This window comes from Etheostoma spectabile, unplaced genomic scaffold (genome assembly GCF_008692095.1).
Source record: "Etheostoma spectabile isolate EspeVRDwgs_2016 unplaced genomic scaffold, UIUC_Espe_1.0 scaffold00569432, whole genome shotgun sequence".
In the NCBI taxonomy this organism is placed as follows: Eukaryota; Metazoa; Chordata; class Actinopteri; order Perciformes; family Percidae; genus Etheostoma; species Etheostoma spectabile.
In genome coordinates, this window is record NW_022605126.1 from 730 (window position 1) to 71,645 (window position 70,916).

General features: G+C 40.3%; 2 protein-coding genes, 1 long non-coding RNA gene and 17 other non-coding genes across 20 annotated transcripts; 8 read left to right on the forward strand and 12 right to left on the reverse strand.

Moving 5' to 3' along the window:
* Positions 1-13,684: 13,684 nt before the first annotated feature.
* On the reverse strand, positions 13,685-13,756 carry trnav-aac (transfer RNA valine (anticodon AAC)). The gene has a single exon. It is a non-coding gene; the product is annotated as a tRNA-Val (tRNA).
* A 2,240-nt stretch (positions 13,757-15,996) lies between these two features.
* On the reverse strand, positions 15,997-16,069 carry trnav-aac (transfer RNA valine (anticodon AAC)). Its single transcript has one exon. It is a non-coding gene; the product is annotated as a tRNA-Val (tRNA).
* Positions 16,070-18,310: 2,241 nt separating this feature from the next.
* Positions 18,311-18,383, reverse strand: trnav-aac (transfer RNA valine (anticodon AAC)). Its single transcript has one exon. It is a non-coding gene; the product is annotated as a tRNA-Val (tRNA).
* Positions 18,384-18,623: 240 nt separating this feature from the next.
* trnad-guc (transfer RNA aspartic acid (anticodon GUC)) lies at positions 18,624-18,695 on the forward strand. Its single transcript has one exon. It is a non-coding gene; the product is annotated as a tRNA-Asp (tRNA).
* Positions 18,696-24,916: 6,221 nt separating this feature from the next.
* Positions 24,917-24,990, forward strand: trnan-auu (transfer RNA asparagine (anticodon AUU)). The gene has a single exon. It is a non-coding gene; the product is annotated as a tRNA-Asn (tRNA).
* Positions 24,991-30,695: 5,705 nt separating this feature from the next.
* Positions 30,696-30,767, reverse strand: trnaq-uug (transfer RNA glutamine (anticodon UUG)). The gene has a single exon. It is a non-coding gene; the product is annotated as a tRNA-Gln (tRNA).
* Positions 30,768-32,260: 1,493 nt separating this feature from the next.
* trnaq-cug (transfer RNA glutamine (anticodon CUG)) lies at positions 32,261-32,332 on the reverse strand. The gene has a single exon. It is a non-coding gene; the product is annotated as a tRNA-Gln (tRNA).
* A 364-nt stretch (positions 32,333-32,696) lies between these two features.
* On the forward strand, positions 32,697-32,778 carry trnas-uga (transfer RNA serine (anticodon UGA)). Its single transcript has one exon. It is a non-coding gene; the product is annotated as a tRNA-Ser (tRNA).
* A 666-nt stretch (positions 32,779-33,444) lies between these two features.
* On the forward strand, positions 33,445-33,518 carry trnan-guu (transfer RNA asparagine (anticodon GUU)). The gene has a single exon. It is a non-coding gene; the product is annotated as a tRNA-Asn (tRNA).
* Positions 33,519-35,118: 1,600 nt separating this feature from the next.
* Positions 35,119-36,416, reverse strand: LOC116684978 (uncharacterized). The gene is made up of 3 exons (XR_004330879.1): positions 36,383-36,416; positions 35,775-35,826; positions 35,119-35,221 (listed from the first exon to the last, which is right to left on the reverse strand). It is a non-coding gene; the product is annotated as an uncharacterized LOC116684978 (long non-coding RNA).
* Positions 36,417-37,382: 966 nt separating this feature from the next.
* Positions 37,383-37,456, forward strand: trnan-guu (transfer RNA asparagine (anticodon GUU)). The gene has a single exon. It is a non-coding gene; the product is annotated as a tRNA-Asn (tRNA).
* Positions 37,457-37,859: 403 nt separating this feature from the next.
* trnae-uuc (transfer RNA glutamic acid (anticodon UUC)) lies at positions 37,860-37,931 on the reverse strand. The gene has a single exon. It is a non-coding gene; the product is annotated as a tRNA-Glu (tRNA).
* A 5,054-nt stretch (positions 37,932-42,985) lies between these two features.
* trnag-ucc (transfer RNA glycine (anticodon UCC)) lies at positions 42,986-43,057 on the forward strand. Its single transcript has one exon. It is a non-coding gene; the product is annotated as a tRNA-Gly (tRNA).
* Positions 43,058-43,411: 354 nt separating this feature from the next.
* trnal-aag (transfer RNA leucine (anticodon AAG)) lies at positions 43,412-43,493 on the reverse strand. Its single transcript has one exon. It is a non-coding gene; the product is annotated as a tRNA-Leu (tRNA).
* Positions 43,494-44,794: 1,301 nt separating this feature from the next.
* Positions 44,795-44,867, reverse strand: trnav-aac (transfer RNA valine (anticodon AAC)). Its single transcript has one exon. It is a non-coding gene; the product is annotated as a tRNA-Val (tRNA).
* Positions 44,868-46,518: 1,651 nt separating this feature from the next.
* trnae-cuc (transfer RNA glutamic acid (anticodon CUC)) lies at positions 46,519-46,590 on the reverse strand. The gene has a single exon. It is a non-coding gene; the product is annotated as a tRNA-Glu (tRNA).
* Positions 46,591-53,721: 7,131 nt separating this feature from the next.
* LOC116684976 (uncharacterized) lies at positions 53,722-54,703 on the forward strand. The gene is made up of 3 exons (XM_032510314.1): positions 53,722-54,029; positions 54,215-54,514; positions 54,617-54,703. Exons 1-3 carry the CDS (start codon positions 53,814-53,816, stop codon positions 54,701-54,703), a joined length of 603 nt encoding a protein of 200 aa, XP_032366205.1. The 5' UTR covers positions 53,722-53,813.
* A 6,186-nt stretch (positions 54,704-60,889) lies between these two features.
* Positions 60,890-63,933, reverse strand: LOC116684977 (uncharacterized). The gene is made up of 9 exons (XM_032510315.1): positions 63,846-63,933; positions 63,461-63,610; positions 63,025-63,158; positions 62,766-62,902; positions 62,528-62,621; positions 62,183-62,294; positions 61,417-61,640; positions 61,143-61,314; positions 60,890-61,032 (listed from the first exon to the last, which is right to left on the reverse strand). Exons 1-9 carry the CDS (start codon positions 63,931-63,933, stop codon positions 60,890-60,892), a joined length of 1,254 nt encoding a protein of 417 aa, XP_032366206.1.
* Positions 63,934-68,841: 4,908 nt separating this feature from the next.
* On the reverse strand, positions 68,842-68,914 carry trnaq-uug (transfer RNA glutamine (anticodon UUG)). Its single transcript has one exon. It is a non-coding gene; the product is annotated as a tRNA-Gln (tRNA).
* Positions 68,915-70,736: 1,822 nt separating this feature from the next.
* trnak-uuu (transfer RNA lysine (anticodon UUU)) lies at positions 70,737-70,809 on the forward strand. The gene has a single exon. It is a non-coding gene; the product is annotated as a tRNA-Lys (tRNA).
* The last annotated feature ends 107 nt before the right edge of the window (positions 70,810-70,916 follow it).

Consider the following 70,916-nt stretch of genomic DNA (forward strand, 5'->3'; position numbering starts at 1 on the left):
ATTTAATAAGTGGAAGAAACAATATGATTATTTATTAGAGTCTATTGAAGCTTTTTATATTTTTTCATCTCTCTCACACCACACCACACACACCACACACACACACACACACACTGTACTACCACGTTCTGCATCCATCTCCTCCCAGCCCTTGACATTAGCAGCGATATTTAAAAATGTGATATTGCAATATTGATTATGAATACTGCCATATCTGTATGAATTCTGATATTTTTAAACATATGTAAATTACAAAATAGATTCATAACAAATTAAACACGTTTTCTTACAACAAAAGGGTTATTTCAACTGACAGTCATAATGGAGTGGTCCAACATGAATAAATAACTAAGGACCATGTCTACAGAACAGGACGTCTTCTACTGGTTGGACAGTATAAAATATATAAATAAAGTTATAAAATATATAAATAAAGTTATAAAATATATAAATAAAGTTAACTGAACAGCTCCACAAAATAAACTAAATATTGCTTACTTGTGACTTTCGATGTATTTGACTAAATGACTAGTCACAGCTGTTATTACATAAGTGTTTGAACAGATACACCTCTTTTATGTACTATATTAATAATATATTAATATTTATGAACATTTCTGAATGAATCCAATAGCCTTATGATGATACCTAGGCTACTCTTTGGAGGTGAAGCGGGAAGCTGAAGACGATAACACCGTCTCGGAGTCGGCCAATCTGACCCGTCTGACAGCAAAGCACCGAGGAACATTCCTCCAAGCCACTTACCGCTTCTTCCTGAAACCTTCAAAATGAAACACACATTTGGGAGCGTCTACACAAAAACATTTCAAAAGGCGGTAAAGCTTAATTTCTTCCTTCACATTTTCTTAGAACCTTTCTTCAACAATGAATCGCCGATTATTGTTTCAGATCAAGTTAAAACAAAATGTTACTTTAATGTTAGCGATCACTGTGAGGAGATTAATGCATAACACATCAACTTTCTTTTAGATTAATGCATAAACACATCAACTTTCTTTTAGATTAATGCATATACACATCAACTTTCTTTTAGATTAATGCATATACACATCAACTTTCTTTTATATTAATGCATAAACACATCAACTTTCTTTTAGATTAATGCATATACACATCAACTTTCTTTTAGATTTATGCATATACACATCAACTTTCTTAATGCATATACACATCAACTTTCTTTTAGATTTATGCATGTACACATCAACTTTCTTTTAGATTAATGCATTTACACATCAACTTTCTTAATGCATATACAATCATCCTTCTTTTTGAATAATATAATGTAATATTTATTGATCCCCAGTGGGGAAATTACAAGTTGTACCCTTTGTTAGTAATCCGGAGTCAGACACGCTACCGTTGCGCCTTGAGGTCTACTGATTAATGCATATACATCAACTTTCTTTTAGATTAATGCATATACAGATAAACTTTATGATTAATGCATGTACACATCAACTTTATTTTAATTGATGCATATAAACATCAACTTTCCTTTTATTATTGCATATACACATCAACTTTATTTTGACTGATGCATATACAGTGGCAAAACAAGCTACAATGTGGGTAAAAGGGGAAAATTTGCCACTGATTTGCCACTGACAGGCTCAGATTAATATTCTACGTGTCTGACAACTTAATGGAAAGGATTTTAAGGAGGTTGACCTTTCTGTTTAAGAGTTAGATTCTTTTTTTAAACATAAAAACATCCAAGTAATTGCGATCGCTAAACCCACCAGCTCCATGTAATAACAGTCATTTAGCATCATAAAACACGCACTTCATTCAAAGTTGACAGAAACAAAATAAAACTATGAAAAGCCGTTTTGGGTCGTCTTTTCACTTTTCCAACCATCACAACTCTAGTTTTGGTTGAAATAAACCCATAGTTACCCATTTACATGTGAAAATATGTCTGCTCTATACACATTACATTTATTTACACATGTATAGTGTGATGTGTATTCTCATAATCTTTTACAATATGTTTTGTTTTCAGCCCTCAAAAATAAATAAAATAATGAGATAAGTCTTATAGACTGGAAATGTCTACGGCGTATGACATCACAGCATTCCATAACACATCAAAAGAACTAATGGCCAATCAGCTGTAAGTTCATGATGAGGTCATCAGTGAGGTCACAAAACGTCCACAGAGGACCTTATAAGTACAAGCCGTGTGAGTCTTTAAGTTCAGGGTCCTGCTCCGGTAGCTGGAGGCCAGCGGCTTCGGCAGAGACTAGGCGCTGCAAAAGCAGCTTGTCTTGGAGGCCTCGCTCCCAGAAGACTAGGACCAGATGCTGCGAAAGCAGTTTGTCTTTGGAGGCCTCGCTTCCAGAAGACTAGGACCAGATGCTGCGAAAGCAGTTGGTCTTTGAGGCCTCATCGCCTGAAGCCGCTGTTCTCCAGTCAGCCAGAGCAGAGGGCCCGACTGGCTCCGCCGAGGAACAGAGCTACCAGCTCTGGGGGCAGGGGTCAGGGACCAACCAGGGTAAGTGGTTTAGAAAGGTATTAGGGATCGTAAATGCGCTTCAGCAAAGCTGAAAACAAGTCTGAAAAAAAAGCCCATAGTGTCACACCACCTTGTGTTTGTGTTTGTGTGTGGTGTGTGTGTGTGTGTGTAGTTGTAACTAGATAAAAAATTAAATGCTTTGGACTTTTATTTGGCACTTTAGAGATTTATGGCTTTGACTAATTCTGTTTATCTGTAAAGGTTATATTTAGGTTTGTCTGTGATTGTCCTCAGACCTGCTGTACTTTCCTATGGACTATGGGATCAGGTCAGAGTTGACTGTGGGAACAAGTTTTATCTGGCATTATTCATACAGGGTCGGCAAGATGGCTCTGTGTCGTGCGGCAGCCTGTTGCAGCACCTCCTGATTGTATGCGTGTTTTGTGTGTTTTTAGTCACTTTATTTTTTTTTATTTTTGGCCGGGGGCCAAACCTGAAATCCCAAAGGAACTACGAAGGAGACGCCGGGGTTGCAGAGGAAGAATAAAACGTAAAGAAAAAAGAAGAAAACACAGGCCTGCCGTCCCAGCGATCATTATGGGAATGTACGGTCTCTGGGGAATAAGACGGACAAACTAGCAGCACTCATCAGAATCCAGAGGGAGTTCCGCGAGTGCAGCATGCTGTGTTTTACCGAAACATGGCTGCACTCGCACATCCCGGACTATAGTGAGGCGGTACCCGGCTTTTTGACCGTTCGGGCGGACAGGAACGTTATAGAAAGTGGTAAGAAGAATGGAGGGGGGGTTGCACTGTATGTGAGTGAAAGGTGGTGCAACCCGGGACATGTGAATGCGAAGAAACGTTTCTGTAGCCCCGACATTGAACTGCTGGCTGTGGGGTTCCGTCCGTACTATCTCCCGAGGGAGTTTACGTCCGCCATAATGATCGCTGTCTACATCCCACCGTCTGCTGATGCGGAGGCAGCTGCTGACGTCATTCACACCACGGTCTCGCGACTCCAGACGCAGCAGCCCAACGCCTTCATTGCTATCTCTGGGGATTTTAATCATGCTTCTCTGGATAAATCCCTCCCGGACTTTAAACATATATTTACTGCCCCACTAGAGACAATAAAACTTTGGACCTACTGTATGCAAATGCTAAGGATGCATACAGTGCCACTGCCCTTCCCCCCCTTGGCAAATCAGATCACAATCTTGTCTTGCTGTCTCCTATGTATGTTCCTTGTGTCCTGCGGCAGCCTGTCCACAAAAGGACTGTGAGGAGGTGGACTCAGGAGGCTGAGGAGGCACTGCAGGGCTGCTTGGAGTCTACAGACTGGAGCGTGCTCTGTGAGCCACATGGGGAGGACATCAACAACATGGTTGTCTGTATCACAGAATACATTAAGTTCTGTGAGAACACCACCATGCCCTCCCGGACTGTACGCTGTTTTCCCAACTACAAGCCGTGGATCACCAGTGACCTGAAAGTCCTTCTGAAGGAGAAGAAGACAGCTTTCAAGTCATGGGACAGACAGGAGCTTAGGGAAGTACAGCACCGACTGCGGGATAAACTGAGGGAGTGTGAAAACATCTACAGGAGGAAGCTGGAGGCCAGTCTCCAGCAGAGCAACATGAGGGAGGTGTGGACAGGGATGAAGGAGATCACCGGGTGTGGGGGGAAGAAGAGGACAAACACCAGGCAGCAGGGAGAGAGCAAACGAGATAAACTGCTACTTCAATAGGTTTAGCTCACAGCCATCCCCTGCCTCCTTGTCCCTTCACTTTCCCGGTCCCTAAGAAGTCGACTCCATCTGGCCTTAAGGACTACCGCCCAGTGGCTCTCACATCCCATGTGATGAAGGTGCTGGAGAGGCTGGTCTTGGCCTACCTGAGGCCGCAGGTGAGTTCTTCTCTGGACCCTCTACATTTTGCCTACCAGACTCGTGTGGGAGTGGACAATGCTGTCATCTATCTTCTGCAGCGTGCACATTTGCACCTGGATGGCGGTGGCGGCACTGTGAGAATCATTTTTGTTTGATTTCTCCAGTGAATTCAACACCATCCAGCCACTGCTACTTGGTAAGAAGCTGCAGGTGATGGGTGTCGGTCTGTCCACAGTCCCCTGGATCACTGACTACCTGACAGACAGACCACAGTTTGTCCGCCTGGACCGTGTTCTGTCTGATGTGGTGGTGAGTGGTACGGGGGCCCCACAGGAGATGTGCTGTCTCCTTTTCTGTTCACCTTATACACCACAGACTTCCAGTACAACTCAGAGTCATGTCACCTACAGAAGTTTTCTGATGACTCTGCAGTTGTTGGGTGTATAAGGGATGGACAGGAGGGGGAGTACAGGGCACTAGTGGATGACTTTGTGGAGTGGTCTGGTAAGAATCACCTGCTGCTGAACGTGGATAAGACCAGAGAGATGGTGATCGACTTCAGGAGGAAGGGAACGGCTCCGCAGCCACTTTGCATCCTGGGAGGTGACGTGGACATGGTGGAGGATTACAGATACTTGGGTGTCAACATCAACAGCAGACTGAACTGGTAGGTCAACAGCACTGCTGTTTACAAGAAGGGGATGAGCAGACTCTATTTCCTGAGGAAGCTGAGATCCTTCAACGTGTGCAGCAGGATGTTGGAGATCTTCTACCAGTCTGTTGTGCGCTCTGTTCTCCTCCGCCATCTGCGGGGTCAGCAGCATCGGAGCCAGCGATACAAACAGACTGGAAGGCTGGCTCCGGGATCGGCTGCAAACAGGAAACTTTTGAACCGCTACAGAAAATCCTTCATACCATAAGCAATAACACTTTTTAACATGTCATCACTGGGTGCTAGATAAGACTTTTGGGCACCACACTACTGCCATAATGAAACCTGCACAATTTGGTTTATGTAGCATACATTTTTAACATTTTAACATATTATTTAAGCAGTTGCACATTATTGTTTCCCCATCCTGTACATATTCAAATATTTGTTCTTTTTTTACTTTATTCACATTATTATTTAAAGTATATTGTATGTATGTATATTTTTTCCTAGTATTTCATTTATATTTATATTCTGTGCTTTGTGACTGATTTTGCTGCTGCAACACCGAAATTTCCCATTTTTTTTGGGCTCAATATATAGACATTTAAGTATTATATTTATTGTATATTTAAGAAAACCGAATATGGGAAATAGCCTGGAAGCACACATATTGTTCAATGCGACCTGCAAATTACTAAAATAAAATTGCATATTTTTCCATAATGTTACTGTTTAGAAATCTTTGTGAGCATCGAGGGCTAGCTACAACTAAAGAAGGCTACATGCCAACAGGTTAACGTTACTAAACTCACCTGTACTCAGAGATTGGTGTTCACAGTCTGTGTCATCGCTGGTTTCAAATAAAATACTGCTTTTATCCCTCTCAAAACCATGACACTTCTTGTTTGCTGTCCATTTTAGCAATATTGCTAACGCTCCCTGGCAGTGTTGCCAGATCTCGCGAGACAAATACGCAACCAGGCCTGTGAAAACAAGCCCAAAATAAGCAACTTTTTTACGGCGCCCCCCTAAGATCCTGGAAGAGAAAAATAAATCAAACTGTGTGTACGGTTTTACAATCCATGAGGACAGATTAGTAAACTGTGCACACGGTAGGCTAGAGTTTATTAATGTTCTCCCCCTGAGCTTCAGGACAATGACCACAGGAGGGAGTTAAACCACCTTTTAACATTATTTAACATTAGAAAACTGATGGGATTTGAAATATAGACACTTTTTCACAGTGATTTTGAATTGTTCTTGTTCCCCACGACGGGTTGAATCCATTCTTTTCCTCTTTCTCCTTTTCCCAGTCTTTGTTATACTTCTTCCCGTAGTTCACCCACTTTATCCCGGGCATTTATTCCTCCAAAAACTCTCCTACAGTCCACTCACCATTGGTCGCTACTCGCGCATTTTCCTAACCAGAAACAACAGACTGACCTGCTCTGCCTCTGATTGGCTGGTACTCGTTTCCATCTGGGTCAGAGCCAATTAGAAGCAGGAAGTGGGTGGGAAATAACGCTGCTGTCAATAGTGTTTATGGGGAAAGGGGCGGGATCGAGCGAACCGGCAAGAACAACCTGGGAACAAGCCCAAATAAGCAACTACACTTTAGTGACAAGCCCAAAAAAACGCAACCCGCAACTACCAATATTTGAAAGCGACTTTACAAAAAAATAAGCCCAAAGTTGCTTATAATAAGCGGACTTGTCAACACTGCTCCCTGTTTACGCTCGCCCTACTCTGCCTCTGATTGGCTAGTAGTCATTACCTTCGGTTTGTTAGGTTGGGTGTCTTTCTCTAGCTGACACTCTGGGTTGGGTATTTTCAGAGTCCGATATGCATGAAGAGTGAAATAGTTTGGTACAGTCAGAGCCAATCAGAGGCACAGTAGGGGCGGGTTACAGCCATACCGGTGGCGGGCGGGCTGTGGGCATTTGGGCGCACTTTTGGCTCTAACAGGTCTGGTCTAACTAACTTTTCCGTGTGTAACCCATTTGATGGAAAATGCCTGGTTTAGCAAGTGAACTAAGGGAGTTAATCGAAGGTAGCCGATTGAAAAGAAAACACCATAAGGAACTAAAAAAATGGCTAAAGAAAAGACAACTTCTGAAACAGAAGATGAAATGCAACATTTGCCACCACAAAATGAAGATGAAGCACTGCAGTCGTGGTAGGCCTAACTAATATGGGCATACATGGCCTAAAGGTCTGATATTACTAAAGAATTTTTTTTTGTTACTGTAGCTTAAGGCCTAGTTTTCTTCTTTTTTACTGTATATTTAGCATTTATTTAACAGTATATTTAGTATATGTTTTACTGTTTACTTAGGTAAATTTCTTTTACTGATGCTGCTTTAGAGTGACCGGCCACTTTTCTAAGTGATTTTCCCATTTAATTTACTCCATTAAGGTTTCAGTAAATCCTTAGCCTACATGGTTTTAAGTCTGGAACCAAGTCAACCAACTACAAGATGAATAGTGGCCATAAGACATTTAATTTACCGATAAAATGTTGTAAATGGAAAAATAGCAAAGATAACGTTACAAGACTGTGTAGCTTACATAACTCTGGTAGACTTCAGTTGTAGCATTTAGGTGAGTATAATAATAGGAAAAGCATTCTTCGTTTTACTTGTTACCCCTGAAGTACCCCAAAGGTTCCAGTCCATGCTTTAGGAAGCACCGACAAAAGACTGAACAAAACAATGACAATACAAATGTTTGCCATTTGTTCAATCTCATGTCTCCTACTCAAACATTTTTTGTTCTTAAAAAAATGGTCTTGCATTGAAGCAAAACAATTTAAACAGATATAACAATTATGGTATATCTTTGAATTCCATTGGATCTCAAGTTGTGCCATGTTCCATAGGGTATGTCAACAGAGGGCCAAACATAGAGCCGTTGTCAGAAAATCCATCCGACACCAGTCACTATTTAGGCAATCCAAGATATCCCTTTTCAACTGGATGCGATTTGTGTACAGGTATGGAAATCAAATTTAAGTTCAAGAATAACATGCTATACACCTACATGAATCAAAGTGCCTGTAATTTAGATAATATATTACGCTAAAACCAGTGGTAGGCTACAGGATACAGAAAGTAATATACATAATTTTATTGCTGCAATATTCTAAAGGCAAGTGACATCTCTTTGAAAATCACAGTGAATTGCTGCATCCAAAGAGATACTTGCACTTTTTATATGCATTGGATAAATTGAACACACCTTCTGGGTTCCATTAATGTAAGCTACTTTATAGTGCATATGTAATAGCTTTTCACAATAGCTTGCACAAGTGCAAGTTAGTGGCAAATGGCGAAGCACATGTTAATTGTTGTTAGGCAGTGGATGGACACTACGTCTAATTTTCATTAGTATTACTCCCATTTTACATATCTTGAATCACTCTCATGCCCATAAGAATGCTGTGCCAGGTGTAATTACTGAAGTATTGTTTGCATAAGGCCACAACATTTTCACCATTAATTTTGTGTATTTCCAGGTTTGCACAAGGCCACAACATTTTCACCATTAATTTTGTGTATTTCTAGGTTTGCACAAGGCCTACGATTAAGACAAATTGACATGATAACTGATGACATTGCTGCAAGCACAACTACACTGTCAAAGATGGCAAAAAAGCTACGAGATGTCTGTGTTGAGGCAATGGAGAGAAGAAAAAGAAGAAAAGGACAGAGGCTGGGAGGGCATAACGAGTTTGGGGTTATCGATGAAAGCCACTTCAGACACAAAAGAAAGGTTAATGTAAACACCATACAGCTAAAAATTCTATGGGAATTCTCACAACAAGCCCAATGCTTTCCAGCCATTCTATTTAAGTGACAGAACTTGCAATTCTTGCCTTTTCAAGGTATGTCAGTGTATTTGTTTTTTTTCTTTTGCTTGACTTGGCTTTGACAGCTATCAGGAGGAGGATTTTTCAGGAGGACTATGTCCTCTTGTATATACTGAATGCTTTGATTACTATAGGCTTTTACCCACAAGGTTATAATAATATATAAAGGAATCAGAATGAATGAAACAGTTGCAAAACATAAACAATTACGTGTTACTTACCTACATGCCAGCTGTAAGGTTATTCAGCATTCAGTCCGGCGTTATAAATGAACAATTATTAGTTTAAAACTTTTTTATTAATCACAAATTGTGTGGCATGGTGTTATAACTTTATAATTACCAAACTTTTGATTTCATAGTAACTGTCATTTAATTACATGTTGTTCTCTGTAACTGTGATGGATTACAGATATACAGTTAAACAACAAAAAACAGAAAATTCAGAATTTCCAGAATAGGTCATAATGACAAGTTATTGTCCATGTATAGATTTATCTTTAGGTTTCATTACTGCATGGCTGTAAGGAGATGCAGTAATTGCTACCACAAATAAAAAGTTATTCCTCCAGGGGTCACAAATGGTCACAGCAAATTATAAAAGACTGTATTGAAATCACCACCGGGAAGCATCTGTGGACGCAGTGGTGGGGGGTGAATCCAAACTTATGGGGATAGAATAATTTTATAACTCAGGAAAGTAAATCAATTGTCAGCATTCTGTGTTTCAATGGTCAAATAATTACAGTAAATATTAGTTATACATCACCATGCAAATAATTGCCATTTCTAATATGTGTCCAATTTAATATTTTGACAGTACGGACGTGGAAGAATGGCTGGTGGGTGGAAAAGGAAGAAGTGGGTGTTTGGGATGCTTGGCGTGAAGCACAGAGGACAGAGGACCATGCCTGTTCTCCGCCTGGTGGCAAGACGGACCAAACGAGAACTGGTCCCATTGATTCTCCACCACGTTCGTACTGGATCCACAATATTAAGTGATGAGTGGCGGGCCTACCGTCAGGCTCTGCCGGCATTTGGATACAAGCATTACACAGTTAACCACAGTGTGGCATATGTCAATGCTGAAACGGGTTGCCACACTCAACACATTGAGAGGGCCTGGAGGAGCTACAAGGAGACAATTGGTAGACTCCGAGGGAATCGCAAGGAGGATCTGCTCAGAGACCCTTTGATTGTGATCGAGTGGAATGAATGGTTGGGTAAAAAACACCATAATGGTCCACTGGGACGCCTGCTCCACGATATTGCTAAGCAATACAAATAGAAATAATTGTGTCAAGTTTCTGGAGCTTGTTAAAATATTATCAGTGCACAAATAATCACTGTTTTATGGACCACTAATAAAAGATTTAAGTGTACCAAATAAAGTAACTTGATGCTTTATACACTTATTTATAATTAACTCACTATTATAGACCACCCACCTGTTGCAACTTTATAATAGGCATTACAATAATTCTTATTGACATTTTACAAAGTATTTTACCAACTATTTAACAAGGTATTATAGTCATCTGTTGCAACTTTATAATAACATCCAGACACTGTTTATAGATTGTTTATAAAGTATTTATTAACTATTTAACAAGGCATTATAGTCATCTGTTGCAACTTTATAATAACCATCCAGACACTGTTTATAGAAGGTTTACAAACCAACTAGTAACCATTAATAAGTATTTTATATTATTATGTTTATTAATGCATATTCACATCAACTTTCTTTTAGATTAATGCATATACACATCAACTTTCTTTTTAACATGTTGGGAGTATAGCTCCCGGCCCCGGGACGTATCCTCGCCGTTTTTCGGAAGTGCTGACTTCCCTCATAAATGCAAGCATTAAACCGTCATAAACACGCTCAAGCCATACACCATTTAAAAGCTTAAAGTCTCATGATTCCATCGAGCCCACACACAAAGCAATAAGGTGACTCACAACGGTTATAATCATGTTCTGAAGTAAAGAAAGACAGAAAGATTCGAGTCTAATCGAGTGTGTTTTCCTACCTGTCTCCTCGTGTCTTTAATCACAGCGGTGAAAGATCGCCAAAAACTTTTTTTTACTACATCGCCAACACTCCAAGGTATTAGAATATCCAAGTCTTGTAATCCATAATTATCTGGTCCCCTCACAATCTTGTAGTTTCAGCCCAAGTTTTGACGTAGAGAAATCTAGATAGATCATCATTTTTTGGGTTTGATTGAACTTTTTTCACCACTAGACTCTCTGGCTTCTGCAGATTCCACTGAACTTTGTTCCCAGCCAATAGCATCAGTCTATCTCAAGATACCCCCAAGCTAAGCCAATGAAATCTCACAGTCCCCATTGGGCCCACGTGGGAATGATTGACAGTATATCCCACCAGTTAGAAAAAGACGTCATAAAACTGGCCTCCCTGTGTAGCCAATAAGGAGACGAGTTGATTGATATCAAACATAACCAGAAAAAACTAACCCTGTGATGGCTCCACCTCTGTCAAAGTAAAAATAAGGCCTTCTTATGGCATTTCACCATTTCATCAAATTATGATTACTTATTTCTATAAATCTATGTATGCAGTTTTTTCAGGTATATGTGTGAGTGATGTGGATGTGTTTTTGTATTTCAGAAGTTTTGTATTTAGCACTTTTTTGGCTTTTTTAGAAATAAGACAAACGCACAGACATATCTGTAGAAATACATTCATATAAAATCCATTTTATAAGTAATTTTCTTCTGGATTTTTTCTGTTCTAAGTTGAGACATGTGGCTAGGGTACTATTGTAGTATATAGCCCATGTAATATGCTTACAGTAGTGCTTTTTATTAATTTTTCAGATGATTTACTTGGACGGAAATAGAAATTCTGTGTTCTAACCTCTGTAGCTCTGTGTCAGTAAGGCCTAGTGTCACAATGCCACTAGAAACAACAAATTGAGAGTGTTAGCTTCACAATGAACTCAGGGTCATCACAGAGGGCCAAAGCATGTGGAAACTGCAGCACTTTTTAGGGGGTAAAAATTTAGGCGAGAAAATCATATATTTTTAAGTGTATCTGAAGAGGTTTTAACCGGCATGTTATTTTAAGCATGCAATTGATATGAGTTGATCAGAAATTGTTATATTTATTGCTGATTTGAAAACTATTTACATGACCGCATCGAGCTTCAGATCAATGGTGTTGTCATGGTAACAAACAAACTGTATACAGAACGTTTTGCAACAATGAATACACAAACACTTGCGGTTGCAATTATGAAGTAAAATGTAATGAACAAGAGTTTTTCATACTCAATATAACTTTCTTTTTTTAACTTTTAATTTTTTTATGATCATTCTTTTTTATTTTTTTTATTTCGACACCAGGTATGTGTGTGTGTGTGTGAGTAAGAGAGACACAGAGAGAGAGAGAGAGAGAGAGGGGCGGGGGGGGGGGGGGGGGGTGGGGGGCAGCTGGCAGTTAAAAAAAAAATCTCCGATGGCAGAGACGCAACGGGAGTTTCATTTAAACCAAGCAGCATGTCTGAAACCCACGTTCACCAGAAATTCTACTGGTTACTATGTAAGGACTACAAATCCCACGTTCACCAGGAATCTACTGGTTACTATGTAAGGACTACAAACCCCACGTTCACCAGAAATCTACTGGTTACTATGTAAGGACTACAAACCCCACATTCACCAGAAATCTACTGGTTACTATGTAAGGACTACAAAACCCCACGTCACCAGAAATCTACTGGTTACTATGTAAAGACTACAAACCCCACGTTCACCAGAAATCTACTGGTTACTATGTAAGGACTATAAACCGAAGTTAAAAACAAACCTGAAGCTGAAGAAACCCTAAACGTTAACGAAACAGATCTGCAGACCCGACTGACTGAAGGAGCGGAAGAGAGAGCGAGAGAGAGAGCGAGAGAGAGCGCATTTCTCCATGTTCTGTGTGTGTGTGATTGATACGAGCGGGTTTGTAGGCGGGGGGGGGGGGGGCGCTGTGATTATCACAGAACGCTGCGCGGCCAGTTGAGCAGTTTTATTCAATCCGAGCACGGATATTGACTCATATTACTCGTATAATACTTGTACTCGGCAAAAGTGCTTTATCCGTACCGGATACTCGTTTCAGCCGGTTACTCGGATCACCCCTAATATACACCACAACTTTCTTTTTAATATATGCATATAAACATCAACTTTCTTTTCATTAATGCATATACACATCAACTTTCTTTTTATTATATCATCACCATTCCTTTTGTCTTCATCAAAATTCATTTTGACATCAACTTTCTTTTTAATAAATGCATATACACATCACATTTCTTTTTTATTAATGCATATACACATCACTTTCTTTTATATTAATGCATATAAACATCAACTTTCTTTTAGATTAATGCATATACATATCAACTTTCTTTTTGATTTATCAACACCATTCATTATATTATTATCACTATTCATTACGAAATCAACTTTCTTTTTAATAAATGCACATACACATCACTTTCTTTTAGATTAAGGCATAAACACATCAACTTTCTTTTCATTATGCATATACACATCAACTTTCTTTTAATAACTGCATATACACATCAAATTTCTTTTAGATTAATGCACATACACATCAACTTTCATTGATATTAAAGCATAAACACATCAACTTTCAAATAGGTCCAGACCATCTTCTGTGATGTTATTTACAGAACCCGAAAATTCCCACCAAGAGCAAGCACTAGGCGAAAGAGGCAAGGAAAAAACTGAGCCAGCACAAAGAATGTGTTTCCGCCCTGTTTCGAACGGGGACCTTTCGCGTGTTAGGCGAACGTGATAACCATTACACTACGGAAACTGACGAAAATATTTATTTTGCATATTTGTGGGAAAATGCACCATTTTTATTTTACTGCAATGTTCAAAAAGCTACAAAATAGAGATTTTAAACTAGATTCAGTCACATATGCTTTGTCATGGATTTGAATGATAGCAAATATGTAGTAAACTTAAATATTTCTACATGCATTGGCTGTGGTCTGAATGTTGGAATAGCGCCACCTATTTCTTGATGTGCCAAATATTAAGCTTGGGCATTCCTCGTTAGTATAATGGACAGTATCTCCGCCTGTCACGCGGGAGATCGGGGTTCGATTCCCCGACGGGAGATTTTTCTACCAGCTAACCGATGCAAGGCCTCGAGGAAGTCCCGGCGAACGCGTGGGACTACTCGGGAAAGTGGGCCTTGGCTCAAGCTGTGTTCAGCATGGGAGGAGAACTCCTGATCCTAAATGGGAATATTTTCAAGCGATTGAAAGAGCACAACTCCTGGACGTGAACAAAACGTCACAAGGTGCCGCAGGAGTTGGGAGAGTGTCAAGTCTAGCCACCTTGGAATTCCATTATATGCTCTTTGCAGACTATGTGGTTCATTTGGCTTTATCAGGCATGATCTACAGCTTCCACTGGGGTGAATCATGAGGGGGAAAGCGTGCCGTGGCTCAGGCTGTGTTCAGCATGGGAGGAGAACTCCTCACCCTAAATGGGAATATCGTCAAGCGATGGAAAAAGCATATCTACTGGACATGAACAGCACCTCCAAGGGCGCAGCAGAAGGTGGGAGAGTGTCAAGTCTGGGCACCTTATAATTCCTCTTCTGCTCTTTCCAGATTATGTTGTTCTGGGCTTCATCAAACAGTGATCTACAGCGCCCACTGGGGCAGATTGAAGTCCGTGTCAAGCATTCGTAATCAAAGTCAGCCCCTCCAAATCTCAAAGCTCAGGATTTCTCCCATCGGGTTGGGAGTCAATTGCTGTCCCAAGTGAAGACGTTCTTGTATCTCAAAAGCTTATTTCAAACAGTGCAACTTGTTCCAACACAAAAAACCACAATACTACTGAAACTTTGGATGGTCGCCTCTGCCTCTCACACGGAAGACTGGGGTTTTTATTCCCGATGGGGAGATCTGTCTACCAGCTGCTAATTATTCCCAAGGCTAAATCGACACTAGTATCCTGCCAGAGTAGTTTGGATACGAGGCCCAACCATAGCAAAAGATATGACATTTTTTAAGAATGTATTATAGTGGATATACTCCAAAGACAAATGTGGTTTACAAAAGGATTGAGAATGATCCTGCTATCAAAGATATGTTTTCAGTGACGATATGATCACCTACTTCAGGATCCAGGAACGTAGGCAGACGGCAGGAACCTAAGACGGATCCAAGAATGTAAAACATCAACTATGAGGCTAGGAAGTTGAGTTCAGGTAATTTAATTCAATTCATCATTTTATTTATATAGCGCCAAATCACAACAACCTTATCTCATTGCGCTTTTCATAAAAGAGCAGGTCCAACCATCTTCTGTGATGTTATTTACAGAAACCGGAAAATTCCCACCAAGAGCAAGCACTAGGCGAAAGAGGCAAGGAAAAACTGAGCCAGAACTACCTATAAGCTTCATCAAAGAGGAAAGTCTCAAGCCTACTCTTAAATGTGGAGATGGTGTCTGCCTCCTGAACCCCAAACGGGAACCTGGTGAGGAGCTTGATAGCTGAACACTCTGGCTCCCATTCTACTTTTGGAGACTTTAGGAACCACAAGGAACCCTGCATTCTGGGAGCGCAGTGCTCTGGTGGGGTAATAAGGTACAATGAGCTCTTTAAGATAAGATGGTGCTTGAACATGAAGAGCTTTGTAGGTGAGAAGGGATTTAAATTCTATTCTGGATTTTACAGGAAGCCAATGCAGAGAAGCCAAACCAGGAGAGATGTGATCTCTTTTCCTGGTTCCTATCAGAACACGTGCTGCAGCATTCTGGATCAGCTGAAGAATCTTTATGGACTCTTTTAAGCAACCTGATAATAAAGAACTGGAGTAATCCAGCTTAGAAGTAACAAATGCGTGGACTAGTTTTTTCTGCATCAATTTTCGACAGGATATTCCTGAATCTCTGAATGTGATGACTACTGCACTGGGGAAACTTCGGCCAGGCCTGGCCACGATTTCACGTCAGGGAGATTTTTCCGTGAATGTCATGGAGAGTTTAACTTCGCAGAGTTTGATTGTGCGAAGTCAATACAAACAAAGAAATTGTTTCCGCCCTGTTTCGAACAGGGGACCTTTCGCGTGTTAGGCGAACGTGATAACCACTACACTACGGAAACTGACGAAATCATTTATTTTGCATATTTGTGGGAAATGCACCATTTTTATTTTACTGCAAATGTTCAAAAAGCTACAAAATAGAGATTTTAAACTAGATTCAGTCACAGATGCTTTGTCATGGATTGAATGACAGCAAATATGTAGTAAACCTAAATATTTCTACATGCATTGACTGTGGCCTAAATGTTGGAATAGCGCCACCTATTTCTTGATGTGCCAATATTAAGCTTGGGCATTCCTCGTTAGTATAATGACCAGTATCTCCACCTGTCACGCGGAAGATCGGGGTTCGATTCCCCGACGGGGAGATTTTTCTACCACTAACCGATGCAAGGCCTCGAGGAAGTCCCGGCGAACGCGTGGGACTACTCGGGAAAGTGGGCCTTGGCTCAAGCTGTGTTCAGCATGGAAGGAGAACTCCTGATCCTAAATGGGAATATTTTCAAGCGATTGAAAGAGCACAACTCCTGGACGTGAACAAAACGTCACAAGGTGCCGCAGGAGTTGGGAGAGTGTCAAGTCTAGCCACCTTGGAATTCCATTTATGCTCTTTGCAGACTATGTGGTTCATTTGGCTTTATCAGGCATTGATCTACAGCTTCCACTGGGGTGAATCATGAGGGGGAAAGCGTGCCTTGGCTCAGGCTGTGTTCAGCATGGGAGGAGAACTCCTCACCCTAAATGGGAATATCGTCAAGCGATGGAAAAAGCATATCTACTGGACATGAACAGCACCTCACAAGGCGCAGCAGAAGGTGGGAGAGTGTCAAGTCTGGGCACCTTATAATTGCTCTTCTGCTCTTTCCAGATTATGTTGTTCTGTGGGCTTCATCAAACAGTGATCTACAGCGCCCACTGGGGCAGATTGAAGTCCAGTGTCAAGCATTCGTAATCAAAGTCAGCCCCTCCAAATCTCAAAGCTCAGGATTTCTCCCATCGGGTTGGGAGTCAATTGATGTCCCAAGTGAAGACGTTCTTGTATCTCAAAAGCTTATTTCAAACAGTGCAACTTGTTCCAACACAAAAACCACAATACTACTGAAACTTTGGATGGTCGCCTCCGCCTCTCACACGGAAGACTGGGGTTTTATTTCCCGATGGGGAGATCTGTCTACCAGCTGCTAATTATTTCCCAAGGCTAAATCGACACTAGTATCATCTGCCAGAGTAGTTTGGATACGGGCCCAACCATAGCAAAGATATGACATTTTTTAAGAATGTATTATAGTGGATATACTCCAAGAAAGACAAAGGTTTTACAAAAGGATTGAGAATGATCCTGCTATCAAAGATATGTTTTCAGTGACGATATGATCACCTACTTCAGGATCCAGGAACGTAGGCAGACGGCAGGAACCTAAGACGGATCCAAGAATGTAAACATCAACTATGAGGCTAGGAAGTTGAGGTTCAGGTAATTTAATTCAATTCAATTTTATTTATACAGCGCCAAATCACAACAACACTTATCTCATTGCGCTTTTCATAAAAGAGCAGGTCCAGACCATCTTCTGTGATGTTATTTACAGAAACCGGAAAATTCCCACCAAGAGCAAGCACTAGGCAAAAGAGGCAAGGAAAAACTGAGCCAGAACTACCTATAAGCTTCATCAAAGAGGAAAGTCTCAAGCCTACTCTTAATGTGGAGATGGTGTCTGCCTCCTGAACCCAAACGGGAACCTGGTGAGGAGCTTGATAGCTGAACACTCTGGCTCCCATTCTACTTTTGGAGACTTTAGGAACCACAAGGAACCCTGCATTCTGGGAGCGCAGTGCTCTGGTGGGGTAATAAGGTACAATGAGCTCTTTAAGATAAGATGGTGCTTGAACATGAAGAGCTTTGTAGGTGAGAAGAAGGATTTTAAATTCTATTCTGGATTTACAGGAAGCCAATGCAGAGAAGCCAAACCAGGAGAGATGTGATCTCTTTTCCTGGTTCCTATCAGAACACGTGCTGCAGCATTCTGGATCAGCTGAAGAATCTTTATGGACTCTTTTAAGCAACCTGATAATAAAGAACTGGAGTAATCCAGCTTAGAAGTAACAAATGCGTGGACTAGTTTTTCTGCATCAATTTTCGACAGGATACTCCTGAATCTCTGAATGTGATGACTACTGCACTGGGGAAACTTCGGCAGGCCTGGCCATGATTTCACGTCAGGGAGATTTTTCCGTGAATGTCATGGAGAGTTTAACTTTGCAGAGTTTGATTGTGCGAAGTCAATACAAACAAAGAAATGTGTTTCCGCCCTGTTTCAAACAGGGGACCTTTCGCGTGTTAGGTGAACGTGATAACCACTACACTACGGAAACTGACGAAAAGCATTTATTTTGCATATTTGTGGGAAAATGCACCATTTTTATTTTACTGCAAATGTTCAAAAAGCTACAAAATAGAGATTTTAAACTAGATTCAGTCACAGATGCTTTGTCATGGATTTGAATGACAGCAAATATGTAGTAAACCTAAATATTTCTACATGCATTGACTGTGGCCTAAATGTTGGAATAGCGCCACCTTTTCTTGATGTGCCATATTTTAGGCTTGGGCATTCCTCGTTAGTATAATGGACAGTATCTCCGCCTGTCACGCGGAAGATCGGGGTTCGATTCCCTGACGGGGAGACTTTTCTACCAGCTAACCAACGCTACAAGGCCTTGAGGAAAGTGGGCCTTGGCTCAAGCTGTGTTCAGCATGGGAGGAGAACTCCTGATCCTAACAGGAATATTTTCAAGCGATGGAAAGAGCACAACTCCTGGACATGAATGAAACGTCACAAGGCGCCGCTGGAGTTTGGAGAGTTTATGTGGTTCATTTGGCTTTATCAGGCATTGATCTACAGCTTCCACTGGGGTGAATCATGAGGGGGAAAGCGTGCCTGGCTCAGGCTGTGTTCAGCATGGGAGGAGAACTCCTGACCCTAAATGGGAATATCGTCAAGCGATGGAAAAAGCATATCTACTGGACATGAACAGCACCTCACAAGGCGCAGCAGAAGGTGGGAGAGTGTCAAGTCTGGGCACCTTATATTCCTCTTCTGCTCTTTCCAGATTATGTTGTTCTGTTGGCTTGATCAAACAGTGATCTACAGCACCCTGGGGCAGATTGAAGTCCAGTGTCAAGCATTCGGAATCAAAGTCAGCCCCTCCAAATCTCAAAGCTCAGGATTTCTCTCCATTGCGTTGGAAGTCAATTGCTGCCCCAAGTGAAGACGTTCTTGCATCTCAAAAGCTTATTTCAAACAGTGCAACTTGTTCCAACACAAAAACCACATTACTCCTGAAACTTTGGATGGTCGCCTCCGCCTCTCACACGGAAGACTGGGGTTTTATTTCCCGATGTGGAGATCTGTCTACCAGCTGCTAATTATTTCCCAAGGCTACATCGACACTACTACATCTGCCAGAGTAGTTTGGATACGAGGCCTAACCATAGCAAAAGATATGCAATTTTTAAGAATGTATTATAGTGGATATACTCCAAGAAAGACAAAGGTTTTACAAAAGGATTGAGAATGATCCTGCTATCAAAGAAATGTGAGAGTCTCTTATAATGGACAGTATCTCCGCCTGTCACGCGGAGGCCTGTCGCATATAGGTGGCATTTGCTGACAGCATATTAATCTTTACGGTCATTGGTATGCATGTCACTTGATGTAATACAATCAAATACATAAGGCCCCACCCTAAAGTTTTGTGATACGTGGCGTGCAATTGTCAATGATCAAGCTTGTTGCTGTGACCAAGAAACCACCAGCAAAATGACTGATACATCATCAGTTCCGAAATTTTCTTGGATGCCAATATTTTTAATTCAAAGTCAGAATCCAATTGACATGTAAGAAAATTACAATACACGTCCATCTTCCCTAATTTCTAAGTAACAGGAAAATAGCCTGATAAGCATACATGTGCAGCTCAAATTTAAAAAGCCATAAAGCAACTGCTTGTGGCTTAAAGATCAAGCTTCCACTCATAATACATCAGCCAGGTGCAGTCTCTGTGGCGCAATAGGGTCAGCGCAGTCAGCTGTTAACTGAAAGGATGGTGGTTCAAGTCCACACAGGGACGTTTTTTTTTCTTAAATAACCTGGAGTGAGCCAACTCTGGGTTTTATCCTTCTGCAGAAGACCATAGAGCAGCACAAAGATAACCCAAGTGGCCTTATGTCTATCAGAAGGTACAGTTCTGCAAACCATGTACACATTAATTTTTACGGTCATTGGTATGCAGGTTACTTGATGTATACAAGCAAATATATAAGTCCCCACCCAACAAGCTTTGTGATACGTGGCGGGCAACTGTATGTCATGATCAACTTGTTCCTGTGACCAAGAAACCCAAAAACAAAATAACTGATACATCATCAGTTGTGGAATTTTCTTGGATGCCAGATATTTGAATTCAAAGTCAGAATCCAATTAACATGTAAGAAAAATACAATGCACGTCCAGCTTCTACATTTCCGCATGAGTCAGCTTCCCCAATTTCTGAGTAACAAAAAAATAGCCTGATAAGCATACATGTGCAGCTCAACCCCAAAAGCCAATTGTGCAAATGCTTGTGGCTTAAAGATCAAGCTCCCGCTAATATGAACTCGCAAATCAATTGATGAGATTTTGGAGGTCAAGGTTCAATGTCAAGGTGACTGTGTCCTCATGTCTGTCCATCCGATTCTTGTGAATGCAATATCTCTGGACGCCTAGAGGGAAGCACTTTAAATTGGCATACATAACCACTAGGAGTCGCGGATGAACTGATTTCGATTTTGGAGGTCAAAGGTCAAGGTTACTGTTTCATTACGTCTCCAGAACTGTATATGTATTTCTCCTGAACTGGTGATGGGATGCTTCGGGGATGTAAAGCCCCAGTGCCTAATGGATAAGGCACTGGCCTCCTAAGCCAGGGATTGTGGGTCCAAGTCCCATCTGGGGTGAATTTCAGCAGATTGCACAATGGAAGTGTCATGAGGCCTCTGACCAGAGGTTGATGGATTGAAACCATCCTCTGCTAACTCTGATTTACATAGTGAGATGAATCATGTTATACCTGCTGGAAAAGTGTTGGCAAGTCACTTCTTGCATCTTAAAAAATTGACATCCACTACCCTGTCAGGATCCTGTAGCAATACTGACTTTCCAGTGATGTGGTTGGGCTGTTTTGATCATATCCATCGGTTGCATGAATGGGACATCAATACTCCGGTTCTATCACCTGGTTGCTGTCTTGTCTTTGTCGTTCAACGACTATTTGGGCTCACACCTTACACACCCGAAGCATCTCAGCCTAAAATCACGCTGCACCTCAAAGAACTCTCAAGCACTCCCAGCTGTGCTTTTGCAGAAGAGCGCCTTGTTTTCTTTTAGCTTGGGAAAAGACTTTAGCTTATGACAAGGTAAACAGATTGCACCATTGTGCTACTCATTAGTGTGTCCACTTCCGTTATGTATTGAAGCACATCCTTAGAGCTAATGGCCCTCATTTATCAACCTAACGTACGACTGGCTTCACGTGAGATTCATGAAACGTTCCTCTCACACCAATCAGAGCGTAAGAATGATCGTACATTGATAAATGCAGCGGCTGGAAACGATTGTAATTTAAATATTTTCTGATCATATGCCTGTGACATTTGAGACTGTTTTTGCCCGTGCTGTGATCAAAACTCCGGTGCCTGCACGAAGCTATCGATTATTAACCCCTCCACTGCCACGCAATTCTCCATGGCTTTTGACCAGCTCTGTCCTCCTAATATGTCTGATGACCAGGAGCTCAGTACCTGGTTCCAGTCTTCCTGTAAAGCTGTCCTGGACTCGGTGGCGCCATTAAAGGTTAGGCAAACCAGAACAAAACCTGAACTGTGGCTTAATGCCGGGACTCGAGCTGTCAGACAGGAATGTCGCAGAGCTGAGCGTAAGTGGAAATCAGATAAATTGCAAGTGTCCTTTCAGATTTTTAAAGATTGCTGGCGAAACTACCAGAATGCTGTTAAAGAGGCAAGAAAAGAGTATTTCTCTAATATTTTTTCATCTCACGTCCAGAATCCACAAATGCTTTTTAGTACTATGACTCTCTTTTTAACGTCCACAAACTGTTGGTTTGGAATCCTCCATTGCACTCTGTAACAATTTAATGCAATTTTTTATTGATAAGGTCGCCTCTGCGAGGGCGCTCAACTGTTATTCTGGTTTAGATCCCTCTGTTTGTGCTGCTTGCCCTGTTGTTTTTAATCAATTTGAGCCTGTGACGCTATCACATTTGAAGGATGTGGTTACATATTAAGCCTTCTGGCTCTCCCTGTGATGTTCTTCCACCAAGGCTGTTTAAAGAAGTTTTTCCCACTATTTGGTACTGGGTACTTGCTATTGTAAATGGTAGCCTGTCATCCGGTGTGGTTCCTGCAGACTTTAAGCATGCTGTAGTGACACCCCTGATAAAGAAACCTGGTTTAGATCCTACTGTGTTGAATAATTTTAGGCCAATTCCAAGCTCCCATTTGTATCTAAAATCTTGGAGAAAATTGTGTATCTACAACTAAAGTCTTTCTTGATGAGCAGGGTTTATCAGAGGTTTTTCAATCTGGATTTAAAACCCTACACAGCACGGAGTCAGCACTGTTGAAGGTCTGCAATGACATCCTCTTGGCATGCGATTCCGGTAATAATGTAATCTTGGTCCTGTTGGACCTTACCGCTGCCTTTGATACTGTAGACCACAGCATTTTAATCTCAAGGTTACAGCACCAAGTAGGCCTCTGTGGCACTGTCCTGGAGTGGTTTAGATCCTACCTGTCTGACAGAACATTTCATGTTCAAATGGCTGAGTTTGAATCCCATGCTGCTCCACTGTCATGTGGTGTTCCCCAGGGTTCAATTTTAGGTCCCTTGCTTTTTTCATTGTATCTGCTTCCTTTTGGGTCTATTCTTAGAAAACATGGTATTTCTTTCCATTGTTATGCAGACGACTGCCAGATTTATGTACCCTTAAAACGACATGACACCTGTTCTATTACACCTCTTTTAGCATGTCTGGAGGATATTAAAGCATGGATGGCCTTAAACTTTTTAAATTTTAATGAAAAGAAAACAGAGGTGATAATGTTTGGACCTGGTGGCTCATATGAGATCCCCCCTACTGAGCTGGGCCCTCTAGCCTCATATCTTAAACCAACAGTATTAAATCTGGTTTTAGATTGGACAGTGATTTTAAACTGGACAGCCAAATCAACGCCACAGTCAAATTAAGTTTTTTTCATCTGAGGAAGTTGGTAAAGGTGAAACCTTTCCTTTCCAGGCAGCAGTTAGAAACCGTAATCCATGCCTTCATTTCTTTACGGCTGGATTACTGTAATTCCCTGTATTTTGGACTCAGTAAATCCCTACTCGCACGTCTGCAGCTAGTCCAGAACGCTGCTGCACGGGTTTTGACTGGAACCCGGAAGAGAGAACACATCACTCCCGTCCTGGCTTCACTTCACTGGCTGCCTGTGCATTTTAGAGTCCATTTTAAAATCCTCTTGATTACTTTAAAGCTTTAAACGGTCTTGCCCCGTCTTATTTAATTCAGCTACTCAACCGCTACACTCATCCCGGTCACTCCGGTCGGCTGACCAGTTGCTCCTGGTCGTCCCCGGATCCAAGCGGAAGCTTAGAGGGGACAGGGCCTTTTCTGTTTGTGCTCCTAAGTTATGGAATGCCTTACCTTTGACCATTCGTCAGGCTTCCTCAATACCGATTTTTCAAACTCTTCTTAAAACTCATTTCTACACTTTGGCTTTCAACCCAAACTGAGACTTGATCTTATCTGTTTTCATATAGTGTTATTGGGTAGATCTTCACCCCCAGTTTATTATTTTTATGATATTGTGATTGTTATTTTATCTGTGTTTGCTGCCTTCATGTACAGCACTTTGTTCAGCTACTGCTGATGTGAAAGCGCTTCATAAATAAAGTGATGATGATGATGATGATGATGATGATGATGATGAAATATCACGCCCCAATATATTCTCAGTTTTGAGGCCTCGCCTCTATTATTTATGACATGGCCAGACATAATCCGGCTAAGAAGCGGCACTTTTCAGAGGTGGGGATTTAAAGCCTGACATCCCAGGTGCTCTGGTGCAGCCAGATACCACCAGGCCCAGGGGAATATGCCGCCTAAGAAAAATGCAATCCTACCCGATGAGAAGAACAACATTGTGAAAATAACGAAAATATGAATACATTAAACATATACGGGCATTGAACATATTGCTGCAGTCTCGGTCTTTGGATGGTATAGGTAGCGCCCCGTCATACATGTCATGATATCATGACGTTTAATTTACTATATAATAATTTTTGAGACAGGTCCTACTGAAGATCTGTTGGATCAGTCAGGATGGCCGAGCGGTCCAAGGCGCTGCGTTCAGGTTGCAGTCTCTACTGGAGGTGTGGGTTCAAATCCCACTTCTGACAACTAGTATTTCATTTGGAACTAATGTCTAAGAGTTGATATTGGGAAATAAAGAACTTAGCAGTTCTTTGTATTTAAGAGGACATGAATGTGCATGAGAAACGCATTCAAGTGCAGCGTTTGTGAGCATCTTTATTGTCAACACATGTAAAGTTCCTTAGGGGCCCGTAGTGGATGAAATGGTAAAACATTTGGCCCTGGATGCATAGAATTCCTGCCATATTGAGCGACAAAGTTTGGGTGTCCTGAAAAAAGGGTCTTGAACTCTATCTCGCCGACCTCTTTTTTTTACTGTTTCTTGTTATGTCACGGCAAGAAGTATTATGCTTTGAGTCGTTTGTCCATCGCTACATCAGAATCAGAAATAAAAAAAAAATCACACATATGCAGTCTCTGTGGCGCAATAGGTCAGCGCAGTCGGCTATTAACCGAAAGGATGGTGGTTCAAGTCCACCCAGGGATGTTTGTTGCTTAAATAATCTGGGTGAGCCAACTCTGGGATTTATCCTTCTGCAGAAGACCATAGAGCAGCCTGAAGATAACCCAAGTGGCCTTATGTCTATCAGAAGGTACAGTTCTGCAAACCATGTACATATTAATCTTTACGGTCATTGGTATGCAGGTCACTTGATGTAATACAAGCAAATACATAAGGCCCCACCAAACAGTTTAGTGATAGGTGGCGTGCAACTGTATGTCAATGATCAAGCTTGTTGCTGTGACCAAGAAACCACCAGCAAAAAGCCTGATACATCATCAGTCAGCTATTGCACCCCCACTGCTGCTGTATGTGGACTGTGGCTGCTGCATCAGTGAGCGGTCCAGCAAGCTGCAGACAAGGTTTGGGGAGTGGCCAGACCTCCACATACGGCTGGACATCTGGCACTTCATGCGAAGGCTGGCTGTCTGGTGTTCCACTGACGCTCATTCCCTCTACCCCACCTTCATGAGCTGTCTCTCTGCCTGCATGTTTAAGTTGGATGCAGGGGAACTCTCTCTGTCGCGGCGGCCAAACACAGAGCAGCTCAGGCAGGAGGGTGTGCCAACCATGACTGATCATGTGGTGGATGCAAAGATCAGTAAGAAGGAGCTGAGCCAGTACTGTCGCAGGAGGACACGCGGTGAGGAGGCCACCATCACCATCATTGAGCGGCTGCTGCAGGAGCTGGGAGGGGGAAACAAGAGGGACCTCATGGGGGTGCCACTGTTGGACCAGGGCTTATGGAGCACATCTGGCGTGTGCAGCAACAACACGTCAAGTGCATCAGGACCGGCCTGGTGTGCAGCTTTATATAGAGACGAGGACTATCAAGAAGGGGGGTGCGGTCCTGACCAAGTATCGCTGTGCCAGAGGGTCCACGTCTCTGGGATTCTTTCATTGCCACCTGAACAAGTTCGTTCTATCTAAGTAGTATGTGTTTCATGATTGTACTTTTGTTTTTGAATGGTAAATGAACATATTTTTAAAGAATAATTTTAGAACTGTGCTGGAATTTGTAATCAAAAACATGACCTTTCCCATTCTTTACAAAGCTCCCGCAAAAATCTGGCATTTTGGACTGCAATACTTGCAAAAAAGACCAAAAAATTCTGGAGGGACTGATGTCTCCATCTGCTGAAAAGCACAATTTATAACCTTTCCCCAGGTGTGTGTGCACACGCATTTTTATGCAGGAGAGCACAATGTGATCTTTGCAGGTCTCTGGTACTGTGTGCATTTCCATGTGTTGGATAGCACAATGTTACCATTACAGGAGGTAGATTGCAGCTGCTGGTTGTACGATTGTGTGTTTGTGGGGGCCGTGTATGTGTGAGGGTGTTTTAGTGGGTCTTTACATGTACTCATCTGCTGTAAAGCACAATAGTGCTCCATTGGACCACCAGGTCAAAATGGACCTAGGAAAAACCGAACACTATGTATTTAAAACCCTAAATTCAATGAAATCAGTAATTTTACTAGCAAAGACCATGATAACCACCATGTTACTTTTGGTTAATAGAAACTCATTTCTGATAACGAAACTTAAGTCAAATTTTACCCCAAGACAAAAGGAAAAAACGAGTTTTAAACTAAAATAGACTCAAGCCTACTAGTGGGTACTTGCCATGCTGACTGTTGTAGTTAATCTAAACTGCAACCGTGTTGACCCCGAAGTGATCACTTTTCGTGCAATATTTTTGTTTGGAGGCATGCATAAAGTAATGGCAAAAAGAAACCGTTGTGCTTCCTGGCAGATGAAATCATTCATTGCTTAGAATTGATCAGAGAAGTATGGTGAAATCAGTTCAGTTTAATATCACCACAGATATAAGTAGGTACATGCCGAAACATGTCAAAGGCGCATCAGGTTGACAAGGTAACAGGCGTCTGGTTGGGCGGCCTGGTCGCCCAGCGTCATGTTGGCGGCCTGGTCGCCAGCGTCTGGTTGGCGCCTGGTCGCCACAGCGTCAGGTTGGCGGCCTGGTCGCCCAGCGTCTGGTTGGCGGCCTGGTCGCCCAGCGTCTGGTTGGCGGCCTGGTCGCCCAGCGTCAGGTTGGCGGCCTGGTCGCCCAGCGTCTGGTTGGCGGCCTGGCGCCAGCGTCTGGTTGGCGGCCTGGTCGCCCAGCGTCAGGTTGGCGGCCTGGTCGCCCAGCGTCTGGTTGGCAGCCAGAACTTATACAAAAAGAAAACTTTAACTAAATATGTGTGTCTGTGTTTGTGGTTCCTGTGCATGTGGGATTTAAATGCAGCAAAATGTTTAAAGAAAGTGGAACATTGCTCATTTCCACGTGCAAACCTATAGTTTGCCATGTGCTGATGTTTTTTCACATGTCTACAGAATATTCATTATTCTGGAGCACACAGGTTCCAAACGTAACACCTTTACATACTTTTTGTTGTATGATGATAGATTGTGAAAGGGATCATGTGCTCCTGTGGGTCATGGGGTCAGACCTTCTTCCAGCTTTCTCTTCCTCCCGTCTCTCAGTAGTTCTAGTCCCTGGTTTTGTTCTACATTTGTAACGATGAAATGTATATTTAACACAATTACAACAAGATAAAAAAATTCATAGCATGCATTAGTATGCAGGTAACCAGTATAATGTAGGTAACTCTTATATGTTAGAGTAAACCAGAATGTTATGTGATGTATTAAAAGTTAATCACTATGTCATTATAAAGAGTCCTTAATAACTTGTTAAAACAATCTTTCAAAGTAAAAAAAAAGGTTTAAGAGGATAGGACAATACATTTTAAATTTTACTTTTCCTTTCCCCCATAAACCATGGTAGCTATAGACTCAACTCCTAACACCATGTTCTTTGAGTTACACACTCTTTAGCTTAGGTCTCATACACTAAAAAGGATGAACAATATGAAATATCACATTACAGAAAGCAGTAATACTACTGCAAAGTAAGGCACTGGGGAAAATCTTTGCTGGACATCACGATGGTTTTAAGTGGCCAAACCCTGAAGCCAAGGCCAAAAACTGCTCTCCATAAATGCTGGAGACACTGAATTTTCCACCAAAACTAGAGCTAAATGTGGGTAACATTGAATTAAATTTACCACACGTCTTTTTTTAGCTAAAAAAAACAACAAAGATACATTTTTCCCTTTCCATCCACCACATTAACGTTACTTAAAGACACTTTTCCTGTCACCCGACATATAAATGGGTATTTTTTTAAAAATACATAGCCTAAATGTTAACTAGCTAGATTGGCAAAATGTAAAGGTAACGATTTAATGTTAACTTTACCTCCACTAATATAACCGCGTAGCCTATGCTAGGCCTATAACATAGCTGTAATAAGTTTTGCTTAATCATTCTAAAACACTGACAAACCAACCAACAGAATCGGGAACATAACGTTAGCATCAACCGGAGGTAATGTTAGCCAAAATGCAGCAACAGCTAGCTCAAAAACTAGCAGCAACCGACCTTAAACTTCCAGAATATGGGTTACATTGTATTTCAGGCAATTTCAGGCAACGAACAGCGCATGTAAACCGAGTTGTGTTAGCTTTACAGAACGTCGTAATTATTGCTAGCTAATCATGACCACGGGGAAAATGTTAGGCTGGAGCGAGACTACGTTTTCCTTCGGGGGGAGCTAGTTAACAGCTAGCTCTAGCCTAGCTATGACACTGGTCGGTAAACTAACGTCGCCGCTTGCGAAGGCTTATCAGCAGAGATTTTAATGTCACAGAATTAGCAAAGATTGATCTTACCTTAACGCTGCTCCAGCTCTCTCTGAGTAGTGTGTGTGACCGGACTCTGGTGCGCGCGGACCAAAGCGGTCCTCCTTTGATATCCGCTACTTCTTTCAACACCTTTGAAGTATCTACCCGCTATTCTTTACAAGTCGTGAGGTCAGAGGTCAAATATGGCGGTCAAGCATTATATCCGTAATCCCTTCTTGTTTGTCTCTACAACTCTCAATAAGTTATTTACAATGCTGAAAAGCATGCCACACTTTTAAATTACCTTCACTGCCAAAAGCATAATAAATCAAATGTAAAATATCTCTATAAAATTAAATAATTTAACTTTATAGAGATATTTAATTTCCATGCTTCTATAACATAAACTAACAATTTTATTTAAGTCTGTCTTATTCAACTACAGTAGCATTACTGCTGTTGCTTTACAGCAGACTACCGCAAAGTCAAAAAAATACAGTAAATCACTGTAAATTAAATGTTACCACGCACAATGCAATGCATAATACAGTTATAAACCGGAACAGAAAATAATGGTATTTTACTGGGCATTTTATGGTAAGTAACTGTAGAAATGCAGTAAAGTTGAACAGTGTACCGCAAATTCAAAATGTACAGTAAATCACTGTAAATTAAATGTTAATACCCATAATGCAATGTTTATTACAGTAATGAACCAGAAAATAAAGTTATGGTATTTTACTGGACATTTTGTGGTAACTGTAGAAGTTACAGCAAAGTCTAACAGTGTAGGATACGTACGTAACTACAGCTCTTATCTAATACCGGACAAATGTCAGAGATCATACAGATCTTTCTGCAGACCTTCTGCCAGCTATATTCCAATTTCCGTACCGGGAGTTGAACCCAGGCAACCTTGATGAAAACAAGGAATCCTAACCGCTGGACCATATGGGAATGACTACTTATTAATAACAGGCATTTCATGAATCAATCCATAGTCTGGCAAAAAAAATTATATATGAAAAGCCGTCTTGGTTCATCTTTCCACTGTTCCTACAATCACCACTCTGGTCTGGTTGGAAACTAAAGGATCTAAACTAAAAGGATGTTCCTCTTTAACTAAAAGGTCTATCTCTGAAGGGATCCATCCCATAATGTTATCACACACTTAGAATAATAATCTTAGTCTGTCAGCAGCAACAACACAACTTTTAGTGGACACTGACTTTACCTTTAAATTAGGAGTTTAAACAGAGACACAACAGGAAGAATAAATCCATCAAATCAAGTCCCCAATAATCAGCATGTGGCCTTGTTTTATTTCAGGTAGTCAGCATGGAGCTGTTCCACATTCCCAGACATTTAAAACAAGTCAATCATTGGCGTTATCCTACGAGTCAGATGAATAAATCAGCTGTTTGCTATTTGAGCTGCTCTGTTTCCTGCTGCTCCGTCATTCTTTAGTGTCCTCTGGAAACAGGTTGCTGTCCTTTATGTTTCTTTTGGATGACATCATCAGTGTCTTTGCTTTAGTCTGAAGAAACTCCAACAGATTTAAAACCACATGCAGTCACAGAAAAAACAAACAGGGAATAGAAAATGTCAGACAAAGAATATGAAATGAAAAGTCCCCAAAGTAGGAAAATATAATGTCAATCTACCAAACAGCAATAACTGGAGAGCATCCAATTAAACATGGCCGACTTCCAGTATGTCGGTAATGAAGAGAGGAATGTTTGGACATATTACAGATTCATTTTATTTTTATTTAACCTTTATTTAACCAGGAACAATCCCATTGAGCTACAGTAACTCTTCTTCCAGGGAGTCCTGCCAAGACCGGCGGCAATAAGTTTCATAATACATAAAAGACAGGACAATGGTTCCATACTACACCACAAATCTCTATAGATACTACAACACAAACAAGATACTACAAAACAAACAAAATACTACACTTAACTTAAGCCAATGCATACATGCAACTTAAAATCAGGTTCCACTGAGATTTGAACTCAGATCGCTGGAGTCAAAGTCCAGAGTGCTAACCATTACACCATGGAACCCTTAAAAGTGTTGCAAGGGTTTGCCTGGAAGTTTCTTTCATAATATCCACATGTATGCTATTGAAGGCACACAACAGTGACAATGAAGATGAAAAAGCAACAATTGCTTGCCAACTTAAGTCATTTAGTTAGCTAAGCGTTCAGAGGATGTGGGAAAGGCAAGTCAAGAACAGGTTTTGAAGGACTTGCCACAGACAGTGAATACAGCAGTAACTATGTCTACTGTGTACAAACACATGGTAACTTTACATCTGTTGACAATAAAGATTCTCACAAAACGCTGCACTTGCAATTGCGTTTCTTGGGCACATTCATGTCCTCTTACATACAAAGAACTGATAAATTCTTTAATCACGATATCATGTGTCAGACATTAGTTCCAGATGAAAACACTGGTTGTCAGAAGTGGGATTTTAACCCACGCCTCCAGTGGAGACTGCAACCTGAACGCAGCGCCTTGGACCGCTCGGCCATCCTGACTGATCCAACAGATGTTCAGTAGGACCTGTTTAAAAAATTATAAGATAGTGAATTAAACATGTCACTCTATTGTAGGTTCTCAGTCATCCATGTCATAGTTAACAAGGGAAGGTTTCTCAACTGTCAGTCCAAATATATGGGTGTTCATGGAGACATGGAAGAAAGTCACCATTGTGGCAATGTGCTTGACAATGGCATGGCATTGCGCGTGATGTGAAGGGAATGTGCAATACAGGCCAAATCCTATGGTGGGAATCAAGATCCACCAATGTTTCTGTCCACAATGTCCACCTGAATCCAGAAATGTCCCTGCCAGATGGGAAATAGACTGACAATTGGGTCACATTGTGCAATTATCTTCAAAATGTCCAACTGAGTCCACGAATAAACCTGCCAGATGGGAAATAAACTGATAACTGTCTTCATGGTCTAAAAGTGTCATATATTGCCGTACAATTCCCACAATGAGTCCAGATGTGTCCGTTTTGGTTCCTGATCCATGCTATTACCCCAAAAGTGCACAACTAGGCCAAGGGACATTGGACTTGGTAAAAGGTCCTCCGCAGAAGTTTTGTCTCTCATCCAAGAGACTTCTTTAGTTTTTTACACAGAAAGGGTTTGACACAGTGCCCACTCCCCCACCCATATCTGACAATTGAAAGCTGTGGGGAAAGGGGGGTTCCAAAGCTAATAGACCATTCAACAAGCAATTCTGATGCACTATACTGGCCCATTCAGGATGAACACTGTATACTCTGACTGCAGCAACACAAGTTCAAATTTCAGTGATAGCTTATTTTTATGGTGATTATGAGACTGAATACAAAGTGTGTATCCCCCATGTAACTCAAAGCCTATCACTTCCAGTCAATACTGTCAAGTTTGGAGCTCCTTCTGATTACATTAACAACCAGGTGACTCCTCAACATGCCCCCACCAACATAAGCTTACTTTAAACTAGATGTGGAAAGTTGAAAGGTTGAATGTTTTCACCTGTGCTGTGGCTTAAAACCAGGTTCCACCGAGATTTGAACTCAGATCGCTGGATTCAGAGTCCAGAGTGCTAACCATTACACCATGGAACCTTCGAAAGAGTTTGCTAGGCAGTTTCTTTCATTATATCTACATGTGTGATATTAAAGGCACACAACAATCACAACAATTAAAATATCACGCCCCAATATATTCTCGGTTTTGAGTCCTCGCCCCTACTATTTACGACATGGCCGGACGTAATCCGGCTTAGAAGCAGCACTTTTCAGGGGTGGAGATTGAAACCCTGACATCTCAGTTTAATTTGCAGTAAAGTATACACCTACATGTAAAGTCTACCCATATTTAAATAAACACACGGTAGCAAAGTTTATGCAGTGTTTTTTAATTTTACTCGTGTTTTTTTCGTGAGTCAGTGTAAATATTAGTGCAAATCAGTATTACACTGTTTTTCAGGTTGTTGTGGCCGAGTGGTTAAGGCGATGGACTTGAAATCCATTGGGGTCTCCCCTCGCAGGTTCGAATCCTGCCAACAACGAGAGGCGCTCTTTAATTGTGGTCACACATCTCATTATAACAAATGGCAGATGTACCTTCATGGACAATACTATAATATCAAATAGTTACTGGAAGCCACTGATGCATCTCTGAGCATTTATTTTCATTCTCAATGCCCAAATGTGTTGCAGTTGATATGGCTTTGGTTCCCAGCCAGTAACTTTCTTTGAGTGACGTTACTTGCTGTATTTGTCAAGAAGTAACCAGAAATGTTACTCTCCCAACCCGGTTTGATAAAACATTAGATCTCTGTTATATCGCACAAATAAGGGAACATAACAATCAATTAAGCTGCCTCCATGAGGATCCACAGACATAGACATGTTCCACCACCCGCAATTAAGCCTGTCTCCTCAGCTTCTAGACGCCGCTGCATCACCATGCATCGGCGTTTGTGACAGTTTCTCACAGTTAGCAAAGCTCACATAAAGCAAATGCTTGTGACTTAAAGATCGAGCTCCCTGGAGGGATCCAACTCTGGGATTTATCCTTCTGCAGAAGACCACAGAGGCAGCTTCTCCAATTTCTGAGTAACAGGAAAATAGCCTGATAAGCATACCTGTGAAGCGCAACCTCAAAAAGCCATAAAGCAAATGCTTGTGGCTTAAAGATCGAGCTCCCGCTCATAAAATATCAGGGAGGTGCAGTCTCTGTGGCGCAATAGGTCAGCGCAGTCGGCTGTTAACCGAAAGGATGGTGGTTCAAGTCCACCCAGGGACGTTTGTTGCTTAAATAACCTGGAGTGAGCCAACTCTGGGATTTATCCTTCTGCAGAAGACCATAGAGCAGCCCAAAGATAACCCAAGTGTCCTTACCTCTATTAGAAGGTACAGTTCTGCAAACCATGTAAATATTAATCTTTACGGTCATCAGAGATGGGAACTAACAAAACACAAATACTTCATTACTGTACTCCAGTTGAATTTTCAGGTATTTTTACTTTACTATTTATTTTTTGGGCGACTTTTTACTTCTACTCGAATATCGGTACTTTCTACTCCCTACATTTTACAAAATTGGCTTGTTACTTTAGTTTTGTACTAAAGGTTGTCTATCAGGTGTGATTTGGAGTCCATGTCGGAGAATAGCGCGGACATGCGCCTCACACCACGAGCAGGCGCGCACGGCACACGGAGACAAAAATGAGAGAAAAGAAAAAGAGACGAGCTGTCTGGAGGATAACCAGCTGAGAATGTGTGTGCGTCTTTGAGAACTGTAAGTCATATAACTGATGTTGTCAGTTCATGTAAGCCTGTTGTTGTGTTGGTCTGTAGTTCTGGTACATTTAAAAGTTAGCTTGTTTACGTTCTTCTACTGTTGGCTAGGTTACACCTGGCTGTTGATTCGATATAATGGCGATTGTTGAACGTCCTTGCTCATTAAGATAATGTAATTAGTAGTTGGTTTATTGTTATTATTTACTAGCATATATGATTCCTATACATTGTGTATGGTAGCCTTTACAATGTTGTTTATTTCATTTATTACCACACACACATTCATAGCAGAGCTGCCCCCCCCCCCATGTTTATACTGATGATTGATTGTAATAAATCAACAGAGAGAAGTTGTCTCCGTCTGTGTTTTAACAGACACACCTGGGCCGAAGTTGGAAACCACAATTAGCTTTAAATCCAGTTCTAATCTAGTCCTCACTAAATTTCAAATAATTTCCCTGGAGTTACCATTACAAAATTTAATCTAATTAAATTGGAACATACACAGACTTCTCACAAAATCACACTTGAATTCATATCTTGCTACTCGGTCAGAATCTTATTAACCTGGAGTCCCAGTCTCTGTCAATATATATAGGCTATATGTTTATATATGTTTTAGGCCTATTGGCAGACGGCCATTTAAAATGTAGGCAATGGCATATAAAGAATAAAGAACAAAGAGTCTTTTCTCCATGTCTACTGTAGTTTCTCAGTGTGCTCTCTAGTAACATGTGTCTGGTCCAGGGAGCTTTGTCATTCATAAGGCTACTTTTACTTTTATATTTTAAGTATATTGCTAAGCCTGTACAGATGGAGGAGAGATGAAATGTGTCAGTAATATAGGAGATTGTTGGCTGGAAGTATGGAGATACTAATATGCATTTCTTAAAAGGAGAAAACTAAAAATATTCTATGGTCATGTAAGTATCTGTTTTCCAATAAAAAGATTGACTTGAGAATAATTACTTGGTCTATAAGTGATGCTCAGAGGCCCGACATGGCCCTTCTATGTTCATGTTAGTATGTGTTTTCCAATAAACATTTGACTTGAGAATAATTAATTAGTCTATGAATGATGCTCAGAGGCCCCACATGGCCCTCACCTTGTTCGGCTTATTGAAGAGGCAGCTCCCGCCCCCCTGGAGCAAGAACTGGATGTACTCATCAACGCTGCAGCGAGAAAACTTTCTGGGTAGATAGTATCTGCATTCGCACACGCACGCGCGCACACACACACGCACGCACACACACAGATCGAGACCAGGACATGACAAAAAAATTAAAAACGGCTCAATACTTTTCTGCCAGTAAGGAACGTGGGTGTCTGTGCCACCACTTTGCAATCTGACATAAATGTTACCATCTGTAGTAGGATATAACTCATATGAATAATTCAAATCTGTATGGTTCCCTCTGTTTAGGAGAGCCAAATCACATTAAAAAAATCACATTCTGTGTAGTAAATACTTTTAATTATTAATTTTGTAATTCTTTCAAGGTGGTGGGCATGCTGGTGTCTGATGTTTCAACGCATCAAATACAAGCTGTGATTGAGATTGTGAGTAAAAGTCAAAGCATCCCTCTGTTACCGGTGTTTAATTGTCTAATTAAGCAAAATGAACAGAACAAATTGCAGCGACAAGAAAACAGTCTTGCTGTTTAATTTTGTCAACAAACAGAGAAGAGATTACTTTTACAGGTCTGTTGTGTTTTGTTTTTGTTGTTCACATCAGTGTGCTATGATGTGAATTTTTACCCTGTGTCTTCCATGATGCAGCCCAGCTAAGCATCTGGGCACCTGCAGTCCCCTGTAATGAAGACAAGGAGGAAGAAGAGCATAGATGAGTGGGAAAAGGTGACTCAAAGGAAAGGAAAGGAAAGGAAAAACATAATGTGTTAATTGGCATTTACAACCCAAGATATAACACTTCACGTGCTGCAGCGAGAGTTATGATCAGCAAAGAAGAATAGACTTTCCATAGAACTGGCACCTAGTGACAGAGGCATGGAGAGCCTATAGTGTGTGCACTGAGCTCTTGTCCTGACGTTAAATAATAGGCATAATGGCTCTTCAACATTAGTCAGAGCCCAGTGTTCAGTGGCAGCAATGTTCTAACCACCGCCCCCTCCTTCTTGGACACAGGTGACTTGTCACCCAATAGAAGAGTCTAATGACAGAAGAGAACTGATGGACACGGATACAACACCCAACTCTCTCTCCAACACCCCCCCTCAAAACCATCCCTCCTCCTCTCAATCCTTCCCACACTGATCTTGCTTTGATCATTTATTCAGTTAAGCGCCTGGTTTATTAGATCTCTCTATCGCCCCCCTGCATTATCAAGGTTTCATGTTATCTTTTACCTGCAGAGTTGCGTACATTGTTCCACCTCATGCCGATGTTCTGGCCGAGACTCTGGCACAAAGTGATGGCCTACATTCCCATACTGGAACAAATACCCATTGGAAAACTTTATTTTGAGATGGGGACAACGTTAATATACAATGCTAAAGTTAACTTGGGCTGCACCAAACATGATGTACTTAAAACCAGGATTAAAGTAATGATAATGATAAAATAAGGGCTACAGCCAGCAGCAAGTTTAGCTTAGCATAGAGACTGGGAGCAGGGCTCTGTCAAAACGGTGACAATAGCCTTAAAAGTTGTTAAGTCTGTACAAAAACAACATAAGTAAAGAAGTTAAATCAATACTTCTACTTTTACTAGAGTATTTGTTAACACAATTATCTGTTCTTCTACTTGAGCACGGGCAGTGAGTACTTTTGCCATCTCTGACGGCCTCTGTATTGTTCTGTTTAGAGTATGTATATATTGTGTGTATAGACTAGTGTGTATATTTTTTTGTTTCGGTTGTTTTGTGTTTTGTGTGTAAGCACAGTGTGAGCAACACTGCTCCAAAGACAAATTCCTCGTATGTGTCCTCATACCTGGCGAATAAAGCTGATTCTGATTCTGATTCTGGTATGCAGGTCACTTGATGTAATCCAAGCAAATACATAAGGCCCCACCCAACAGTTTTGTGATACATGGCGTGTAACTGTATGATCCAGCTTGTTGCTGTGACCAAGAAACCACCAGCACAATGACTGATACATCATCAGTTCCCAAATTTTCTTGGATGCCAAATATTTGAATTCAAAGTCAGAATCCAGTTGACATGTAAGAACAGTACAATGCACGTCCAGCTTCTACATTTCCGCATGAGTCAGCTTCCCCCAATTTCTGAGTAACAGGAAAATAGCCTGATAAGCATACATGTGCAGCTCAACCTCAAAAAGCCATAAAGCAAATGCTTGTGGCTTAAAAATCGAGTTCCCACTTATAAAACACCAGACAGGCGCAGTCTCTGTGGCGCAATAGGTCAGCGCAGTCGGCTGTTAACCGAAAGGATGGTGGTTCAAGTCCACCCAGGGACGTTTGATGCTTAAATAACCTGGAGTAAGCCTACTCTAGGGTTTATCATTCTGCAGATGAATATAGAGCAGCCCTAAGATAACCCAAGTGGCCTTACCTTTATCTAAAGGTACATTTCTGAAAACCATGTACTGTACATATTAATCTTTACGGTCATTGGTATGCAGGTCACTTGATCTAATACAAGCAAACACATAAGGCCAGACTGAGACAAAAAGTGAGAGAAAAGAAAAAGAGACTAGGTGTCTAAAGGATAACCAGTTGAGATTGTGTGCGTCTTTGAGAACTGTAAGTCATATAACTGATGTTGTCAGTTCATTTAAACTAATGAGGAAGAATTTGACAGATGAAAATCAAGTCCTTATTCTTTCAAACATCACACCTGAGTCTCTCAAGTCCTGACCATTCCCTGACTGGGAATCGAACCCGGGCCGCGGCGGTGAAAGCGCCGAATCCTAGCCACTAGACCATCAGGGAGTCACATCTTTCAAATTTATCTTTGTAGATGTGAGTTTTCTTTTCACTTACTGGAATGACTCATTGTTTTAGGCGAGGAGTGGCGCCTGGCTAGAGCTTCAGAAGGAAGGCCATGACAGATTACACATCTGTCACATAGTCAGTTTGTATTCTTAAATACCAAGTCTCTTGCTGTTCCTTGACTAGTTGGCCACCCCTGCTTTGCATCGCTCCAGGTATGTAGAAAAAAAATCTGTTATGCACCTTTGCATTGCGCTAAAATGTCAAAATTTGGACCTGAATCCAACAATAACATTACTTGACACTCACATACATTGGTTTTCAGTTAAAAATGTTGGTTAGGGGTTTAGTTACTGCTTGAATTGTTATTGAGATGGAGGCAGATGAAGTGTTTATGACCCATCAATGATGACAAAAGGATACATCCACTGTCGGGGGTCTGCTTTAAAGGAAATGGTACTCTTTAAAACGTTAAACTAATGAGGAAGAATTTGACAAATCAACCAAAAACGTACTCTTTTAAATCTGTATCTGTCAAGTCCTGACCATTCTCTGACTGGGAATTGAACCCGGGCCACGGCGGTGAGGGCGCCAAATCCTAGCCATTAGACCATCAGGGAGTTACATCTATCAAATTTAATTTAACATATTGTTGGTTATATTGTTTTAGGCAAGAAATGGCGCATGGTTAGAGATTTAGAAGACAGTGGTGCAAAATGCAAAACTGCCTGTTTCGATTTAATTACATGGTAAAAATACAAAAACAGAGGTGTAGTGATTACCTGGAAATGCTTCTGGTAGTTACTGTCAAACATCCAAGAATCAGTGATGGAAAATGCAAAACTGCCTGTTTCAATTTTATTACATGGTAATATTAGAATAACAGAGGTGCAGCGATTAGAGGTGCAGAGATTACCTGGAAATACTTACCATGAAATATGTCTTGTCCTTCACGTACGTAACGCTGTGCAATCTGACCAGCAGCTAAACACCTTCCACCATCAAGCACTGGCGACTGGGATCATTGTAACACGTTTATTTGAGTAACAAAGGGTGAAACTGGGAGAAAACACAATGACCAGTTACTTAGATAGTAATGAGTCACAGATATTAAACAAAGATAATTGTAAAACAATATAACTACACAACAGGCTAGCAAAAATGTAAGATGAAATAAAGAAACGTAATGTATTGTTATACAGTGTACGTAGTATAACCTATGTTGGGTATCTAAATAAACTAAGATATACTTACATGTGGCATTACCCAAGATAAAAGTGGCAAACTAGCTTACTGAAGTATACCGTCAGTTAGGGCTGAACAATATTGTGTTTTAGCATTGACATCGCGATGTGCGCATGCGCAAAAGTCACATTGCAGGACGTTACGATGTTGACGTTAATACTTTTTTGCTGCTTGATAGAAAAGTAACCTTTCACCGTTTCTCCTTTACATGATTATTACCATCCGACGTTCCCCTTTAAGACAGGTAGCCATGTGGGCAACGTGTGGATGTGACGTTAGTCCGACGGGGTTTGGTATGGGAAGTGAGGCTCTTCGTGTGTAGAAAAGTAGCCTACAGCTGGCAACAGCTGCCTCTGACACAGTGATGTCATAGTATTTGATGGGTAGTGAGTGACGCTACAGTAGTTGGGGTTTTATGTTCTCCTCAAATACAAACTAAACCCCCTGATTAATGCAACATAATCACAACGTCTCCCGGCCATTTCCCACCGCACAAAGCTGCAACCAGTCAGGCTAAAGCTAATATAGTTAGCTTAAAGAAACAAGCAGAAAGCTGCTACCAGCCAGGCTAAAGCTAAAATAGTTAGCTTAAAGAAACAAGCAGGAAGCTGCTACCAGCCGGTCTAAAGCTAATATAGTTAGCTTAAAGAAACAAGCAGAAAGCTGCTACCAGCCAGGCTAAAGCTAAAATAGTTAGCTTAAAGAAACAAGCAGAAAGCTGCTACCAGCCAGGCTAAAGCTTATATAGTTAGCTTAAAGAAACAAGCAGTAAGCTGCTACCAGCCAGGCTAAAGCTAATACAACTAGCCCAAAGAAACAAGAGGCATGCAGGTCTGGTCAGTTTATCAAACTGACGAGCTGACCCCGCTAGTCGACCACAACCTGAAATTTAGAGGAAGCAACATGCAGTCACTGTCATTCACGTTAACCTGGATTGATTATTATATGAATACAATGGTGTCATGCTAGTCAACCAACGTATTTCTACCTGATGTCCCTCTCCAAAATCACTTCAGAAGAGTAATGTTAGTCACAGCGCTTACTTGCTTTGGTGTTTGTAAAGCAATAAAGTTCAACAAAGAATATGAAGGTAAATATGGTGCAAATGTGAGAGCGCGTAGATGTGATGTGAGCACTTAGAGAATATGATTTCAGAGCTTGTAGAAAAAAATTCTGTACTTGTACTTTATTTCATTTTATTATTTCATTCACTTCAGTCACTTTTCCACAGCGGCGAGTCTGCACCCTCGACTTTTGCAACACTTCTTGCGATACATTTGGTGCAAAACTAAGTTGTACCTGTGGACTTAGTCTGTGGAGCTCTGAGCCAACAGGATGGGGGGGAGGGGGCAGCAGGGTTTTTATCCCCAGATGAGGGACAACTGTGTCCGGCTTATTTATGTAGCATGAAAGCTAGCATAAGCTTACTAGCATCTAGCCCGCTTCTAAATACTGTAAATACCTTTTAATTATCTCAACACTTTTTAACAGTTAAACTGAAACACTGGAGCTCCAGGTGCTGCAGACGCAGACGGACCGCCGTCAGTGGGGCTCGGCCAGCGGGGAAACATCGCTAGAAATCTCCGCTGCCGACCTCAACGGGATCTGATCTCCAGCGAGACATGGAAAGCTCCAGACCCGATAGCAGCGGCACAACCCCCCGGGAGCCCACCGCCAGTGTTGGTGGAATAGCATGCTACATAAATAAGCCGGACAGAGTTGTCCCTCACAGAAAAAAACACAGGTCAAATTAAAAAAACACTGCATAAACTTTGCTACCGTGTGTTTATTTAAATATAGGTACACCTACATGTAGAGTGACAAGATTGCAATATAAGCCTGTATATTAATATTAGGACTATCCATATGTCAAGGGTGTATATTTTCATTAGGCGGTGCACTACAGCCCGATCCAGCAGAGGAGAGTTCTAGCCCAACCAGGCTCCTCTTTTTACATTGTAAGCCTCACTGGGTGTCCAAACTAAAATGATAAGAGGCAACTTGGTAGACTCCTTACTGATGTTTATATCTGTGCTCACAATGCCCTGTTTTTTTAAAACACCAGCCAATCACAAGTGTTACATGTGTATAATCAATGTGTGAGTAATTAGGAAGCTCACATAAAAGATAGTTGCAGGGTCTACCAAATGTTTAACTTCACTACCCGTAAGCTGTTGGAACCTTGTTTGCCACAAGATCCAACACTTCTCCTAAAAATGTCAATCACAGACTTTCCAGCCGTTTGTCATGGGCATCAGAGTAGAGTGGCGCAGCTGAAGCGTGCTGGGCCCATAACCTAGAGGTCGTTGGATCGAAACCATCCTCTGCTAATTCCTGTGCTTTGTATCAACATCAAGTCTATTTCAAGTCTGTGGATGTTTAACAAAGCATTTGATGTTGCAAGTGTCTCCACCTGCTGAAGAGTAAACATAAAGTCATGTTGAGATTATGTCTTCCATAAAAAAAGAAACTACAGTGCTCACAGCCTTTTATTCCTGCTGTAACACCCATAAAAACTGGAGTGTAATACAGTAAATATACTACACTACAAGTAATAAATACTGTAAATAGAAACTGTAAAACATGTACGTTCAAAGTGCTTGTTGTGTTGTTTACCAGTCAGATTATCACAGGAGGTAATATCTGTTGCAGCTCTTTTAAAGACTCTACCATAATACCTGCTGGAGATGCCAGGTCCTCATACATGTAAAGCATGAGCTCTACCACTGAGCTACATCCCCTGAAGATTTTGAAATTCTTTTGACTTTTTTCTGAGATAGACTTAGACTTATCTTTATTAATCCCTTTGGGATGACTCCCGCAAGGAAATTGAAATATGCGGTGGCTTGAAATCAAACCTGGGCTGCTATGCTATGGTATAAATCTTAGTCGAAAAGTAACACACCTGTTGCCTTTCTGCTGGACAACACAATGTTCACTGCAAATCTTGTAAGACAGATTGATAAGAAATACCTTGGTGGAGACTGGTTGCTTCCAGTACCTTTGAGATAAGACAATATTGTTTATGAAGGCACATCTGCGATTTAGTATACTTTGATGTGTCATTGGTTGGCTACCACTCTTAAAATACAGCGCTCGTTGTCGGCAGGATTTGAAACTGCACGGGGAGACCCCAATGGATTTCTAGTCCATCGCCTTAACCACTCGGCCACAACAACGTGACAAGTGGCTGAATACCTGTTTGCACAAATGTTCATAAACGTTTCTATTGGTTAAGCCTGTAACTTAAGATGTCATTGTAATCACATTCAGATAACCTCAAATAAAGACACTGATGATCATTGTGTTCATAAGTGCTTCTCTTTGGGGTTGTCTTGGTTGTGAGTTCATCATCAGACACTAACACATGCAGAGCAAGTATATTTCACCAGTTGTCCACCGCTGGCTAAATAAATAAAAGAATGGGAGTTTTGGAATAGATATTCAGCACTAACTGGTACTTTCTATTGCTGAATGAGCTCTATCTGGAGGAAAAAGGAGTTGCCCCAAAGAAGGTTATTGGACTCTAGTTGACCACTCATAGACTGTTAATGGCATACACTGGGATGATGGTTGTCTATTCATGAAGCCATTCATTACTTACAATAGTCAGTTTTTTTGTTTCTTGTTATGTCTCGGCAAGAAGTATTATACTTTTGGGTTGTCTGTCCATCTCTACATCAGAATCAGAATTTCTTTATTGATCCCTGAAGGGAAACTCTGGAAAAGACTGCTCCTTCGAGCCAGATTTGAACCAGTCTCAATGCCCAAATGTATTACAAGATTTGAAGTGAACATCACATTGTCCAGAGATGGTGGTATAGTGGTGAGCATAGCTGCCTTCCAAGCAGTTGACCTGGGTTCGATTCCCAGCCATCGCAGTAACTGTTTTTGGGTTGTGGTACTTTCTTTTTTTACAAGAAGTCAGCAGAAAGGTTACTTGCCCAACCTGGTTTGATAAAATCTCTTTGAGCTGCATGATTATGGCCAAAATGATAACGACAATTACTTTGATCAATATGGAGATCACGATTAATTATCACAATTATTTGTTGATTTTCTAGTCCAAAGTGTTGGAAATGAAGGTTTCACCAATCGTTGAACCTCAGGTTAACCAGGAACAATCTCAGCAAAGTTATTGATGGATGATTCTAGTTACTTCACCAAGTTCAGGCCAAATGCCACAGCTGTAAGACATCACATTGTTTGCCTTCCAGCTATGTAATATATGCAAATAGCAGTGGTGGGATTTGAACCCACGCCTCCAGAGAGACTGGAGCCTTAATCCAGCGCCTTAGACCACTCGGCCACACTACCTGCTATTATCAACTTTCCACATCATGACAAACACAGGCCCCGTAATCAACGTTATGCTTGTTAATGTTATTGGAAAACTTGATGTATACAAGCAAATACTTAAGGCCCACCCAACAGTTGTGTGATATGTGGCGGGCAACTATGTGGCGGGACTCATATTACTCGGATAATACTTGTACTCGGCAAAAGTGCTTTATCCGTACCGGATACTCGTTTCAGCCGGATACTCGGATCATCCCTAATATAAACATCAACTTTCTTTTTATTATATCATCACCATTCCTTTTGTCTTCATCAAAATTCATTATGACATCAACTTTCTTTTAGATTTATGCATATTCACATCAACTTTCTTTTTCTAAATGCATATAAACATCAACTTTCTTTTTATGTATCATCACCATTCATTATGTCATCATCACTATTCATTATGACATCAACTTTCTTTTTAATAAAAGCATATACTCATCAACTTAATTTTTGATTAATACAAATACAGATCAACTTTCTTTTTAATAAATGCATATATACATCACATTTCTTTTTTATTAATGCATATACACATCACTTACTTTGATATTAATGCATATACACATCAACTTTCTTTTTAATAAATGCATATACACATTAACTTTCTTTTAGATTAAAGCATATACACATCAACTTTCTTTTAGATTAAAGCATATACACATCAAATTTCTTTTTGAATAATGCATAGACACATTCATTATGTCATCATCACAATTCATTATGACATCAACTTTCTTTTTAATGAATGCCTAACAAATCTAATTTCTTGTTGATTAATGCATATACACATCAACTTTCTTTTAGATTAATGCATATACACATCAACTTTCTTTTTCTTTAAGATAAGATGGTGCTTGAACATGAAGAGCTTTGTAGGTGAGAAGAAGGATTTTAAATTCTATTCTGGATTTTACAGGAAGTTAATGCAGAGAAGCCAAACCAGAAGAAATGTGATCTCTTTTCCTGGTTCCTATCAGAACACGTGCTGCAGCATTCTGGATCAGCTGAAGAATCTTTATGGACTCTTTTAAGCAGCCTGATAATAAAGAATTGGAGTAATCCAGCTTAGAAGTAACAAATGCGTGGACTAGTTTTTCTGCATCAATTTTCGACAGGATACTCCTGAATCTCTGAATGTGATGACTACTGCACTGGGGAAACTTCGGTAGGCCTGGCCACGATTTCACGTCAGGGAGATTTTTCCGTGAAGGTTATGGAGAGTTTAACTTTGCAGAGTTTGATTATGCAAAGTCAATACAAACAAAGAAATGTGTTTCTGCCCTGTTTCGAACAGGGGACCTTTCGCGTGTTAGGCGAACGTGATAACCACTACACTACAGAAACTGACGAAATGCATTTATTTTGCATATTTGTGGGAAAATGCATTTTTATTTTACTGCAAATGTTACAAATGCTACAAAATAGAGATTTTAAACTAGATTCAGTCACAGAGTCATCTGTAAACAGATTGCACCATTGTGCTACTCATTAGTGGGTCCACTTCAGTTATGTATTGAAGCACATCCTTAGAGCTAATGGCCCTCATTTATTAACCTAACGTACGACAGGCTTCACGTGAGATTCATGAAACGTTCGTATCACACCAATCAGAGCGTAAGAATGATCGTACATTGATAAATGCAGCGGCTAGAAACGATTGTAATTTAAATATCACGCCCCAATATATTCTCAGTTTTGAGGCCTCGCCTCTATTATTTATGACATGGCCAGACATAATCCGGCTAAGAAGCGGCACTTTTCAGAGGTGGGGATTTAAAGCCTGACATCCCAGGTGCTCTGGTGCAGCCAGATACCACCAGGCCCAGGGGAATATGCCGCCTAAGAAAAATGCAATCCTACCCGATGAGAAGAATAAACATTGTGAAAATAACGAAAATATGAATACATTAAACATATACGGGCATTGAACATATTGCTGCAGTCTCAGTCTTTGGATGGTATAGGTAGCGCCCCATCAGACATGTCATGATATCATGACGTGTTTAATTTACTATATAATAATTTTTGAGACAGGTCCTACTGAAGATCTGATGGATCAGTCAGGATGGCCGAGCGGTCCAAGGCGCTGCGTTCAGGTCGCAGTCTCCACTGGAGGTGTGGGTTCAGATCCCACTTCTGACAACTAGCCTTTTATTTTGGAACTAATGTCTAAGAGTTGATATTGGGAATAAAGAACTTAGCAGTTCTTTGTATTTAAGAGGACATGAATGTGCATGAGAAACGCAATTCCAAGTGCAGCATTTTGTGAGCATCTTTATTGTCAACACATGTAAAGTTCCTTAGGGGCCCGTAGTGGATGAAATGGTAAAACACTTGGCCCTGGATGCATAGAATTCCTGCCATATTGAGCGACAAAGTTTGGGTGTCCTGAAAAAAGGGTCTTGAACTCTATCTCGCCGACCTCTTTTTTTTACTGTTTGTTGTTATGTCACGGCAAGAAGTATTATGCTTTTGAGTCGTTTGTCCATCTCTACATCAGAATCAGAAATAAAAAAAACATCAGCTATATGCAGTCTCTGTGGCGTAATAGGTCAGCGCAGTCGGCTGTTAACCGAAAGGATGGTGACCTGCATACCAATGACCGTAAAGATTGATATGTACAGTACATGGTTTTCAGAACTGTACCTTCAGATAAAGGTAAGGCCACTTGGGTTATCTTTGGGCTGCTCTATATTCACCTGCAGAATGATAAATCCTAGAGTTGGCTTACTCCAAGTTATTTAAGCAACAAACGTCCCTGGGTGGACTTGAACCACCATAAGGCCAGACAGAGACAAAAAGTGAGAGAAAAGAAAAAGAGACTAGCTGTCTAAAGGATAACCAGTTGAGATTGTGTGCGTCTTTGAGAACTGTAAGTCATTTAACTGATGTTGTCAGCTCATTTAAAATAATGAGGAAGAATTTGACAAATCAAAATCAAGTCCAGGAACTTATTCTTCCAAACATCACACCTGAGTCTCTCAAGTCATGACCATTCCCTGACCGGGAATCGAACCCGGGCCGCGGCGGTGAGAGCACCGAATCCTAGCCACTAGACCATCAGGGAGTCATATCTTTCAAATTTATCTTTGTAGATGTGAGTTGTCTTTTCACTTACTGGAATGACTCATATTGTTTTAGGCGAGGAGTGGCGCCTGGCTAGAGCTTCAGAAGGAAGGCCATGACAGATTAGACATCTGTCACATAGTCAGTTTGTATTCTTAAATACCAAGTCTCTTGCTGTTCCTTGACTAGTTGGCCACCCCTGCTTTGCATCGCTCCGGGTATGTAGAAAAAAAATCTGTTATGCACCTTTGCATTGCGCTAAAATGTCAAAATGTAGACCTGAATCCAACAATAACATTACTTGACACTCACATACATTGGTTTTCAGTTAAAAATGTTGGTTAGGGGTTTAGTTACTGCTTGAAAAAATGAAAAGAATTGTTATTGAGATGGAGGCAGATGAAGTGTTTATGACCCACCAATGATGACAAAAGGACACATCCACTGTCGGGGTCTGATTTAAAGGAAATGGTACTCTTTAAAACGTTAAACTAATGAGGAAGAATTTGACAAATCAACCAAAAACTTGCTCTTTTAAATCTGTATCTGTCAAGTCCTGACCATTCCCTGACCGGGAGTTGAACCCCGGCCGCGGCGGTGAGGGCGCCAAATCCTAGCCATTAGACCATCAGGGAGTTACATCTATCAAATTTAATTTAACATATTGTTGGTTATATTGTTTTAGGCAAGAAATGGCGCATGGTAGAGATTTAGAAGGCAGTGGTGCAAAATGCAAAACTGCCTGTTTCGATTTAATTACATGGTAATAATACAAAAACAGAGGTGTAGTGATTACTTGGAAATGCTTCCGGTAGTTTCTGAAATAAAAAACATGAATCAGTGGTGGAAAATGCAAAACTACCTGTTTCTATTTTATTACGTAATATATTACAATGACAGAGGTGTAGTGATTACCTGGAAATGCTTCTAAAAGTAACGCAAACGCAGTAATGTTTTTTCCTTTTCCTGTAATGCACTAATAAACGCATTGCTAATTACATTTCGGTAATATTATACTTGTTTAAACATAACAAAAAACACAAACATTAACTTGTCAACAACAAGTGCTGGAGCTGTCATTCCGTGTCTCCCCGGTCTCTCAGCCCAAGAAGAGTTGCTGCATTTAGAGAGCCTTCACAGCAGCTCGCCTAGGCTTGGCGCATCCATCCTATCCAGTAGCCAGTCTGCAAAAGAGGTAGAAGTACCTGGCAGGTCTCTCCCTTCAGCAATTTGAGAACGCCAGCCCACTCCTTCTCATTGGTGCCTATCATCCACATCTCATCAACTAAAACGAAAAGTTGACTATATCGGCATATGCAAGTGAAGGAAGAATCAGCGGGTCGTCATGGATACAAGAATAGGGGACCCCATTCGTAGGGATCTGCACCGCCAATAAAATGTAATTTTTATATCGTCTTCCCTATATGCTTTTCATCTTGGATGCTTTTCTGTTGTTTAGACATGCTACATTCACTTAAAGTATCCAAAGTGCACAATACTCCACTGTACTCTGTTCAGTTGTTTACACACTAAGTCTGACTCAGTAGTGAGTGAAATGGAGCAGATGGACAGACACAGACCTTAAGTGGTGCCAAAGTAGCACACTTTTAATTAATTTCATTGGTTATCAGGCAAATAAAACACCTTCTGGGTATCCTAGTCACCCTGCAGTCAAAACTTCTGATAAAGGATTATGACCCTGGCCCGGAGAGGGTGTGTGCAGAAATACGGCGCACATTTTGGGTCCTCAGAAGGCGTGAGGCCATTCGTCCTCACCAGCACATTTGCGATGAGTGTCATCTGTGGTATAAACCAGTGACTCCCAAAATGGCCGACCTACTGGCAGCCCGCCTGCTCCTATTTAAGCACCATTTCAATCCACTGACATGCACTGTTTTGGGCCGTTCCAGGTGAAGGTGGGGTGGCGTCTCAAGAAGAAGTGTGTCACCACCTGGATTGTGCACTTAGATCTCCTCACCAGCATCGATGCTGACTCATTTCTGATGGCCCTGAGGAGGTCATTGCCCGCAGAGGGACTCCCACTGAGTTGTTCTCAGATCGTGGGACAAATTTCAGGGGAGGAGATAAAGAACTCCGAGAGGCCTTCGCTGTCCCCCAAAATAATGCAGAGCCTTACCAAAGTGTGTGTGGGCGGGGCATTAATTTTGACTGAGTGGGGAGTGAAATGGAGCAGATGGACAGACACAGACCTGTATTGGAGCCGAAGTAGCACACATATTAATTAATTAATCAATTTCAATAGGTATCAATGGTTTTCATTTGTGAGATGTATTTATTTTCAATTCAATTCAATTTCAATTCAATTTTATTTTTAGTATCAATACATAACAAGAGTTATCTCAAGACACTTTACAGATAGAGTAGGTCTAGACCACATTTCCAAGCAACAGTGCGACAGTGGCGAGGAAAAACTTCCTTTTAGGCAGAAACCTCGGTCAGACCCAGGCTCTTGGTAGGCGGTGTCTGACGGGTTAGGGTTAGAGTAAAGAGTAGAAATAACAAAAATAGAAAAAATAGTAGTTTGTAGCAGTTCTTTGTAGTAGTTCATGGCACAGCAGGGCACTGTGCGGCATTACAAGGCACAGCAGGACGTAGCTGGGCACCGCAGAGTGTAGCAGATGAACATGGAGCGGGACCATGGCGACAGCTGCTACCATGATTTTGGAGCATCCCTGATCCGAGGGAACATGCTGGGGAAAAAGAACATAAAGACTCCGGGGAATGACTCCCCAGAGCTAGGTTAGTAACAAGCATTTCTGGGACATGGATGCACATAAATGAAAAGATGGGAAGATAGAGGAGAGAGGAGCTCAGTGTATCAAGGAAGTCCCCAGCTGTCTAAAACTATTACAGCAAAACCAAGAGAGACAGGGTAAAGAGAGGAACCTGGTCGGGCTAGAACTCTCCCCAACCGGATCGGGCTGTTTTCAGGAGTTATTACGCTGCGAAACAGAGCCAGAACCAGAGACTGCATTTATCAATAAGAAAGTCGATGTGTATATGCATTAATATAAAAAAGTTGTTATGTATATGAAGAAATCTATAATAAACCTTGATGCGTATATAAGCATTAATCTAAAAGAAAGTTGATGTGTATATGCATTTATTAAAAAGAAAGTTGATGTCATAATGAATTATGATGATGACATAATGAATAGTGATGATGACATAATGAATGGTGATGATGAATCAAAAAGAAAGTTGATGTGTATATGCAGTAATGTAAAAGAAAGTTGATGTGTATATGCATTAATGAAAAAGAAAGTTGATGCGTATATGTATTAATATAATAGAAAGTTGATGTGTATATGCATTAATCTAAAACGAAGTTGATGTCATAATGAATAGTGATGATGACATAATAAAAAGAAAGTTGATGTGTATATGCATTAATCTAAAAGGAAGTTGATGTTATAATGAATTGTGACGATGACATAATGAATAGTGATGATGACATAATGAATGGTGATGATATAATGAAAAGAAAGTTGATGTGTATATGCATGAATCCAAAAGAAATTTGATTTGTTTATGCATTAATCAAAAAGAAAGTGGAAGTGTATATGCATTTATTAAAAAGAAAGTTGATATGTATATGCATTTATCAAAAAGAAAGTTGATGTCATAATGAATGGTGATGATAAATCAAAAAGAAAGTTGATGTGTATATGCATTAATCAAAACAAAAGTTGATGTGTAGATTAATGCATGTGCAGAAATAAAAAAAAAACCTTGATGCATATTTGCGTTAATCTAATAGAAGGTTGATGTGTATATGCATAAATCAAAAAGAAAGTTAATGTGTATATGCATTTATCAAAATGAAAGTTGATGTGTATATGCATTAATATAAAAAAGTTGTTATGTACATGAAGAAATCTATAAAAAACCTTGATGCGTATATCAGCATTAATCTATCAAAAAAGTTGATGTCATAATGAATAGTGATGATGACATAATGAATGGTGATGATAAATCAAAAAGAAAGTTGATGTGTATATGCCTTAATGAAAAAGAAAGTTGATGTGTATATGCATTAATATCAAACAAAAATTGATGTGTAAATGCATTAATCTACACAAAAGTTGATGCGTATATGCATTAGTCAAAAAGAAAGTTGATGTGTATATGAATTAATGTAAAAGATAGTTGATGTGTTTATGCAATAATCTAAAAGAAAGTTGATGTGTATATGCATAAATCAAAGGGAAAGTTGATGTGTATATGCGTTAATCTAAAAGAAAGTTGATTCATATCTGCATTAATATCAATGAAAGTTGATGTCATAATGAATTGTGATGATGTCATAATGAATAGTGATGATGACAAAATGAATGATGATGATAAATCTAAAAGAAAGTTGATGCTTATATGCATTTATTAAAAAGAAAGTTGATGTGTATATAAGCATTAATCTAAAAGAAAGTTGATTTGTATGTGCATTAATATAAAAGAAAGTTGATATGTATATGAAGAAATCTATAAAAAAACTTGATGCGTACATATGCATTAATTTAAAAGAAAGTTAATGTGTGTATGCATAAATCTAAAAGAAAGTTTATGTGTATAGGCATTAATCAAAAAGAAATTTGATTTGTATTTTCGTTAATCAAAAAATAAGTTAACGAGTATATGCATTAATCTAAAAGATAGTTTATGTGTATAGGTAAAACAAAAAGAAAGTTGATGTGTATATGCATAAATCTAAAACAAAGTTGATGTGTTTATGCACATCATGTAGGCGCTGTGGAAGACGGCTGCCTCTCCGGTTTTCTTGCTCTTTTTACTTCCTTGAGTGCAGTCTCTCTCCTACTCTCCCCAACTATCTCCTATTTTTGTCTACTTTGTTGTGTGGAGACTTTCTTTCTCTCTCCCACCTGCCTGCTGTTTTCCTGGGAAACTTTCGAAATGGAATTGATCATGCGGTCACTCAGCGCTATTGGCAAGTTTTTCTCACCCAAGTGTGCTTCACCGGGTGGAACATACGCTGCGGGCTACGCTCGCGATTCTTGGGAGAATTGGCGAGTGGTCTGCTTGGATGTTCTGAACGTGGGAGCTGTAGAAGATTTGTGGATAATTGAAATTCTGCTGGGAGGTTTTTTAGCCATGGGACTTGGAATCTTCCTGAATCATCGTGAAATTGGTAGGGCAGCAGCCATTAAATTTGCCTCAATGCTCTCTGGGGAATTAAAAAAGGGTTTGAATGTATTGGACGAGGAGCTGAAGGTTTTACATCAGAGGGCTGATCAGACCAGTGAACTGTCTCGTAACATCTCAGACCGGGCTGTGGAAGCGCGGAGAGGGATGGATGCCATCGGGGCTCAGTCGGTGGACCTGCTTCGTGCAACCACCGGACTGACAATGAAGATAGGGGAACTGTCGAAATCAATACATGAATTGGATGCACGGATGACGCTGAGGATCAGAGAATTTGATGGACACAGATTCGGACAAACACTACCGAATCGACCTAAATTGGATTTAAACTGACTGTCAAATTCTTTTTTGTGTGTTAATACGGCTCTGTTTTTTTTTTTCTTGACCTACATTTTGAAATGCATGCAGGTATACATGCATACAGTGGTATGCATGCATTTAGGAACCCATGCTGAAGTTGACAAAAAAGAGGATAAATTCAATAAATGAATATTTCACATTGAACACTTGTTTTGGTTGTCTTTTAAAAACGGGGCATTGCGAGTACAGATATAAACGACAGAGTCAACAAGGTTATCTCTTATCATCTACCTCACCAACCCATATCATCAGAGTAACTGAGACAACTCAAAGTCATCACATCAGTTGCCTGACCAGCTATTTGACATTTGGCAGCGATGGGATTTGAACCAACTCCTCCAGAGAGACCGAAATTCTAATCCAGCGACTTAGACCACTCGGCCACACTACCTGAAACCATCCCTTCTGAGTCTGAGTCTGAACAGCTGAGCACAGTGGCGCAGAGGAAGCATGCTGGGCCCACAACCCAGATATCAGATTTCCCATGCTTTGTATCAGCATTAAGTCTATTTCCTGTCTGTTGATGTTTAACAAAGCATCTGTTGCTGCAAGTGTCTGAAGTGAAATGTCTCCACCTGCTGAAGAGTAAACTTAATGGCTTGTCAAGTTTATTTCATCCTTAGAAAAGGCATGGGATGAGCTAAGTTTTGAGAAATGTATATCAAGGCATAGGGTACATAAGTTACTGCAGCTCTGATTTAATAATAGACCAATGACACAGATCTTACTGCAGACCTTCACCGGCTAAACACCGATTCCCATACCGGGAGTTGGACCCGGGCCACCTGGGTGAAAACCAGGAATCCTAATCGCTAGACCATATGGAACTGACTATGTTAATAACAGGGATATCATGAATCAATTCATAGTCTGGCTGGAAACAGGCCTTCTCTTGAACGTGAATGAAGAAGCTTCTTAAGTAAGTTTTATCTTGAAGCTTTTGAGTGTTCTTTAGGTTTTTATCTGCTTTAACTATTACCGGACAGCGGGGGCACGGAGCAGAGCAGAGCAGCCGTTAGGGAGGAATCCTCCTCCGTGTTCAGCTCCATTTTGAACTGGCAGTAAAAAACTTAACGTCGGAACTTTATGACGAATAGAGATGTTGATGTTACGCCCCTGAAAAGGGGAGAAATAATCACGAGAGTGATATGGTTGTGTTTCCTCACGGAGAACTTTAGTGTAATAAATTTTACAAAAGTACCATATGTTACACAACAAACACAAGAAAAAGGTAGTTTTGTAGGATACAAGGCTTATTCAAGTCACAACAGTCTACTCTGTAATTCACTAAAACATACTAATTTTCAATATAACTGTCAAGCACATCGTAGTTTTAGCTCAGTAAACTTTAACCACCTGTATCAACAATGTTAGCAAAGTGCTTGCAACACATTCAAATAACACCGCAAAATATTAACAGCGTACATGTTCATTCACGATTAACATAAAATGGCAGTCCCTGATATTCCCAGGTGGCATGAACGCACCAAAAGACACCCACAGAGTCCTGGGGTGTGGGCTAATCAGCCAGATTAACTGGAAACACCTGTGTGGGTGTTCATCAACAGATAGGAAACAGGTGTGTGTATGTTTCTCTAGACGGTATATTAACTCGGCTTTGAACTAGTCCACTCAGAACCGATAACAGGACTCCTAATAGCTACTGCAGAACAACCTGTTGCGATCATGCTGTTTGTCTGGTTTTGCGTTTTTGTTTCTGCTTTCACCGGCCGCTTTGTAACCAAACAATCTCCTCCGCCTCCCGGTAGCTATCAAGAAGTCCCGGTGAACCGTACCGATGTTTTAGAAGCGGCGCAGTTTGCTGTGGATGAATTCAACAAAGCCAACACAGAAGACATGTTTAATTACGCAATTTTGGACATAACATCGGCTGAAGTTCAGGTAACATAAAAAAACCTTTTTTCTACTACGGAAGAGGAGTATGGCCAATGTCAAACTTATCACTTAATTTCTGAACTCATGAATTTCTTCTATTTGACATTGGCCTTAATCCTTTCATATTCACTGACTTGCATTGTCTTATTATTGGCGCTCACATGTCTGAGTCCTGTTTCCTTTCACTTTAGGTTGTCGGAGGATTTAACTACTTCCTGGAAATGCTCCTGGGACGTACAACGTGCAAGACAGGCAACGCTGCTGCTGTTAAAGGCAACGCTGCTGCTGTTAAAGGCAACGCTGCTGCTGTTAAAGGCAACGCTGCTGCTGTTAAAGGCAACGCTGCTGCTGTTAAAGGCAACGCTGCTGCTGTTAAAGGCAACGCTGCTGCTGTTAAAGGCAACGCTGCTGCTGTTAAAGGCAACGCTGCTGCTGTTAAAGGCAACGCTGCTGCTAACGACTGTGATTCCAACTCTGAACCCAAGGCAAGTGTAAGACTTCAGGTTGTTTTAAACTCAGGGGAAAAACACAGGTTTGCCCCAGTGCATCAATGTTAAATAAGATGCACTAATTGTTTACTTTTTATATTTCAGGAACTTAAGTGCACCTTCACCGTTAATGAAGTCCCTTGGGAAGATTCACGTGTCCTTTTTCAAAAGGAATGTAAAGTCAACCACTGATTCTGACTGACGTTGTGAATAAACTTATTGAACTGGGTTTCTGTGCCAATATTTATTAAATGGGCCACTATAAACCAGGCATGTCATTGGCTCACAGATATGCCACTTCTGATTTGATATACATTATTCCAGGGAGTGACTAGGGGACGCTTGTCTGTGCTGTAAAGCTTAGCTTGTGTCACACACGGCCGCTAAATGAAGACGAGACTACACCTCCACTCTGCAACCACAGTTCTAGGGACTCTGCATTGAGGCAAGCATCTTACCCAGACAAGAAATGCACATTTGTATATTTTGCTGTTGGAAGGTTAATTCCGACTCTGTCGGATTAAAACACATGACTAAATATTGATGCATGGTGAGTCTAAAGCACAACTGAATTGGGAACTAGAGGCGCATGCTGGAGTCTGGCTGACATTAACATGCCAACAGTGGCTCCTGCTACAATTGCTGTAACACTCTGCTTGTGTTAAACACATGGCTGCTAAATGGAGATATTGAAGGCTCACAAAGAAGCAAAAATGATTGGCCAACTTAAGTCATTTAGTTAAGCGTTCAGAGGATGTGGGGAAAAGCAAGTCCAAAGGTTTTAAAAGACTTGCCACAGACAGTGAATACAGCAGTAGATATGTCTACAATGTACAAACCCATAGTAACTTTACATGTGTTGACAAAGATACTCAAAAAATGCTGTACTTGCAATTGAGCACATTCATGTCCTCGTAAATACAAAGAACTAACTTCTTTATTCCCAATTTCATATCTCAGACATTAGTTCCAGATGAAAACACTAGTTGTCAAAAGTGGGATTTGAACCCATGCCTCATGTGGAGACTGCGACCTGAACGCAGAGCCATGGAGTGTTCGGCCATCCTGATTCAACAGATAGTCAGTAGGACCTGTCTCAAAAATTATAATAGTGAATTAAACATGTCATGATATAGGAGGTTCTCAGTCATCCATGTCATAGTTAATAAGGGAAGGTTTCTCAACTGTCAGCCCAAATATATGGAGACATGGAGACATGGAAGAAAGTCACCAGTGTGGCAATGTGCTTGACAATGGCAATACATTGCGCGGGATGTTGAGTCCAGATGTGTCCGTTTTGGTTCCTGATCCATGCAATTACCCCAAAAGTTCACAACTAGGCCAAGGGCAACTGGACTTGGTGAAAGGTCCTCCGCAGAAGTTTTGTCCCTCATCCAAGAGACTTCTTTAGTTGTTTTTTTACACAGAAAGGGTTTGACACAGAGCCCACTCACCCACCCATATCTGACAATTGAAAGCTGTGGGGAAAGGGGGGTTCCAAAGCTAATAGACCATTCAACAAGCAATTCTGATGCACTATACTGGCCCATTCAGGATGAGCACTGTATACTCTGACTGCAGCAACACAAGTTCAAATTTCTGTGATACCTAATTTTTATGGTGATTACGAGACTGAATGCAAAGTGTGTATCCCCCATGTAACTCAAAGCCTATCACTTCCAGTCAATACTATCAAAAGTGGAGCTCCTTCCTTCAGCATTACTACAGGGTTCTGACAGGGTAGTGGATGTTGATTCATCAAAATGGACAGTAAACTGCCAGAACATGACTTGCCACTATTCATGGACTGTCAACAACTTTTCCAGCAGTTATATTATGATTCATCTCACCATGGAAATCAGGTTGAGGGTCATAATCTCTTGATTCATCACCCTTTTAAGAGAGTCTAACATTGTGTCACTAGCAAAATTGAATTAGCAGAGGATGGTTTCAATCCATCGACCTTTGGGTTATGGGCCCAGCACGCTTCCGCTGCACCACTCTGTTGAAAATAACCCTAGATTAGACTCGAACTCACAATCCCTGGTTTAGGAGTTTACAGTCTAAATGACCAAGGACATTAAACCTGTAAGCTCACTTTAAACTAGATGGGGAAAGTTGATCTTTTTACCCTTTGCTGTGGCTTAAAAACAGGTTTCCCCGGGATTTGAACTCAGATCACTGGATTCAGAGTCCAGAGTGCTAACCATTACACCATGGAACCTTTTGGAGTGCTACAAGGGTTTGCTACACAGTAAAATTGTCAGAGTAAATTTTACTCAAATTGAATAAAATTTTACTCTAAAAAATATAACATTTGGTCTCAGTCTAAATAGAGTGAAATTTACTCTTCTTTCAGAGTAACATTTTCAGAGTTATTTCTACTCTATTCAGTGTTTAAATTTAACTCCACATGATGACAATTTACTCTATATAGAATAAAATGAAAACAACTCTACTGCCATTTTACATTGTTTTTACTCTACGTAGAATAGTTTTTACTCTGTATCGTTTGGTTTTTTTACTCCACAAAGTATAAGTTTTACTCTGTATAGTTTTGTTTTTTACTCCACAGAGTATAGGTTTTACTCTGTATAGTTTGTTTTTTTACTCCACAGAGTATAGGTTTTACTCTGTATAGTTTGGTTTTTTACTCCACAGAGTATAGGTTTTACTCTGTATAGTTTGGTTTTTTACTCCACAGAGTATAGGTTTTACTCTGTATAGTTTGGTTTTTTACTCCACAGAGTATAGGTTTTACTCTGTATAGTTTGGTTTTTTACTCCACAAAGTATAAGTTTTACTCTGTATAGTTTGTTTTTTTACTCCACAGAGTATAGGTTTTACTCTGTATAGTTTGGTTTTTTACTCCACAGAGTATAGGTTTTACTCTGTATAGTTTGTTTTTTTACTCCACAGAGTATAGGTTTTACTCTGTATAGTTTGGTTTTTTACTCCACAGAGTATAGGTTTTACTCTGTATAGTTTGGTTTTTTACTCCACAGAGTATAGGTTTTACTCTGTATAGTTTGGTTTTTTACTCCACAGAGTATAGGTTTTACTCTGTATAGTTTGGTTTTTTACTCCACAGAGTATAGGTTTTACTCTGTATAGTTTGGTTTTTTACTCCACAGAGTATAGGTTTTACTCTGTATAGTTTGGTTTTTTACTCCATAGAGAATAGTTTTTACTTGCTATAGTTTGGTATTTTACTCTACATAGAATTGTTTTTCCTCGGTATAGTTCGGTATTTTACTCAAAATAGGATTTCACACGTCATGTTATTTAACAAAGTACACTTTATTCTTTTCTTTAAGATACAAAAATATAAACATTTGATGTTTCACAGTTTAACATCAAGAAAAACATTTGGCCTCGGTTTACCCTTAATACATGTAAATAAAAAGAAAGGCAATAGATATTTATATACATCTGGCCTTTAATTATCTAACTGTGCAGACTATCACAGAAACAATCCTTAACATGTAAATAAAGATACTGTCTGGGCTTTAAAGTGGTTACTCCGCGGATTCTTTTTATATCACAGGAAACAGTATTGGACAATAAACAAACTTGAATCACCACAACTGTATGAGGTCTGTACATCAAATGCTTTGTGACAGAAAAGCTCATTGACATTGACTACATGAGGTCCCTCTGTAGTACACACAACTTTAAATGCATTAAAATGCTCATCAAGACATATCGTTTGTAGGGCAAAAGTAACCAACAGTAACCTCTCATCCTTAATAATAACATGGTGGATTTTGTGAAAAACTGGCATCTCACAATTGACTTTAAGACAAACCACTAAACCTGCACGATACACATTTCCATGGTGTTTGGCCCATCTAACATTTAAAACCTTGGTGTCCATTGGTACCTTAAGAGTCGCAGCTATCTCACAGCCCCATTCCATCACATTTAAAGAAATTGTTTTACCTGGACCCATCATTACTCTGTTGGGGTCAAATGTCTGCCAACTGTATGCTATGTGACTTTGGTGTTTCTTTGCCAATGTTTTAGTTATATTTTTAAAGCTTTTCAATTGTTTTTTAAAGAAATTACGTTTTGCTTCATAGCGCATGCACCAGCTATGCAAAATTGGTCCACTTTTAAGAATACATGTAGGGTAATGCACCATAAAATGATGCTTCGGTAGCAGTCTCTTGTTTGGAAATAAACGCTTGAATAACCTGTGGTGTTCTGCGATCAAGTGTTTCAAAAAAATAGTAATACCCTTTGATAACATTGGAGAAAATATAATGTTAACAATGTGAAGCAACAACTGTAGCAGATACCAGTGCCGATCATTGGGACAAACCAAGTCTCCAAAAATTAGTGGTAGATTGTGAAGTAAACACCAAGATTGGATGGCATTTAACCCCAGGTCATTTGAGTCCTCTCTTAACTTCACTGCAGGAGGTTTATTGTTTTGTTCCATGTAACCATAGTTAAAGCTCTTTATTCTCCTGTCTATTTCCTTTGATGTTGTGTACTTCTCTATCAAGTGTAGTAGAAGCAGTTTCATTTTGTATTGTGCCACTCCCTCCAGGATATCATGCATAATATCAACAGCAAAGTTTTCACACGTATTGAAGTACTGCAAGGAGTTTAGAATGCAAGAACGTTTAACACCCATCACATAGGGAAGACTGGGATTTGCCTCCATTTTTTGGCAGTGTTCTGCATGAAGTGCTTTAGTTCGCATAACTATCTTGGGTGAATCTTCAATAAATTCTGTCTGAAAGTCCTCTTTTCTCAGCAAGACAAAAGCGGCAACAATATCTGGCACTGAAAGACTCGACAAAACCAAATAAACAGTGAAGACCAAGGTTGTCACCCGTAACTTGAACAATAGTTCCATACACTGGCTGATCATACAAGGGAACCTTTATTCCATCCTTCTCCAAGATTTTAATATCCTGCACAATTGGATCAAGTATTTTAGAAAAGCCATATGTTTTAATGTCTTGAGCATGAAATAAAGCAACCAAATGAATATTATTCAGACTTGAGTTGTACTTTGGAGAAACATTTCGCAAGGTGAAATAGATTGCTCCCAATTTGTGTATTCCCCGTTTTGATCCTAACGGATTTGCAGTTTCAAAATCATCATAGAAAAGCTGAATCTGAATTGCATGCTTCTGTTTTGTAAATAGAGCATGATTCTTGAAAAGATCTCCATCGCACAAGTCATTAAGAAGATTTTCTCTTGAACTAAAATCAGTCTGCATCATCTCCTTTATATTAGGGTGGTTGTAAATAAACTGCAATGTTTTCAAAATTGGGATATAAACAAATTTATCGGTAACAACAACCTGATCATAGGACTCAGTAGTCCGATTGCGCAGTGTATCAAATCTTGTACCAAGAACGTATTCCCCACTTCTCTGCAAAATACTGCCTTCTCTTTGTTTCAGAATTTAATAAACCAAAAGGGTTTTCCATTTTTTCAAAACACTGATCAATTTTACGCTCAACGTCACTTTTGATAGGCTCCTGTAAAGACAGACACTCCTTCAGAGATTCTTTTGCTTGATTATGAATATCATCAACAATCTCTTTCATGGAAATGACCAAAGAGTTAATGGTTGTTTCGCCTAAACCTGCCACTTTAAGTTCAGCTACTGTTGTAGCGCAGCAGTCTACAAGACTCTTACTGAGTCAGAAGGGGAACTTCTTAATGGCAAGTCCTCAAAATTACATGCTGCTAAATCTTCAGTTGTAGAAGGGCCTTCACCAGGATCAGAACAAGGTTCATGTGCTTTATTGAGATGCTTTCTAAACCCAGAAAAAGTGCCATAAACTTGTGAACAACCAGCTTGACAGCATTTCAGACGAAGTGACTTTCCTGAACAAAGTCCATGGATCAATTTTAAGTGCTTTGTTAGGGAATTGGCATTTGCCTGGTGGCTTTTGCAAATGAAACACAACATCTTAGGTTTTGACTCAGCGCAGCATCCGAGCCCTCACCTCTGCAACCCTAGGATTCACCTTAGTGGAATCAACATCTATTTCATAAATGGTGGTTTGCAAAAAGTTGTACACGTTTGCCAGATCTGGGTTGTACGAGGTACCAAAGACAAAATGGGCTTTGAAAAGCTCATCAAAACAGGCAAGAGAGTCTGGTGACTTACATGGTATTGCATGTTTGTCAATCACAATGAAGTAAGTGTGAATTACACTTCTCTTGGTCCCCACAGCAAGCAGATAGGGTTGAAGACATTCCATGATGTTGTCCAGATGCCCTTGGACACTGGTCCCAGTCTGTGACCAAAGAACCTTATTATTAGTCTATTGAAGTTAGTCACGGTTCGCAAAAAACAAAAATGTTTTCCTTTTCCAGATAAACATTTGACCATAATCCTAAAATGGTTAATTTAACCTCACCTTGATGAACTTTACAAGATGGTCACTGGCTTGTTTGGCTGAGAGCTTTCCTGGTCGCTTGCGGCCATGGGGAGACGGTGGCAAAAGGTGGACAAGAACCAAAATGGATGACATGTCATTGTCCCATCCTGACAATACAAGTAAAAAACAAAAATTAAAATATTGCATTTAAGTTATTGCATTTTCATTCAAAAACAATCTCCATTCCATTAGTGTAATCCTTTTATTCTATGCTTACCATTTTCCACTTCTGTTGTGGACTCAGCATTTTGAACCAGGTCTTGAAGTTCCCCTGTCTGTGTGAGGCCACGGCTTTGTTCAAGGACTTTCTGCTTGTAGACAGTGGGCCACTTCTCCAGGAACTTTGCAGAGGTGGCACCACCAAACATAAGATTAAAATCCTGCTCAATCTGCAGACAAGATGAAATAAGTCAAGACACAACAGTAAACTTTATGGTGTGGTACTATTATCATGACAGTTACAGGGCAAGGTAGTTAAAAGGTCCACCTACCATTCCTGCTATGTCTAGGAATCTTGGAAAAGCTGTGAATATTTCAGAGGCCTTAATTGGGTCATGAACCATCTTTTGACGATAGCTGAATGTCTGCTTCATCTTCTCCTTGACAATTGCTTCATCAGCTGTATGCTTCATCAGTGCAATGGCCTCACAGCACAGGCTTTCTGTGGTTAGCCAGTTTTCCTCTCTGTAGGGCTCTCTATCAGCTATTGGACCACCTGCAACAGTAGTGGAAAAGTTATGCAAGCAAACGTAACGTTACATTTACCCCAGCATTTCGGATGAAGTAAACTACTATTGCCACGTAGGGACGCACCAATCCAATATTAGGATGGGAACAATGAATAGATCCACTGACCGATCCAGTTGTGTTTGTTTTTCCCCCTGTTGCACGTGTGTTGCATGCTGGAAGGGTTGAGTGTACAAATAAATAAGAATTCAATACTTATTTTGTCTTAGTTAGGAAAGTCTGGTGACTTAAGTCTCTTCCACATGGTGGAAGGAAAGTATAAGGTGGAAGGTACACAGATTATTATTAATTCAACGGTATTGGTAATGACAGATACAAAGCCCAGGCATCTGTACTGAAAAAAGTTGGATCGGGGATCCCTAGTGCCATGTCCACTAACCATATGACTTTATATCCATTTTCAAAAACATTCAATAATTGTACGCCCTAAAATTCAAAATGATAAAAAAGGATTTCAAGGACCCATGGGAACCCTGTAAAAGTCCAACTAGAATCAAAAAATATATATACCTGTCAGTGACTGACGTGGGGTCTTCTTTTGTCCCTCTGATGATTCCTTTTGAACAAATTTCAGTCTCCATGCCAGATACCCACTCCCATCTTCTGCATTGTAAAAATGCTCCTAAAGTAAAAGAGAGTTATTCCATTTTTGTCCACAAAAACTACAAATGACGTGAAGTTGCTACTCAACTGGGCACCATAGTTAAACTTAGAGATAATGGGCATACAGAAAAGTTAACAGATCTTGCGTTAAAAACATCACCTTTTAATTAAACAATTTATATTCTGGGCAAAAATTGAACATTTAAGAGTCAGAGACGTAGGGAGTGATAGATTTAGTTTCAAAGTACTTACATAGCCAAACTTGCTCCTAGGATCAGCCAGGTATGGAAACAAGGCAGTGATTCCCTTTGCATAATCCTCTTTAATATGTCTCGAAGGACTGGTCCTACACACACACACACACACACACACACACACACTTTATGCGATCAAAACTTAATTGTGTAATGGCACCTTCTGCAAAAAGACGAGTGTTGTAATGCCTTTTAAATCTATATATTTTTTGGTGTGTAGGCATATGACAACATACCCATGTTCACTTGTCATATGAGCAACCAATATCTTGACCATATCGCGTCTTCTGCTATCTGTTAGGCTTTTTGTCCGGGCATACTCATTCAAGATCCTCTCTCCTCCAGGTTTGTTTTTGAGAACGCCTTCGATCATCTTAGTGGGAATAAAAAACAAAAAAAAAAAAAAGATGTTGGGTGTTCTGGATTTAAAACAGTACTGAAATATCAAGTTTTTGTATCACTCAGAATGGACTTGGGGAACTCTGCAGAGCCTACCTGACCTAGACGAGCATCCTCAGCTCTCTTTCTTGTATCAGGACTTTGCTGCAATATAATGGTGTCATCCGAGTCCTTTGAATTGTCTCCACTCAAGTTTCCAAAGGAACTGCTTGCAGGGGAGCTCAACAAATCTAAAAACCATATTAACATTTAATTGGTGTGATTAACACTGTAACAAATTAACACCATAACAATTTAAATCGAAACATTACATTTGTAGGACTTAGTTAATGACAAAACTGAATGCAAATATTTCACATTAGATTACATTAAACCCATTAATGTTAAAGAAAGAATGAAACAGGTTAGCAAAGAAAACAAAAGAACTTCAAAATAGTAAACAATTTAGCAGATTTATCTGCTTGTCCCCCATTTTCAGGCTAGGCAGGACTGGGTGGATATATATGAGGCTCTAAGCCAATAAGCAACTCACCATCAAGATTTGGGCTTCGGGGTAAACAAATCTCCAGCACACCAAGGTCTTGTTTCATTAGAAGAAACTCAAACACCTCCTCGTCAACTTCAGTCTGCGATTCATCATAGACCTTTAAGTCCAAGGTGGGAATGTCAAATTTTTTGGCAACTGTAAAGACAAAATAGCGTTGCACAAGCTTGTTAGTAAATCTGTTGTGCATTTGTAGAGAAAAAAAATAAAATAAAAAGATAGAAGTCATAGGTTCTCTTTATTTGAAGACCTATACTGACTAGGAAAGGCATGCAGGGAAAAGCATCTCTCAGTTGCAAAGAATAAACTGACCCAGGTTGTTCCAAAGATAAATTCAGAAAAAGTATTAGAAATTAGTAAAATTTTCACTCACCGCAATCCAAAAAGGATTTGAAGGTCAGTTGCCCCTCAAAACAAATGTACTTCTGATGATCTCTGTACTTTACTCGTAGAGCCTGCATCCTTGATGAAAATAAAATAAAATGAACAATTAATAATACCATTGTATGCAAACATCAAACAAATATGTATGAAGTAATGTTATAACTCCACTGTAATGAACTATTATAAAAAAGGAACATTTCAAACAACAAAAAATAGGACTGTTACAATTAGTTGAACATTAGCTACATTTGTAAACGCCAATTGCTTCCGTTATGCTAATTGCTTTTGTTATTCAGTTTTCAAAGCATAACGTGCTAGTCAAGCCCAGCTGAAGTTTGTTTTAGCAGTCAACCCAGTGCAGTGCTCTGTTCAGAGTAAAACACACGTGTTGCATGACCCTGTTACATGTGTTGAATCAACCTAACTTTTAAAAGAAACTATCCTATTCTGTTCAGAGTAAAACACACGTGTTGCAATACTAAACTTAAAATAAAAACTGTCCCGCCTAACAGAAAACTCAAAACTCTGTTACTTGTGAAAAATCAACCAAATTGTCAGACTGTTCAGAGAAACACACGTGTTGCACTACCAAACTTCACCGAACACTGTCCGCCTAACAGAAAAACCGAGACTGTTACATTAAACTTCTAAAAATTGTCCAACTCTGTCCAGAGTAAAACACACGTGTTGCATGACCACACTTTACTGGGAAAAAAAACTGGCTGATAATCTTTAAACCAAGATTCTACTTGGAGTAAAACTTTCACCTCCCATAACTATAAACTAAGGCTCTCTTTAAAGAGTAAAACGTGTTTTAACGTTACCTGTTGTCAGCAATGTCTGCTAGCTACTGCTCTGTAGAGAACGTAATACAGATGTTGCACTGATTCACTTGGCATAAATATTGCCCATAAACTGCCAAAAGTAGCTTTTGCTAGCTAGTGTAATGTTAAGCTAACGTTAACATCTGACTAATGCCCAACAGTTCAGTAAGCTAGCTAGCCTAACGTTACACTGCAATGCTATTGTTGCTCAACAATGTTACCTTACACACATTAAGTTAAACAATTATAATAATAAACGTAAAGTTACCTGGCATTTCATGCCGAAATGAAATTAGGAAAAGGTCTTCTGTTCTGCAAGTTCCTCGGGTCAGTCCGCTCTTTTCAAGTGCGCGAAAGACTGTTAGGTATGGCAGAATCGAAACTTAAGGAACGTTAGTGGGTGTGGCCATGCTATATTACTCCAATAGAATTTATTCTGTATCTTTGCTCTCACTCTAGTGGCTGTAGGTTATATTTACACTCCAAAATGATTCAATAGTATTCCCTTAGAGGAAAATAATAGTTACTCTGGAAAAAATACTCTCCGGTTTTTCCTGTGTAGGCCAGTTTCTGTCATAATATCCACATGTGTGATATTAAAGGCACACAACAATCACAACGCAGATTAAAAAGCAAGAATTACTGGCCAATAATTGATTTTAGAGACATATATTATGTCTATATATAGGGACATAGGTTGCATCCAGCTCTCATTTAATACAGGACCATTAAAACAGAACAGAATTTGCTACAGATCTTCATTGGCCAGACAGCAATTCCCATACCGGGAGTTGAACCAGGCAACCGGGGTGAAAACCAGAAATCCTAACCACTAGACAATATGGACTGACTACATATTGATAACAGGGATTTCATGAATCAATTCATAGTCTGGCTGTAAACAGACCTTCTCTTGAACGTGAATGAAGAAGCTTCTTAAGTAAGTTTTATCTTGAAGCTTTTGCGTGTTCTTTAGGTTTTTATCTGCTTTAACTATACCGGACAGCGGGGGCACGGAGCAGAGCAGAGCGGCCGTAGGGAGGAATCCTCCTCCGGGTTCAGCTCCATTTTGAACTGGCGGTAAAAAACTTAACGTCGGAACTTTATGACAAATATAAATGTTGACAGGTGGATTTCTGTTAATAACAAACACAACTATAGTCAATAGAAAAAGAAAATATTTATATATGAAAAGCCGTCTTGGTTCATCTTTCCACTGTTCCTACAATCACCACTCTGGTCTGGTTGGAAACTAAAGGATCTAAACTAAAAGGATGTTCCTCTTTAACTAAAAGGTCTATCTCTGTAGGGATCCATCCCATAATGTTGTCACACACTTAGAATAATGATCTGAGTCTGTCAGCAGCAACAACACAACCTTTAGTGGACGCTGACTTTACCTTTAAATTAGGAGTTTAAACAGAGACACAACAGGAAGAATAAATCCAGCAAATTAAGTCCCCAATAATCAGCATGTGGCCTTGTTTTATTTCAGGTAGTTAGCATGAAGCTGTTCCACACACATGCAACTTAAAAACAGGCTCCACTGAGATTTGAAGTCAGATCGCTGGATACAGAGTCCATTACACCATGGAACCTTTAAAAGTCTCACAAGGGTTTGCTTTGCAGTTTATTTCATAATATCCACAGTTATGATATTGAAAGCTGTGACAGGGCGCGTGGCGTCTATTTCTTTTCTGTTTGGAAAGTCTTTGCTTTTCATTAGTTTTTTTTTTGATATTTTTGTATTTGTATTTTGCCGTGTGGCCTTATTTTGGGATAAAAAAAATTATCTCATCTTCACCAAAACCACATCCCTGACTCCTCATTCCTGGTACTCATTCTTGCTGCAACCAACTGGCAACATCTACCCACAACAAAGGCACACAACAATCACAACTAATATGAAAAAGCAACAATTATTGGCCAACTTAAGTCATTTAGTTAGCTAAGTGTTCAGAGGATGTGGAAAAAGCAAGTCAAGAACAGGTTTTAAAGGTCTTGCCACAGACAGTGAATACAGCAGTAGATATGTCTACCGTGTACAAACACATGGTAACTTTACATGTGTTGGGGGTGTCCTGAACAAGCCCGCCGTGTTTACCGGTAACGAGTTTATCCAGCGTTTTTTTTTTTTGCCACCTCCAGGTTCATTTAGAAACTGATTTGCTTTCTGGCTGTGGCAAAAAAAAAAACTTTGACTTTCTGTGTGTGTTGCGTTGGGTTGCTGCCGTTTTCTGCTATGATGACCGGCCACGGCTCGCCTCGCATTGGAAAACGGACGCACAGTAACACGATTCGAGTAGAGATATTGGAAACACGCCAAGTTTCTCCCGCTCTTCTTAGAAGCGTGGTATATCGCAAAGTATGTCCCGGCAAGTTCAGTACTGAACTCAGCTTTTGAAAAATGCTCAGTAGCATGACAAGTAGCACTAACTCAATCCTTTTCTATTGTTAGAAAAAGGTAAAAGTGTTTATTCATAATCAATATATATTTAAGTTCAGACACTTTTTATTATTTTCATTTGATCTACTTCTTAAAATAAGTTATCAACTTACTAAAACATGTATTCGTAACAAACTCAATTTTTATGCTTAAAATGCTCAAGATTTTAAGCTTTAATTATTTTTTAGAGTGTAAGACTGTATTCAACTGGCAGAATTCTAGAAATTTATTTGGAAAAACTCATTTAGAAATTATTTGTCCTGTATGATTTATTTTGTTCTGTTTGGGTTGGGCAGATTTCATCAGGTATTGTCTGTATCTTATTCTCTTGGTAAGAATTTTTCCATGATTCCCAAAGGTGCAATAGTAATTTGTAGTAGCACTAATATTAATCATAGCACGTTAAGGTATTACATTTTCAGGACGCAGAGCAGTCTTTTAGTTATGTCTTTATTTTTAGCTTTGCAGACTAAACTTTAACTGTGGTTCACCCGCAGGTAACCAGTGTCGTGAGGATATCGACATCCTCATAAACACAGGGCTATGTTGCTTAAATATCTCATTTATGTAGGGAAGGTATTGTTAGAAGCCAATTTTGACTCTCTCACGCTTTCATATTTTCTATCTGTCTTTTATAGATACAGGAAGCAACAACAGTCCAAGATGCAAACAGTGCAATTGCAGAGGCAGCCGATAGTCTCAGCATTATAGGTGCCTTAAGACATGTGTCCAGCCTGCAGGAGAAGCTTACTTTAAACTAGATGTGGAAAGTTGAAAGGTTGATTTCTTTCACTTATACTGTGGCTTAAAACACATTCCACCGAGATTTGAACTCAGATCACTGGATTCAGAGCCCAGAGTGCTCACCATTACACCATGGAACCTTTAAAAGTGTTGCAAGTGTTTACTTGACATTTTCTTTTTTATAATATCCACATAATATTGATATGATATGATATTGAAGGCACACAACAATCACAAGATGAAAAAGCAACAATTATTGGCCAACTTAAGTCATTTAGTTAGCTAAGCGTTCAGAGGATGTGGGAAAAGGCAAGTCAAGAACAGGTTTTCCAAAAGTAGAATGGGAGCCAGAGCGTTCCTCTCCTGTGGAACCAGGTTCCAGTTTGGGTTCAGGAGGCAGACACCATCTCCACATGTAAGAGTAGGCTTAAGACGTTCCTCTTTGATAAATCCTATAGGTAGGGCTGGCTTGGGTGAGTCCTGAACCATCCCTTAGTTGTGCTGCTATAGGCCTAGACTGCCGGGGGACTTCCCATGATGCACTAGTTACCTCTCTCCTCCTCCTTCTCTCCATCTGTATGCAACCTCATATGCCTTTGAGATACAAGAACTTCTTCACTTGCGAAATGGCCTGTTTGTGCATACAAAAGGTGAATCAGATGATCTTGGGTGTAGGGTTTGGTGATTTTACAACCCCTAAAATGTCTGCAGGTGCTTAGCATTATTAGCACCACACTCAAACCATCTGAGCTAACCGGCCTGCTTTTTAAGTGTTTGAAAAAGAAAATTCCAAAAACAAACCAGGCGAATCAAGCAAAATTGGGCCAGTTCTGGATGGGTACCTGGTTGTGAATGGTTTGTAGGGACTGCATATGTTTTCGGCCTTGCAAAAAAGACATGGAAAGCATAGCTATAGAGTCCAAACCAGATGCTACATGCTTCCTCTGTTTCTGGAGGTAGACAGGAGCTTCTAACCACGAAGGGACTTGAACCCTCAATCTTCTGATCCAAAGTCAGACGCCTTGTCCATTAGGCCACATGGTTGCAAAAAAGAGTAAAATTTCCAAATCTGAATTGCCATGGTTTATATGAAATTCAGGAGCGAGGTAACATTTTTAAAAAGGCAGACTAATTAGGTGGCCAGTTAGCTTTTGTTTAAGGAAATAGATTGAATGCTAGGCACATCAGTACCTGTGACTCATATTTGCACTTACTGAACAGACAACCTTACAACTGTATGTTTTGGCCTTGCTACAAAAGACATGGAAAGCAGAGCTGTAGAGATTGAGACTTGTTTTGCGTTAATGGCCGATTTGTGCAACAAAAGGTGGATACAGATGCTCTTGGGCGTAGGGTTTGGCGATTTTAGTACCCCTAAAGTGTCTGCCGGTGCTTAGCATTTTTAGCACCAACTCAAACAATCTGAGCTAACCGGCCTGCTTTTTAACTGTTTAAAAAGAACAGATGTCCAGAAACAATTAAGGCCAAATTGAGCAAAATTGTCCGGGTTCTGGATGGCTGGATGAGTTGTACACTTTGGCAATCCTGAACACTTTCAGACACTGTTGTCTCATGTAAGTAACATGCACAAGTCTTTAAAAAGAATTGTGGCTGTTTTTTCATACAGGTTTGCATCATACAATGCGGGTGCTATCTCTAAATGAACAATGGGCAACCTACATCCATCTTGTTAGCACCCAATCTCTGTGCTGATCTCCATGCTTGGATGGCAAGTCATCTGGTGGATTTTTCCCGTCAAGAGGAAGCAGATCAAGAGGGAGAGTTGTTTTATTGTACTCACCAGCAATAAAGTTTATTTGTCCACAAATTGCAATAGGTTATTTTAAGAAATTCATAACTAAATCGCGTTCGTTCGGATTTCTGAGGAAAAGGAGGCTGAGGGTGAATTGAGAATGAATGAAAAGGTTTAATGCAACAGCAGTGATGAAGATGATGAGAAAAAGACAATCAGACAAAACAAACACATAATAACACTGCAGCTGACAGCGGACTGATCCACGCTCCTCCTGACGGAGTCACATGGAAGCAGTCCTGAATATCTGTTAAACACTCTCATTATGCCGTGTACCTGGGGCGGTTCCTTTTCACCTGGTGCTTTCAATTCTATTCTCATTGGTCCGCTGTTGTCATGACAACATGCCGTACATCTTTCCTGTGCAATGAGAACTGACCTGCCTTCAAACACTGCACCTTTGGGGGTCGTTTTGGTTACAGAACAGAGGTTCTGTTGTGTAAATGTGAAACTCTGACATCAAAGTAGTCCAATCAACATTGTATTGTTTTAGCCTAGACTAAGACCCCAGGGGACAGGAGACAGAGAGGACCACCTTTGTTGCATAGCAGGAAGCCCCTTTCCATAAGTTATTGCCAGACTTGACCTGATCAACTCTTTACAGTCAGAAGGTGGGGGGAAAATGGAGACAGCTGTATGCTTAATTTTCTAACCTGGTTCCTTCAGACATTTTAACTTTTTAAAACTCAACATATCAACGTTTTCAGCGAAAAAGAGATACCACAGCTCAAGTCCTTGATAAGGCAACAGCTTGATTGTGTGAAATGTATGAGTGCTTGCTAACGTCATCTGTCATGCAGGTTTGCAGGATGTTCACAGTCTGCTAGTGGCCTGATGAGTTGGGACTTTGAGCTTTTAACCGTTTTGGTCAATTTAGCCAATTTCAACCAGTTTGTGCAATAACAATTGGTGTTCTCAGGCATTAGGCAAATTATGGTCTACCCTCCTGCTGTCCAGAAGACCGTGATCATGGCAACAGCTTAATGGTCTTCATTTACTTAACTTCAATCTGTAGTTCAGGAGATTATTTTTCCACAGCCAGTAGTTTTAGAAGCCTGGGTAGCTCAGTCGGTAGAGCATCAGACTTTTAATCTGAGGGTCCAGGGTTCAAGTCCCTGTTCAGGTGTAGAGTCGACATTCTTGAACACTTCAGATACTGCCATATCGTTTGTGTTCCATCCATAAGTCTTTAAAAAGAATTGTGGCTGTTTTTCAAGCAGGTTGCATCATAAC

Bases quoted from the DNA above. Each gene is read 5' to 3' on its own strand.
- LOC116684976 (XM_032510314.1), top strand. From the start codon at position 53,814: ATGCTGTTTGTCTGGTTTTGCGTTTTTGTTTCTGCTTTCACCGGCCGC. The intron at 54,030-54,214 runs GTAACATAAAAA...CTTTCACTTTAG, and splicing joins TAACATCGGCTGAAGTTCAG to GTTGTCGGAGGATTTAACTA. The intron at 54,515-54,616 runs GTAAGACTTCAG...TTTATATTTCAG, and splicing joins ACTCTGAACCCAAGGCAAGT to GAACTTAAGTGCACCTTCAC.
- LOC116684977 (XM_032510315.1), bottom strand. From the start codon at position 63,933: ATGCAGGCTCTACGAGTAAAGTACAGAGATCATCAGAAGTACATTTGT. The intron at 61,315-61,416 runs GTAGGTGGACCT...TCTTGTCTGCAG, and splicing joins TCCTAGACATAGCAGGAATG to ATTGAGCAGGATTTTAATCT. The intron at 61,033-61,142 runs GTAAGCATAGAA...TTGTATTGTCAG, and splicing joins CACAACAGAAGTGGAAAATG to GATGGGACAATGACATGTCA.